Source organism: Lactuca virosa, chromosome 8 (assembly GCF_052849685.1).
Source record: "Lactuca virosa cultivar CGN04683 chromosome 8, Lactuca_virosa_CGN04683_v6, whole genome shotgun sequence".
In the NCBI taxonomy this organism is placed as follows: Eukaryota; Viridiplantae; Streptophyta; class Magnoliopsida; order Asterales; family Asteraceae; genus Lactuca; species Lactuca virosa.
This window is the reverse complement of record NC_136433.1, coordinates 315,055,969-315,128,057: the sequence shown is the minus strand read 5'-3', so window position 1 is coordinate 315,128,057 and position 72,089 is coordinate 315,055,969.

The window sequence follows — 72,089 nt, the reverse complement described above, 5'->3', positions numbered from 1 at the left end:
ACAAGCATGTAAATCACATCACCTTTGTCAAGAACTTGCTCCACCTCCCTTTCACTAGCAAACAGAGAAAGATTAGGTTTTTTTACTTGTTTAGAATTCATGGACCTTATCGCCGTTGGGGACATGGGTTTTAACACAATTTTTTATTATTGTGTTTCAACTCATATTCATTGCTCCTCCCTCTATGTAACACGTCCCTATCAAATTGCCAAGGACGCCCCAACAAAATATGACATGCATCCATAGGAATAACATCACACAACACTTCATCTTCATAAGACCCCATAGTTAGACCAACTCTAACCTGTTTTGTCACCTTTATTTTGCTTCCATCATCCAACCAATGAAGAACATATGGTTTTGGATGGTTTGTAGTAGACAAACCCAATTTGGTCACCATTTCATTAGAAGCAACATTAGTACAACTTCCACCATCAATAATCAAACTACACCACTTGTCTCTAACCAAACATTTGGTGTGAAACAATTGGTCTCGTTGATCCATATCAGCCACAGTTTGAACCCCTTGAGTTTTAAGGGTTCTAAGCACCAAAACTGTATCATACACCGGTGCTTCATACTCTACCTCCTCCTCTTCTTCCTCTTCTTTTTGTATATCATGAAAAATACCCGCCAACCTCTCTTCTTCCTCCAACTCTTCACGACATTCAATAGCCTCCCTTAAAGTCACCACCATTTTGTTTGGACAAGCATTTTGGTAATGACCAAAACCTTGACACTTGAAACATCTAATTTTCGCCAAACTAGTTTCTTTGGTACCACTAGTAAGTTTAGGAGCAACGGGAACACTACTAGAACCAGAAGGAGTAGAAACAGAATTTTGTCTATTGCTAGACTCGGGCTTGGACCACGACTTTGACTTAGGACTTTCAAGACTTGAACTTGAACTCCCACCAAAACGTGCTTTGGCTTGCCCCTCCAACTTCAAACACAAACCACAAAGAGTTCCAAAATCAGCATAAGGATACAACTCCACAACATTGGCAATGTTGTAGTTCAACCCTTTTAGAAAACGAGTCATTTTTTGTTCTTCAATTTCTTCAATATCCCCTATCAAGGACAACTTCTCAAATTCATCAATGTATTCTCCAACACTCATTTTTCCTTGCCTCAAATCAGCAATCTTCTTGTAAGTGGCAATTCTATGAGTAGAAGGAACATATCTCTTTCTTAGCTTTCGTTTTAGAGAAAGCCAAGAACAAATTTTTTCTTTGCCTTCACGGGTTCTCTTGGCCTTAAGCCCTTCAAACCACAATGAAGCACCACCACTTAGCTTGAGAATGGCATACTTGCATCTTTTTTCGTCATCCACTTCTTTGAACTCGAACATTCTTTCAATCTTCCTTTCCCACTCCAAGTAGCGTTCAGGATCAGTTCCACCAACAAATTCAGGCAAGTCAGACACCTTGAATTCTTCCACAACCCTATGTTCACCACGGCGGGGTTGCCTTCGATTTCCACCTTCTTGGATGTTTCTTAATGCTTCACGAAGATTTTGTAGGAACTCCGGATCATCAAAATCCATTATGCGCTCTGATACCACTTATGATGCGTGTATGGGCTTGATTTAGTGAGTGGGGTAGTGTTTAGGTAAATTAAGCTAGAATAACAACCACAAATATATGGAATGAAAAGGATAGATTTGATAAACAAACTAGACCTATAGCTTGTAAATCTGAAGACAAACTAAGACCTATTAGTTTGAATTCGATCAACTCAAGGATCACGTCCAAAAGATGATAATTTGTGAACTATGACAATAATTCAAAGTGAAAAATAAGGGTTCTTTGATTAAAATTCGTGCCTTATCTTTCCCATGCATAAACTTGGCTTTATATGAAGCCTTTATTACAAACTTGGTGGTTACAAGCCAACCAACCAATTATTCATTAAAACTAGTAAATGAAATTTAAGGAAACTCTTGAAATAACACAAAAAAAACGTCCAAGACACTTGAGAATGAAAAAAAAACGTCTATGCTTCATTAAGGAGCCATATGAAGCATTAAGGAGCCATAAGAAGCATTAAGGAGCCATAAGAAGCATTAAAGTGCAACCATAATCCACGAAAGAGTGATAAAAACGGCTAGGAGGCTTTATGAAGCAAAAAGTAACGTTTTTAGCACTTATGAATCCTTAAAAATGTTGCCCTAGCCTTCATGCAACCTTAATTCAATTTGTGGGTTACCATGCATAACCCAACCATTGAACCCAAGCCACCTTCTAGCCCACTAGTAATCACTAATCCATCACCTTTTGGGCTTTCATAATCCATGCATGGATCAAGAACAATCATATGTGATTGTAACACTTCAATCCAAGTGTTTCCTAGTCCCTAAGGTGGTTCCCTATCATGATTAGTTGTTATATACACTAATTATATACATATATGTGTCATTGTATGCTTAATAGGATCCGTTTGTGCTCGAGACTTCACTTGACACTTAGCATCCTATATCGATCTTACATTCGAATCACTCACTACAGGTGAGTTCATACCCCTTAACTTATCTTTTAAATGATTTTAAATGCTTTAACGGGGGGGGGGGGGGGAGGAATACAAGTTGAAAACATTATAGTTATTGTATCAATCACATGTGATTAATAACTATCAAACAAGTGGATTTCTTATACTTCAAAACTGTGTTATCAAACAAACGATTTCAAAACCTTTTATAAGCTGACATCAAGTCATCTATAACCATTCAAATGGTTAAAATTCATTTTTATGTTTAAAACTCTTTTACATGCTAAACTCTTTATCAAACTCTTTTAAACTTATATATTATCAAAATCATGTCTATATAGATATAGTTATATAAGTAAGGTTGAAAGGGCTTAGGAGTGATAACTCACTTTATTTCCTGTTCCTTGTTTGGTTGTGGACTTAGGGTATCCTGTTGTTTGTCCGAGTGTCGTTTGAATCTTAGTTATATATTATGTATATGTGTATAGATATAAAAGTTCATACATCAGTTCAACACCTTTGGGTAGCAAAGGTGTACAAACATACTCAGTCACTCAAACAACATTACTAGTAAACTATAATAGTTATAGTTTAGAGGATCACTACTCACTATTTCAAGTACAATGAAACATACAAGATTCAGTTCGTACATGATGTGACAACCGTCAAATTCTAGTCAAGTCAAAGTCAAATAAAGTCAACAAGTCAAACCGGTCAACTCAACAAACCCTTGTATACTAGGGTTTATGTTATGTAATTATTATACAACTTGCTATTTTAATAAGAAATCATCACTTAGAAAGTTCGTATGTTTAGGATTCTTGAACCCTATCGGGGTAAGTGATGTAGCAAAATGATAAAACACTATTGCATACCCTTCGGGGGCGTGTAAGATCCTTAAACATGGCTTAACGTGGTTTACGGACCTTGCGTTACAAAGCCAAACACTCAAAAATGTCACAAAAGAAGTCTCTCCCAATCTCTTTCACTCTATCTCTCTCTATTAAAAATCTCTCCCAAATCTCTCTCAAAACTTCCTTTAACTTTTTATAATCATTCGGGTCACCCCGACCCTAAACCGGGTCAAAAACCGCTCGAAACGGGAAGATTTCTTGAAAAATAGCCTTAAAGAACCGAAACCTTCCCTTAAGGGGCGAAGCCTCTCGGACCAAACTATGAAGGACCGAAACCGAACTGCTGAACCGAAGTGGCTTGAACCGAACCCGAAGCCTGCTGAGGACCGAACCCTCCGAACCGAACCCGAACCCGAACCCCTCCCTTCGGACCGAACCTCCCCACTTCGCTTTCGGTATATTTCAATCCATTTTGCCTTCGGGCTATTTCGCTCCTACTCACCTTCGGTCCATGGCAGCAGGGACTGAACCTCCGGCCCACATCCGCAAAGCTTCGCTGTAAGGCCCATTTCACCCGGTTTTCGACCACGACTTCGTTTTAGGCCCGTTTTTCATGATTTTAACGCGGGATTTTCACCCAAACTTATATTTTGACATATAAGACCCCATATTTCCATAATCTAATCACATTTTGAGGGTAATCATTATCTAAGATTAAAAATATAGTGGGTAAGATATTTAGGTGGAGTGTTGACTTATCCTTTGGGCAAGGACACAAGTTACCTCCCATACCCACTCCATGACCATCCCCAGTCACTATTCCACCATACCTGGTCATTCCATCGTCCTTTTCCCACTCTTTCCAGCCAAGCACCTTGATCCAAGGATAGAAAAATCCCTATCTCTCCTCCCATTTCACTCACACTCCACCAAGAAGCAAAAACTCATTCTCTCTCACTATCCCTCTCTAATCTCGAAAATTCAAGGCTGATCACAAGTTATTCATCTACTCCTAGTAAGTAATATCACTCCTCACATGATTATTTCTCTTTCTTTCTACTTAAATCATGGATATCTTACACAAACATCATCATATTTGTGTTAGATCTTCGAATCTTCAAGCATCTTCTAAAGTGTTCTTGAGTTGAACACTTCCTTTCTTCATCATCCAGCTACTGAAACCACACAAGGTGAGTTCATACCCCTATCTTTTCACATTTTTCTTAAGTTTTAAGGTGGGGAATACAAGTTAAAACACCAAGAACACAACTAAACTCATCCAACAGCTTTCATCAGAAAAGTTTAACTCCATTCACGGACTGTTTTGGTCAACTTAAACATTTTAGTTTTCAAAACTGTATTAGGTGCAAATAGTTCAGGTTCATACCTTTAAAATGACTACTTGCACATCTCCATACGATTTTTCTACAATTTATAGTAATTTTTACAAAACTGCCTATCAGTTCAAGAACAAATCCGGACCAGTCTGTGAATATGGACTTTTTCACACAAGTAAGAGGTCACTAAAAATCATAAAAAAATCTATGAACAAACTAGACACATTTTTCCAAACTCTCAGAATTTACGGATTCTTATTTGGACCTTTGATGATTTTTCTATAAATCTTCTAAGAACAGGAATAGAAACGCTAACACTAGAAAAATGTTATTAATTTCATTTACACCTTGTAACTTGTTGAGCAAGGTGTATATCATTATGTGAATGTATGTTATTACATTATATGTCATTTTGTCTTGGTATATAGACATACATCAGAAAACAAATGGATTTTTACCTTCATAAGTATGGTAATTAATTAATTGTTATAAACAAAGTTTACATCCATTGTATACAAACATTTGGTAAACTAGGACAAGTATAGTTTATGTTCACTACCATTACCATTGTTGTGATAAACTATAATAGGTGTAGTTTATGATTCATTTACACAACAAACTCATTACTAAAGGTTTCGCTTATACAAAGAGGGCTTTCATTACGCTACACGTAAATCCGTTAATGACTAAATCGTGAGACATTTGCTTCATGTTACTCTTCGAGTAATACACGTAAGTCCTGTATTGTAACCAGAGTCTCTTGTAGGGAGAGCATGATAGTTGTATATAGATCTATATTGGGATTAACACCCCACACCTTGCTGTTAGCTACAGTGGGACCTCGAGGTCTACGGGTGACAAATGTCATAACATTTCCGACGCCTAAAGAACGTCGTTTCAGGCCAACTAGGTCATAGCATGGTTATAATAACTCACATAAAGTATTAACAACTCATAGGATTTACGGGGATTTCATTAAATCAAACGAGTTTATGTCAATTTAAACTTGCATTGTTTTACTATAAGTATGGAAATTACTTGTACATTTTGGTCTTTGGATTTAAGGCTGCAATTCACACTTTAAGGAAAATATTGGATTTTTCTGGAACAAACATTACTTTTAAAAAGGAAAGGTTTTCATCACTACATTCAAAAGCTTATGAACTCACCAACTTAATTGTTGACACTCTTTCAAAACTACTTGTATTCTCAGGAAATCAATAAACAAGTAAACAAGTGCTTTTGAGGATGGGACGTTAAGGCGTCAAACATTTCATTTTTGTCAACATAATGTAATTGATTTGGAAACATGTAAACTTATACTATGGTGTAACTTTTTCAATTATATTTATGTTGGTTGTGTTTACTTTGATCACTATTGCAATTATTGTTATGATACTATACATGAAGTCCTCCACCCCCAGACGTTTCCGCCATCCTTGGTTTGGGGGTGTGACAGATTGATATCAGAGCAATGTTTATAGTGAACTAAGTATATCGAACCACATAAGATATACAAACTATAAAACACATTTGGGACTAAAAGTCTCTGATTAAACATTTTCAAATGACTATACTTTTAGAAAATAAACGGTTTCTTGTTAAGAGTATAAGTACATGCATACATGCTCGCATAGTGTCATAACTAGGAAGGACATAAGGTAAAAGAGGAGGAGTTGTACGTTACGAGTATGCCTTGGGATATGTGGTCAAGTCTGGGATGGGTATAGCCTGATCAACTATATCTGTCCGAGAAGTGACTTGCATATATTGGGGGATAGTCGTAGTGGGCAACAAATCTAACAACCTAACATCACCCTATAATGAATGCACTAAAAACCAAACATAACATTTAAAAATACTATAGGAGTATTTTGTAAATATATAACTCGACATTCTAGATTCATTTCATATCTCTTACACCCCTATTCTCGTACTGACGACATGGCGGGATTCCATCTACCTGGAGACCCTTACTTCCCTAATGAGGGAAACGCTGGATGGCTCGAGGCAAAACCCGAGGAAATGATCGAAGAGGATCCTGAGGAAGACCCCGAAGAGGTTGAGGAAGAAGAAGAACCCGAGGAGGAAGAAGAAATGGGGGACGAAGAAGAAGAGGAGGAACCAGAGGAGGAAGTCATCAACCATCCTTACATCGCCAGGGTGCCTGCGAACCGTTTTGGCTACAACGGGCCCGAGCCCCGTTGGGCAACAGTGATCGAGCGATGGAGCCGTCAACAACAACAACGATCACCATTTGGCGATCAACGAGGTTACTATGACCTCAGCCACAGGGGACCGGCTGACAGAGCGCTTCCAGTCATGACCCAACAGATAACTATCATCGATGATCGCGGTAGAGCGACGACGGACCGAATTCGGGAGCTGGGTGCCAATATAGAAGCTACTACTACCCGCACCAGAGACCTAGAGAGAGACTCCTACTTCAGGGACCAACTCATCCAGGACCTTCTCGCCGCTCGAGCAGAGGCAAGGGAGTATCAAGAGAAACACTTGGCACTCGAGGAAAGAGTGATTGCAGCCGAGCGACGATTGGCCGAACTCCAGGGCGCATCGACCTCGTCCCAAGCACCACTAGGGACTAATCATCGTGAGTAGAACTCATGCTACTCACACATCCTTGTAGAGTAGGTTTATGAGTATGCGTTGGTGCTACTCTTTTTGCATGTAGGCTAACCCTACGATTAAGTGATTACACTACTCAAAGGGGCTATGTTATGCCAAAATTTTCCGTCACATTGATGTAGACCTGCATAAAGGTCAAGTTTTCCTAAACAATATGTATCAAATTATATCAATGAAATTGGCATGTATTTTATTTCATTGCGAGTTTATGATAAATCTCATAACATAACAGTACAAACAATTTGCTTTCGATGTTTCTAAGATTCCTAATGTGCACCTCCTGGTTATTTGTGATTGTGAGACGATCGACTTAGAAATGGTGAGTCCACCTTAGGTCCTGTTCCTTGTTTGGTTGTGGGCTTAGGATAGACTCATTAAGTTTAAAGGCCTATTGGACCATAATTACAAATAACTGGTGTGCATCGAATGATCTTAGGAAAGGACCAGGCATGGTAAAAAATTACAGAATTACATTTGGGTCACTACTAAATTCAGGAAGTTCGAGCACATGAACTTTCATCATAAATCGTTTCTAAATGTTTTAAGTCGGGACATATGACAAATAATCAAATTCAATAAACTCCGACTTGTCATTGCAATTGAAGACTTACCGACTTTTCGTCTTTATAACTTATGACAGAACTATGTTGCCAAAGATAAAGTCCAGACCTTCCAACAGCGTAGCACCACCTCCTCCGCCGCCGCCACCACAGTTCGATTCCACGATGTTCCAGGCTGCAGTAACAGCAGCTGTGGCGGCCGCAATGTCACAAATTGGCACAAATAGCACTGGTGGTTCCGGATCTGGTGCTACACACTCTAACCATGGGGACAGTACGGGGCGTACAAAAGAATGTTCCTACAAGGATTTCACCAATGGCAAACCCGATTCGTTCAGCGGAAGTGGGGGTGTCATCGCCGTAATGCAATGCTTTGAGAAGACTAAAACGGTCTTTGAAATTTGTGCTTGCCCCGAAGCAAGCAAGGTCAAATATGCAGCTTGCACCTTCTCAGGCAGAGCCCTTACCTGGTGGAAGAGCCGCGTGAAGTCACTAACACTCGCGGTGGCTAACACAATGAGCTGGGAAGAACTGAAGACGATAATGTTGAAAGAATACTGCCCGAGGGGTGAAGTACAAAAACTGGAGCAAGAACTATGGAACCTCAAGATGGCGGGCTCTGACCTTGAAGCCTATACTGCCCGGTTCAACGATCTGGCACTCCTTTGTCCCGTGATGGTCACTCCGGAAGACAAGAAGGTGGAACGATACCTCTAGGGACTGTCTCCTCAGATTCAGAATAGTGTGTTAGCCTCAAGACCAACTACTTTTGACAGTGCTAGGGAGTTGGCACAACAACTCATTGACCATGGAGCCAGCCATGGCACTGTGAAAACTACCCCCGATCATACAAGAGGGGGAAGTAACAAAAGGAAGTTATGGAGCAACAAGAAGAAACAACCGGCGTAGGACACCGCTATGAAGCAACAGACAGTTGCTGTCCGTGCTATCACTACTCCTGCCACTCCAGCACCACTGAAGCAATATGTTGGAAATCTCCCCAAATGCAACAAGTGCAACTTTCACCACACAAGTGCTTGTCGGGAAATGCACTGCAACAACTGCAACAGGAAGGGGCATACTGCTCGCTTCTGTAAGGCGCCAGCTTGACCAATCAGCCAAGTCACCAATACGGGGGCAAGTCAAGCTTGTTACGGCTGTGGAGAGACAGGGCACTTCAAAAGAAACTGCCCAAAGGCACGAACCCCTAATGCTGGTGGCGTGGGGAGAGTCCTGGCTATAGGACATGGAGAAGCAGTCAAGGACCCCACAGTGGTTACTGGTACGTTTCTTCTCAATAACTCATATGCATGCATACTCTTCGATAGTGGAGCGGAGAGGAGTTTTGTGAGCCATCAATTCAAACAATTACTTAGACAAGATCCCTAATTACTAAAAGACACATACGTCGTAGAAATGGCAAACGGAAAGGCAGAGCGCACTAGCGATATATACATAGGGTGTACCCTCACTCTAGACAATCATTCATTTAAAATCGACCTAATGCCGGTAACAATAAAAAGTTTCCACATAATCATCGGTATGGATTGGTTAAGTTCTCATCGTGCCGACATTCTATGTTACGAAAGGGTCGTTCGCCTTAATCTGCCAAGTGGCGAAACCCTTCTCATCTACGGTGATAAACCCAGTGCAAACTTACAAATCATCTCTTGCGTCAAGGCTCAAAAGTATCTCCGAAAGGAATACCATGCCTTCTTAGCCCACGTAGTAGATAAGAAACAAGAGGTGAAGGATATCAAAGACATTCCAGAGGTGTGCAACTTCCCCGACGTATTCCCAGAAGACCTTCCAAGCGCACCACTCGCACGGCAAGTCGAATTCCGAATCGACTTAGTCCCCAGAGCTACCCCAGTAGCCAAAGCTCCATACCGCCTAGCGCCGGCAGAAATGCAAGAATTGTCCAGTCAACTGAACGAACTGTTAAGCAAAGGGTTCATCAGGCCGAGCTTTTCACCTTGGGGAGCACCAGTCTTGTTTGTGAAGAAGAAGGACGAATCTTTTCGCATGTGCATCGATTATCGAGAGTTAAACAAACTCACCATCAAGAACCGATATCCACTACCCCGAATCGACGACCTATTCGACTAACTTCAAGGAGCAAGCTACTTTTCAAAAATCGATATGAGGTCGAGTTACCATCAACTTCGAGTCCAAGAGGATGATATCCCCAAAACAGCCTTCAGAACACGCTATGGTCACTACGAGTTTGTGGTGATGCCCTTCGGATTAACAAACGCACCTGCGGTGTTCATGGACCTGATGAATCGAGTGTGTCGACCCTACTTAGACAAGTTCGTGATCGTATTCATCGATGACATTTTGGTCTACTCACGAAGCGAGGAAGAGCACAGCCAGCACCTGCGACTAGTTTTGGAAACACTAAGAGCGGAGAAGCTCTATGCTAAATTCTCTAAGTGCGAATTCTGGATCCGAGAGGTGGATTTCCTTGGTCATGTGGTCAGCCAGAAAGGGATACATGTGGATCCCTCCAAAATAAAGGCAATCAAAAACTGGTCAGCACCTACAACGCCGACGGAAATTCGACAATTCTTAGGGCTTGCTGGATACTACCGAAGATTCATCCAAAACTTCTCCAAGATCGCTAAACCGCTCACCACCTTGACTCAAAAAGATGTGATGTTTAAGTGGGAAGATAAACAAGAAGCTGCCTTCCAAACGTTAAAACAAGTCATGTGCAGCGCACCGATCTTATCTCTCCCAGAAGGAACCGAAGATTTCATAGTGTATTGCGATGCTTCAAACCAAGGTCTCGGATGTGTGCTCATGCAGAGGGGGAAGGTCATCGCTTATGCGTCAAGACAACTTAAAACGCACGAAGTTAATTATACTACCCACGACCTCGAACTGGGAGCAGTAATGTTCGCTCTAAAGATCTGGAGGCACTACCTCTACGGTACAAAATGCACTATCTTCACTGATCATAAAAGTCTTCAGCACATCCTCAACCAAAAAAAGCTCAACATGCGGCAGAGAAGATGGGTTGAGCTGCTAAACGACTACGAGTGCGAGATTCGCTATCATCCGGGCAAGGCCAATGTGGTGGCCGACGCCCTAAGCAGAAAGGAATATTCGGGTCGCCGAGTAAAGTCATTAACGATAACAATCCATTCACACCTGTCCACACAAATCAAGGAGGCTCAACTGGAGGCCTTGAAACAGGAAAATGTGACGGATGAGGCATTAGGAGGAATGGATAAAAACCTAGAAGTCAAAGACGACGGAGTTCGTTACCTCATGAACCGAATCTGGACACCGAAGTTCGGTGGTTTCCGAGACGTCGTCATGAACAATCACACAAGACTCGATACCCCATCCACCCAGGTTCAGATAAGATGTATCTGGATATCAAGAAGTTGTACTGGTGGCCAAACATGAAAGCCGAAATTGCTACCTATGTGGGAAAGTGTTTGACTTGCGCCAAGGTCAATGTAGAATATCAGAAACCCTCAGGACTACTACAACAGCCTGATATACCTGAGTGGAAGTGGGAACGGGTAACCATGGACTTCATAACCAAGCTACTTAAGACCACGTGCGGGCTTGATACCATATGGGTAATCGTAGACAGATTGGCCAAATCAGCGCACTTCCTGCCGATAAAAGAAACCAACAAGATGGAGAAACTGACTAGGACGTACATTAAAGAGATTGTACGACTACATGGCGTGCCAATATCCATTATCTCTGACAGGGATTTTAGATTTACTTCACGGTTTTGGCAGTCTTTACAGAAATCTCTGGGGACTAGGCTAGACATGAGTACGGCCTAGCATCCACAAACCGACGGACAGAGCGAGCGAACCATACAAACGCTGGAAGACATGTTAAGAGCCTGTGTGATAGACTTTGGTAAATCATGGGATACCCATTTGCCGCTTATCGAATTCTCCTACAACAACAGCTATCACACTAGCATTAAGGTCGCTCCATTCGAAGCTCTCTATGGTCGCAAGTGCAGATCACCCCTGTGTTGGGCAGAAGTGGGGGACACACAGCTAGCTAGGGGGCAAGTCCCTAATAGCACCCTCACTGGTCCTGAAATCATAAGGGAGACAACAGAAAAGATCGTTCAAATTCGAGAAAGACTGAAAGCATCTCGGGATCGACAAAAGAGCTACGCAGATAAGCGACGCAAACCCTTGGAATTCCAGGTTGGTGACCGAGTACTACTAAAGGTCTCACCATGGAAAGGAATGATACGTTTTGGTAAACGTGGAAAACTAAACCCAAGGTACATCAGGCCATTTGAAATCCTTGCTAGGATTGGCCCAGTAGCATACAAACTTCGACTACCACAAGAACTTAATAAAGTACATCCTACCTTTCACGTATCAAACCTAAAGAAGTGTCTGTCTGACGAGACTCTCGTGATACCACTCGACGAAATTGAAGTTAACGAGAGTCTCCACTTCGTGGAAAAACCAGTTGAAATCATGGATCGAGAGATCAAAAGAACGAAACAAAGTCGTATTCCTATCGTGAAGGTCCGTTGGAACGCTAAATGAGGACCCGAGTTCACCTGGGAACGCGAAGATCAAATGAAACAAAAGTACCCACATCTCTTCCCGAACTCTTGAAGTCCCAGTCAAAATGCTAATTTCGGGACGAAATTCCTTCTAACGGGGGGATGATGTGACAACCGTCAAATTCTAGTCAAGTCAAAGTCAAATAAAGTCAACAAGTCAAACCGGTCAACTCAACAAACCCTTGTATACTAGGGTTTATGTTATGTAATTATTGTACAACTTGCTATTTTAATAAGAAGTCATCACTTAGAAAGTTCGTATGTTTAGGATTCTTGAACCCTATCGGGGTAAGTGATGTAGCAAAACGATAAAACACTATTGCATACCCTTCGGGGGCGTGTAAGATCCTTAAACATGGCTTAACGTGGTTTACGGACCTTGCGTTACAAAGCCAAACACTCAAAAAGGTCACAAAAGAAGTCTCTCCCAATCTCTTTCATTCTATCTCTCTCTATTAAAAATCTCTCCCAAATCTCTCTCAAAACTTCCTTTAACTTTTTATAATCATTCGGGTCACCCCGACCCTAAACCGGGTCAAAAACCGCTCGAAACGGGAAGATTTCTTGAAAAATAGCCTTAAAGAACCGAAACCTTCCCTTAACTGCTGAACCGAAACCGAACTGCTGAACCGAAGTGGCTTGAACCGAACCCGAAGCCTGCTGAGGACCGAACCCTCCGAACCGAACCCGAACCCGAACCCCTCCCTTCGGACCGAACCTCCCACTTCGCTTTCGGTATATTTCGGTCCATTTTGCCTTCGGGCTATTTCGCTCCTACTCACCTTCGGTCCATGGCAGCAGGGACTGAACCTCCGGCCCACATCCGCGAAGCTTCGATGTAAGGCCCATTTCACCCGGTTTTCGACCACGACTTCGTTTTAGGCCCGTTTTTCATGATTTTAACGCGGGATTTTCACCCAAACTTATATTTTGACATATAAGACCCCATATTTCCATAATCTAATCACATTTTGAGGGTAATCATTATCTAAGATTAAAAATATAGTGGGTAAGATATTTAGGTGGAGTGTTGACTTATCCTTTGGGCAAGGACACAAGTTACCTCCCATACCCACTCCATGACCATCCTCAGTCACTATTCCACCATACCTGGTCATTCCATCATCCTTTTCCCACTCTTTCCAGCCAAGCACCTTGATCTAAGGATAGAAAAATCCTTATCTCTCCTCCCATTTCACTCACACTCCACCAAGAAGCAAAAACTCATTCTCTCTCATTATCCCTCTCTAATCTCGAAAATTCAAGGCTGATCACAAGTTATTCATCTACTCGTAGTAAGTAATATCACTCCTGACATGATTATTTCTCTTTCTTTCTACTTAAATCATGGATATCTTACACAAACATCATCATATTTGTGTTAGATCTTCGAATCTTCAAGCATCTTCTAAAGTGTTCTTGAGTTGAACACTTCCTTTCTTCATCATCCAGCTACTGAAACCACACAAGGTGAGTTCATACCCCTATCTTTTCACATTTTTCTTAAGTTTTAAGGGGGGGAATACAAGTTAAAACACCAAGAACACAACTAAACTCATCCAACAGCTTTCATCAGAAAAGGTTAACTCCATTCACGGACTGTTTTGGTCAACTTAAACATTTTAGTTTTCAAAACTGTATTAGGTGCAAATAGTTCAGGTTCATACCTTTAAAATGACTACTTGCACATCTCCATACGATTTTTCTACAATTTATAGTGATTTTTACAAAACTGCCTATCATTTCAAGAACAAATCCGGACCAGTCTGTGAATATGGACTTTTTCACACAAGTAGGAGGTCACTAAAAATCATAAAAAAAAAATTATGAACAAACTAGACACATTTTTCCAAACTCTCAGAATTTACGGATTCTGATTTGGACCTTTGATGATTTTTCTATAAATCTTCTAAGAACAGGAATAGAAACGCTAATACTAGAAAAATGTTATCAATTTCATTTACACCTTGTAACTTGTTGAGCAAGGTGTGTATCATTATGTGAATATATGTTATTACATTATATGTCATTTGGTATTGCTATATAGACATACATCAGAAAACAAATGGATTTTTACCTTCATAAGTATGGTAATTAATTAATTGTTATAAACAAAGTTTACATCCATTGTATACAAACATTTGGTAAACTAGGACAAGTATAGTTTATGTTCACTACCATTACCATTGTTGTGATAAACTATAATAGGTGTAGTTTATGATTCATTTACACAACAAACTCATTACTAAAGGTTTCACTTATACAAAGATGGCTTTCATTACGCTACACGTAAATCCGTTAATGACTAAATTGTGAGACATTCGCTTCATGTTACTCTTCGAGTAATACACTTAAGTCCTGTATTATAACCAGAGTCTCTTGTAGGGAGAGCGTGATAGTTGTATATAGATCTATATTGGGATTGACACCCCACACCTTGTTGTTAGCTACAGTGGGACCTCGAGGTCTACGGGTGACAAATGTCATAACATTTCCGACGCCTGAAGAACGTCGTTTCAGGCCAACTAGGTCATAGCATGGTTATAATAACTCACATAAAGTATTAACAACTCATAGGATTTACGGGGATTTCATTAAATCAAACGAGTTTATGTCAATTTAAACTTGCATTGTTTTACTATAAGTATGGAAATTACTTGTACATTTTGGTCTTTGGATTTAAGGCTGCAATTCACACTTTAAGGAAAATATTGGATTTTTCTGGAACAAACATTACTTTTAAAAAGGAAAGGTTTTCATCACTACATTCAAAAGCTTATGAACTCACCAACTTAATTGTTGACACTCTTTCAAAACTACTTGTATTCTCAAGAAATCAATAAACAGGTAAACAAGTGCTTTTGAGGATGGGACGTTAAGGCGTCAAACATTTCATTTTTGTCAACATAATGTAATTGATTTGGAAACATGTAAACTTATACTATGGTGTAACTTTTTCAATTATATTTATGTTGGTTGTGTTTACTTTGATCACTATTGCAATTATTGTTATGATACTATACATGAAGTCCTCCACCCCCGGAAGTTTCCGCCATCCTTGGTTTGGGGGTGTGACACATGAGTCAGTTCAAACATATTATGATGAGAAACAGAAAGAACATACTATGATGAGAAACAGAAAGAACATACAATGCACTATACAAAGAGAACACAGAATACACTAGAACAGAGAGAACACACTATACAAATACAAGAACACTATAACATTAATGTGAGCCACTACTTCATGGCATGGCAATATACTGTTGTGTCACGTTTTGTAACCAGAGTCTCCTGGAGGGAGAGCGTGAATTTGTGTATAGATCTATACGGGATTGACCATCCTACACGTTGATGCTAGCTACAGTGGGACCTACAGGTCTACGGGTGACGAATGTCATACCATTTCGATGTCTTCGAACATCGTGTTTTATCAGTCAATCAAGTATGGTTACAACTATATCACATTTTACCTTAATTAAAACAATTGTTTTAAGGTAGTTAGTAGAACGGTAGTTGCTATATACAATACTACAAGTACATCTTTATTATTTTCCCACTACATTTAAATTGTGATCTTCTCACATAAACGGTAATGTAAACTATATTTTTGGTAAATCATAGTCAGTCTTTGGGAAAACACTCACTTTTACAAAGGAACAAACATACAGAACAGTCGTTTCTTGGTAGAAGACTACAATTCAGTTAAAGTAGAAAATATAGGATTTTCTAGGAGATACAAACATTTACAAACAAACATTTACAAACACTTTCATTAAACATATACAACAAGTGACACTAAATACTTATGAACTCACCAGCTTAAATGTTGATCTACTCTTTCAAAATAACTTGTGTTCTCAAGTCACCAGTAGACAGGTACACTGGACCAGGTTTTGGGAAGACGGAGCACATTCAAGACTCCTCTTTTATTTTGATTCATATTTTGGTGTCTTTCAAACTATACACAGAACACACTTGTATTAAATTATATTATTAATGCAATGGATGATGTTGTTGCTTGTTTACTATTATGCATTGATATGATACTGTACATGACGTCCTCCGCCCTCGATCGTTTCCGCCGTTCTGGTTTGGGGGTGCGACAGATTGGTATCAGAGCTCTGTTTATAGTGAATTGAATATATCAACCCATAAAAGATATATAACTATAAACACATCGGGATTAAAATACTCTGACCAAGAGTTTATGCTTTTAAATAATAAAATATTTAACCGAAGTATACATACCTGCATTCATACTAAAATCAGTGTCACTAGGACAGAACAAAAGTATTGCGGTTGTTGGACATCACAAGTAGGCTTGGAGACATATAATCAGATCTGGGAGTGATATGGCTTGATCAACTATATCTTTCCGAGAAGTGATTAGCATGTGCCTAGGAATGGTTGTGGTGTTGCAGCAAGTCTAAAAACTTACCGACACTACTACAATGAAAACATTAGAACAGAACATAAACTTAAAATACTATAGGAGTATTTTGTGTTACTATAATTACTTATGTGCAAACTAAAAAGGTCTTTATTAGTATGTCAATAGTTGCTGAGTGGATACACTACGGTTATATGCGACTAAGGTGTCATAGACTTAGAATCTGTGATCTTTGCTTTACTTCTTGTTCCTTGTTTGGTTGTGGACTTAGAGTTAGGATCACTTATTCGAAGGTCTATCCTGTTTTGGTTACATATGACTGGTATGCACAACCTAAATATTGGAGTAACTGGTAAGGATCATCTTATAATTATCCTAATTAGTACGTCTATTAATTATTTCTTTTATCCCTATTCTCGCGAAGATAACATGGCTAGATTCCATCACCACGGTGACCCGTACTTTCCCAACCAAGGCAATGAAGGATGGCTCGATGCAGAGCCTGAAGAGAATCATGCGATTCCATTAGATGACGACTTCGCAGAGAACTTCCCGGAGGATTCTGACTCCGATCCAGAAGTTAATGATCTACCCCTGGTAGCTCCAATCCCAAATCCTAACCCTCATCTGGCTTTTCAAGGCCCGACGCCTCTATGGGCTGAGAACTTGGGCAGATGGAGTCAAGAACAGGGTCAACCTTTACAATACAACAGGGACAAAAGCTTCTACAACCTGAGCGAGGGAGGCTCAGCAGACAGAGTCCTGCCTATCCTAGTTCGCAGGGTTTCTAGAAATAACGAACAGGGTAGGGCAGCCATCAACAGAAATCATGGAAGTTGATGCCGATGCGGGAGTCAATACAGTCCGCATTTGCCATCGAAAAGCTGCTCATGGAAGAACTCTGGACCACAACGAGATCCTACAGAGAGAACTTACTGCAACCCAAGCTGAAGTCAGGGAACTTCGAGCATGCCAGGCATCGTTCGAAAGGTGTATGCTAGACATGGAACGTCATCAGGCAGAATCAAAGGCTCATCCGAGCGGTTCTCGTCGCAAGTAGAATCTACTCTACTTTGTCTTTCGAATATATTTAGGTCTATGTATAGACACTAGTATTAATTTCCCCGCTTATTCTAAAGACCTTGAACTTTCAGTTTGTTAGGTCTATCTGCGGTCAAAATTTTCTTGTTATGGTTTGATGTAAGACCTACTTCTAGGTCATTTTCCCCGAACTTAATGCATCTATAATGCCAATATTATTGACAGACATCATATCTCTGGGAAATCTTTATCCAAATGCTTTCATCATTCTACTGTTAGATCTCTATTTTTTCAATCATACTCTCATTTGTTTTGTTGGGCTATGGAGAGTTAGTCCATGGATCACTCTCATTGTACTCACAATTGATTCTTACTATCATCTTCATCTTTTTTTTAACTTTTAGTTGAAAGATGCCTCCTCGCCGAACACCGAGACGCAATCCATCGATAACTCCTACTCAACCACCACCTCCTCCACAATACAATCTGGTAGCAATCCAAGCTGCAGTGGTTGCGGCTGTTTCGGCAGCCTTAGCCCAATTTAGTGCTATTGGTACTAGCAGGAGTGGAACAACGGTTCATAGCACTCATGGTGATGCTCCAGTGCGCTCTAGAGAGTGCTCGTATAAGGATTTCACCAACTGCAAGCCCCGGACCTTTAACGGGACTGAGGGAATCGTTGCCCTCTCGCAATGGTTCGAGAAAACGGAATCGATCTTTGAGATTTGTTCCTGTCCGGAAGGGAGCAAAGTTAAGTTTGCTGCTTGCACCTTCGCTGACCGAGCCTTGACATGGTGGAATAGCCATGTCAAGTCACTTACTCTAATAGTGGCAAATGCTATGGGCTGGGAAGCTCTGAAGGAGCTCATGATCGAGGAATACTGCCCGAGGGGCGAAGTTCAGAAACTTGAACAGGAACTGTGGAGCCTAACCATGAAGGGCTCTGACATAGTGGCCTATACTGCGATTCATCGATCTGGTGGCACTATGTCCAGGAATGGTCCCTTCTGAGGGAAAGAAAATACAGAGATATATCTGGGGGCTGGTGCCTCCATTTCAACGGAATGTCTTAGCTTCAAAACCCCACTACCTTCGACAGTTCCAAGCGATTGGCACAGCGGCTCATTGATCATGGAGTCTGCACCCCAACAACAACAACCCTATCCATCTCAGAACCATCCAAAGCCGCTGACAACAAGCGGAAGTTCTGGGACAACAAGAAGAGCAAGGCGGCGCAGAACTCTGCCAAAAAGCAGCAGGTCGTGGCTGTTCATGCTGCGATAACACCTACTGCTACTGCGCCAATGAAGCAGTATGTTGGGAGCTTGCCCAAGTGCAACAAGTGCAGATTCCACCACACTGGACCCTGCCGGGAAATGCAGTGCGCCAACTGCAACAGGAAAGGGCACACTGCCCGTTTTTGCAAGTCTCCAGCAAGGCCAATCAACCAAGTCCCCGACGTTGGTGTGGGCCAGGCTTGCTACGGATGTGGCGAGGTGGGTCACTACAAAAGGAACTGCCCGAAGGCAGGGAACACTGACGGCGTAGGAAGAGTTTTGGCTATAGGCCACGAGCAAGCGGTAGCCGACCCTACTATGGTCACTGGTACATTTCTCCTCGATAACTCATACACATGCATACTGTTTGATAGTGGAGCGGATAGGAGTTTCATGAACCAGAAATTTACTCACTTACTTAAACAAAAACCACGTGCACTGAAGGAACCATTCACTGTAGAAATGGCTAACGGAAAGACAAAGAGCACTAGCTGTATATACATAGGATGTACTTTAACTCTAGATAGCCATTCATTTCCAATCGACCTCATGTCAGTCTCAATTAAAAGTTTCGACGTCATTATCGGCATGGATTGGTTGAGTTCTCATCGCGCCGACATCATGTGTTATGAGAAGGCCGTTCGCCTTAATCTACCGTCTAACGAAACTCTAGTTATCTATGGCGACAACCCGACACGAACCTTCGTATCATCTCTAGTATACAAGCCCATAAGTACTTACGAAAGGAATGTCATGCATTCCTTGCTCATGTCGTAGATACGAGCCAAGTGCCGAAAGACATAAAGAACATCCCAGAAGTACGCGACTTTCCCGACATCTTGTTGGATAAGGTGTCTAAGTCCATAACAATATTTGAGATGCACTTGACCCGACCGGGCATGGTCCATTTAGGTTGCACTTCACCCGAACAATTTGTATGGATAATCTTTTGAGAATAGTATGTTTATGATTTATTAATATATTATAAGGTATAATATATTAATAAGAAATCATATTATTTAATTAGTATTGATCTTAAATTAATTAAGAATTAATTTAGTGATCAAAAGGTGACTAATTAAATATGGGCTCTTGTATTTATATAGTGTGGGCTAATGCTAATTTGTATGGGCTAGGCTTGCATGGGAGTCCATGGATGGTCCATGGAGCTTTTAACCCATGGATCCTTGGAAAGGAAGAGTCATGGGTATTAGGGTTTACATGGATGTAACCCTAATCCTCCACACTATATAAAGGAGTCCTTGGCACTTGATTTGGCATTAGTTGTGTGTGAACAAGTGTGGTGGCCGATTTCAAGAGTGTGCATTATTCTCTCAAGATTTTTCCAAAGTTTGTGGTGATTTGTGATTTCCATTTGAGGCATCCACACTATTGGTGCTAGGCTCTCAAACTCCAAGCAATCAATCACTACTAAAAGGTATGTCATTCTACTAGTAATTTTATGATTCAAGTTCCCCATGCCATGCTAGTTAGGATGTAAACCTTGGAAATTCTTATTTGCATGTATTTTAGAGAAAACTTAGATCCAAGGTTTATAGGGTTGCATGTACACCATAGGAGTGTTAGAATGCTCAAAACCCAACAGTGGTATCAGGGCCTAGGCTTGTTTTCTTGAATACTTGATGCAAATTGTTGAAAAATCGAAAAATCTTACTGTTTGGACAGTGGACTCGCCGAGTCCATGGGGGGACTCGACGAGTCCAAAAATATCTTCATCCTACCCGTCGAGTAGGTTCATGCACTCGACGAGTAGGAGGCCTAGAGTGCAGTTTTTTTGAGTTTTTAAGCTGGAATTGGACTAAAATCATTACACTAAACTGTTTTGAACTTATAAAGCCTGTTTTTTATATTGTAATGATTATGCTAATCCAATTTCAAAGGCTAGTATCAAAATTTCAAGTTTTGTATGTGCTCATATGATTCTTAAAATCTTTGATATGGATGTTCATGAACTTATGAGTTTTGTTAGATCATAGGAATTATTTGCAAATTGTTTGTTAGTTAATTCTTGATCTTGATGTGTTTTAATGGAATCCATAATTTGTCCTCAAGTTATGGATTACCAAAAGTTTTTCTTTTAAAAGTCCATTAAAAACCATAGGTTACACAAGTTGAAGAGTCTTTTTCATCATAAATAGTTTTATGGACTCCATAACTTGTCCTCAAGTTATGGATGTCCAAGAGTCTGTTCATTAAAAGTTTTTTAAACCTTAATTAAACTCATAAGTTATGAAAATCCAAAAGCTCTTGAATTGTTCAAAACTTGCCCTCAAGTTTTGGAATTTGTAAAGTCTCATACACACTTTAGTTCCAACCCTTAGAGTTTTAAAAGTTAAAATTCAACCCTTATACTTTATAGTATTATAAGTTAATAATATATATATGTATAAGAGCAAGTCAGTCTTACCGTTAGTAGGCCTCATTCATGAAGCCGGTCTATAAGGGGGTATAAGGTTGTTGCCTATAAAATGGAAGCTTAATAGGTGTCCACTCTCACCCACCGCTTCCTTGACTGGTGGAGGGTCATTAGCCGAACGGGTAGGACAAGGACTACAATTCTCATTAAAAGTATAATGATGAATATAAAGTAACTAAACCTTTTATAAATTCTCAATCTTAGTTACTTTAGGAAAATGTGAATTTGGTGCTAACCCATGAAATTTACACTTTGCACCTTACCAAGTCGTTGGTGGAGCGTGTGTGGTTAACCGACACACTAACTTGGACTAGTAAGGAGGGAAAAGGGTGACTTAATGTTTATCATAGATCGGTGGAGCGCGTGTGGTTAACCGGCACATTGATTAGGTGATAATATTAAGGGTACCAAGTGAATTTGCATGGCTATTCACACCTTGTTTTGTGATTCTCGGCATCCCAGTCACAAAATTTGAGAGGGCACAATCAAGGTTGAAACATGCCATTGAAAAGTTCAGTGAATCTCAAAAGATCTAGGAGTTTCAAATCCAATTAAAACCTAATAAATTATTTCATTTTTCATGGTGGAAATAGGTGAATCGTCATTCGCCTACCTTCAAATCTTCTATAACTTGGATTACGGCATCCCTCTTCCAAGTTATAAAATATTGTGTTGGTTCCTAGCCTTAATATTTCATATTGGGTGTTATATTAAGGAATTTAAATCAACTATCTTGAATATCTCCCAAAAGGTGTCTGGTTCAGACAATTATGATCTTCCCAAATCTCTTGGAACAAGCTTTCCTAATGAAGATGATGTCTCGGAAATCATTCTTCACTCCCTCCACCTCCTCCAATTATTCTCCCTAACCCACAAGTTCTTGAATAGTTCAAAGTCACTCTAGTCCTATTGGCAAGCAAGGTCTATGTGTGCTCACATATTGACAAGTTGGGAGAGTTGGGTGTCAAAGTCTTGAGAGAGTTGGTTGTTCAATCACTTTCTAAGTCACATAGTGAGTTCCTTTGAGACTACTATGTAACAGACTGTGACATGACCCTAATGATCTTATCTATTTGCTTGGTGCTGCTGAATCAGCAATGATTTGGAGCTCTGGTAAAGCAAATTTGATTAGTAGATCAACTTCCCAAACTACCATGGACATTGACAATTGGTAACATTGGATATCTAGAAAAGTTTTTCTTCCCAATGGAAAGGGACCGGCCATAGTCAACTCAGTTGACCAAATGGTAAAGAGAAATGCACGTCTGAGATTGTCCAGTGTACCATTCCTATAGGGGCCATTTGGTTCTATTGCCAAAGGAAGGGGCATTGGTTGTGAAGCAGCCCTAACTACCTGAAAGATCTAAGAGAAGGTCAAGTCAAAAAGTTTAACTCTGCTTCAGTTAAGTCCACTATCTAACTCTCTTAAGCTCCTATTTGAAGATTCTTAATACATTTTGATGTATGACAGGATCAAGCAAAGGGAAGGAAGCTTAGAAGAAGAGTATGTTGAATCTGATCGCGAAGATGGATTTCAATCGCATGGTTTGAAGATCGGATTCTTGAGATACTACTTAGGAGTTATGATAGATTGCTAGGAAATATGTAAGTAATAGCATAGTTTCCATTTAAAGTTGCATTGTAAGGAAAAAGTTTTTTCCGCATTTTATAAATAAATAAAATTTTTGTTTTACTTTATTTTATATCTCCTTGCAATGACATTTATGGAAAGTTAATGTTTGTATGTTTCTAGCAATAATGAATTTGATTCTTTCATCTGTGGTAGTGTCTAAATTTACCAAATAAAGAAAGATTCTCATCACCCAAGTTTTAATTGGACCGAAACTTGGAATCATGCAGGTCTTATTGCATGATGAATGAGAATTTTCATTTTTGGAAAGTTAAGACTAATTCCCTGACCACATGTATATGTGAGTCAGGTGAAAGACTAAAGGATCGGGTACACTAGGTGTGTGTAGGTCAAAGTCCACCACAAAGATCGATAAGACTATTCGTCATGATTTACTAAAGTTTAGTAAATATGGTTCTACCTACAGGTTTAAGTACAATTCTGGAACATTGGAAAAGTTTCAATGTATGGCAGAGCGAATGGGAAGAATCAAATTAGGCAGAAAGATAAAAGTTTCTCAAATCTGAAAAGATGGGAGAGTACTTTAGTATCATGTTTTATGATCATCTTAATGATTATGGAACCATATCATAATTTGATTCTCTAAGGACATCTTAGTGTATTTGTATGGCTAAGAAGAGGATTCATGAATTGTTGGAATGGTTAAAATCAAGAAGATGAATCATACTCCATTCCAAAACAATTCTTGGAGTTATACTCCAAGATGGTAACCTTGAGTGACATAAAGAAGGGTTTAAAACACTTATCAAATGTAGAGTAAAATGTTTTCTACTCTTAAACATTTGAAATTGGTAAGTTGTGCTGTCTTGGATAAAACAAAGACCAACTGAGACCAATTGTGTGAAGTGTTTATCCTGATAAGAATCTACACTAACTCTTGAATATTTGTTTGTTTGTCAAGGAATGGTTCTTGACAAAGAGAAACTTATATGTCAAGAGGACAGTGGGAGTCTTAAAGGTCTTGAAAGTTTCAAGAAATAATCAAGGATAAAACCTATAGTTTATCGCTAGCACACGACTTGAGGTTTGTAACCTATCGTGTTGACATAATTCTTGTTTCTGTGCCTATTCCGGTAAAGTTGACTATGTATGTGAGTTCTATGAGTTCTCAATTGTGTGCATAACAACTTGGAAGCAATGGTGAGCCCTTATGCTACCAAGAGGCAAGAAATCAAGATTGATCAAGTTCAATTCATATGAGGTTGAGTTTGTCACTAACCTTGTCTTGTGATTATGGTTTTGACAAATTCACATGGATAGGAACACATACACCATAAAATCTAAGCGTCATAAGGTTTCTTTCCGATTCATGGAAATGATGGTGAGGAAACGCTTTCACTAAGTAGATTTTAAGTAGATAGCAATTGTGATATTTGCATTCTCAAAGTCGTTAGTGGAGCGTGTGTGGTTAACCGGCTCACTAACATGGACTTGTGAGAAATGGCAAAAAGGTCTAAACATTATGATTACGGCATCCCTCTTCATAATTGTTTAGACACACATGTGAGCTATCTAAGGAAAGATGTATGAGTCTGAGAAGCTTAGATAAAGTTTTGTCGAAGCATCTCGTATCAGAAGTCTGAACTTTGGTGATGAAAGTCAATAAAGTATTGATTTCTAGAAGTCGATTTCTGAGTATATGTCAAAGCTAGTGGGCGCATAATTCTTATGCTAAATAATTATTATGCTAGTGGGAGCATAATCAATTATGATAAGTGTTGTTAATTATAGAAAACAAAAGTTTCGCTTGGGAAAGGTTGTTTTGCTATAACTAAGGGAGAGGAGATTATACTCCATTTCAATCCTAAAAGTTTGGATTGAGATTTTAATAATCTTTAGTCAAGAATATATATATGAATTTTATGTTGGAATGGTTCAACATAAGGGAATTCTATATATATTGTGTTCTCAAATTTCGATTATGATTACGGCATACCTCTTGATAGTCGATTTTTTGAAAACATGGAAAATAAAAAATATTGTAGCAAACGACTGATCTAGTATCATGTCTTTATGTGAGACATCATGAATCGTGTCCCATATGCTTCGGGTATAGGATCGATCACATGTGTGCTATAATATCTATCCGTTCTAAATTTTCAAAATTCCTAGAGCATTAAGAGGGAAAAAGGAATAGCACCGGATATGACTGAAATGATTAAGCAATTGTCGAGGATAATCTGAGGTTTACCTAAGATTGGTTTCTCATGGACAGTTGGAAGTATGATGTTAAATTTTGGAAAGGGCCATATTGACATATTCTGAAAAGAGGTAGCTCTTGTTCAGAAGTGATAGTCAAAATGGGAATATGGAAATGTTTTCCATATTGGGAGTTGGATTTGAAGAACCTATGAGAAAGTTAGAAACTTTTATGCAAGAAGGATATTCAAAGGAATGTACTTTGAATGTGAGACTTCGTTTCCATGGAATTGATCTCCACTGGAATACTTTGTAATGTCTGTTGCCAGGTCTTTGTGACTTTTGTGCATAGTCATTGCAAGAGGATCAATGCATATGAGTTTAAAATCTAACAAATTATAGTAAATGACAAGACTTTAATATTCTTACATTTACGGTAAGGATTTGGGATTGTGAAATGAGCATCATTGGAATCATGTTCAGTTGATCTACTTCACAAAGTAAGGATCATAGACAAACATAGTTTGCATACTTGAAGTATGACATGACTATTGTTTAGAGCATGGGACAACTATTGTTTTAATTCAAGTGTCAAGTTGATAAATCGAAACAGAATAATGTGTAATCAATATGGTGATGAATAAAAGGTGTTTTATTTATATTCATAAGTGCTGAGACCATATTGGATTCAATTATTCTTGTGTTTCACTTTGCATGTTTTGACTTCAATAATAACTAGGTTATTCTTTCCGAATGACTAAGTTATTCAAACTTCCACATTCGGTCATACGTCGGAAGTAGGTATGAATTAAGACTGTCATGAATTGGGCTTGTAGATGACTAAAGGTGTTTAGCCATAGCAATGGTTGCTACAACATTCATGAGTGCTCATAAGTTCTGAGTATTGGAATAAACCCATGCTCACTTGCATCACTTCATGGAATTTATCTCGAGTGATCGTGAGACGGTAATATCATATAAGTCTTCAAACCTAGAGATATGAGTTGTTGCCTATGAGTTGGTTGTGCATTGATTTCACAAAAACGCATCGGTAACTTGATGTTATAAAACGTGCCTTTGTGTATAATTCAACAAGTAGTAGAACAAGTATATGAGTTGAAGTTTATCTACTCCTTCTAGTCCATGGAGGATTAGAAGCGATATCTGGGCCCCTCGATGATTTTGTTTTGACCTATGTACCAGGCCCGGTCAGAACCTAATTGATGTGTTCAATTTAGTTCTTTGTCAAACAAATCGGAAATCGGGAAACAAACTGCTGGACAATAAGTATGACGTTGTTCCATGTATTTGTCCGGCTGATATCTTGAGAACAGAGGATTATATGATCAGTTATCTAAAATGACGCTTCATAGTTCAACAAAGTTTTGAGAGCTACGATTGTCGGTTGGTTCCTGAAGTCATATATGCAAATATAGTTATTAGACTTATCCAAGTGGGAGACTGTTGGATAAGGTTTCTAAGTCCATAACAATATTTGAGATGCACTTGACCCGACCCGGCATGGTCCATTTGGGTTGCACTTCACCCGAACAATTTGTATGAATAATCTTTTGAGAATAGTATGTTTATGATTTATTAATATATTATAAGGTATAATATATTAATAGGAAATCATATTATTTAATTAGTATTGATCTTAAATTAATTAAGAATTAATTTAGTGATCAAAAGGTGACTAATTAAATATGGGCTCTTGTATTTATATAGTGTGGGCTAATGCTAATTTGTATGGGCTAGGCTTGCATGGGAGTCCATGGATGGTCCATGGAGCTTTTAACCCATGGATCCTTGGAAAGGAAGAGTCATGGGTATTAGGGTTTACATGGATGTAACCCTAATCCTCCACACTATATAAAGGAGTCCTTGGCACTTGATTTGGCACTAGTTGTGTGTGAACAAGTGTGGTGGCCGATTTCAAGAGTGTGAATTATTCTCTCAAGAGTTTTCCAAAGTTTGTGGTGATTTGTGATTTCCATTTGAGGCATCCACACTATTGGTTCTAGGCTCTCAAACTCCAAGCAATCAATCACTACTAAAAGGTATGTCATTCTACTAGTAATTTTATGATTCAAGTTTCCCATGCCATGCTAGTTAGGATGTAAACCTTGGAAATTCTTATTTGCATGTATTTTAGAGAAAACATAGATCCAAGGTTTATAGGGTTGCATGTACACCATAGGAGTGTTAGAATGCTCAAAACCCAACACATCTTTCCAGAAGAACTACCAGGATTACCACCACAGCTTCAAGTCGAGTTCAGAATCGACTTAGTTCCAGGAGCTACCCCAGTATCGAAATCGCCATATCGTCTAGCACCAGCTGAGATGCAGGAACTATCCGGTCAACTTAACGAACTGCTCAGCAAGGGCTTCATTAGACCAAGATTTTCACCCTGGGGAGCACCGGTCTTGTTCGTCAAGAAGAAAGACGGATTGTTCCGTATGTGTATCGACTACAGAGAACTGAACAAACTTACCGTCGAAAATCGTTACCCTCTGCCTCGCATAGACGATTTGTTCGACCCACTGCAAGGGGCGAATTACTTTTCAAAGATAGATCTGAGATCCGGGTATCACCAGTTACGAGTGTTAGAGGAGGATGTTCCCAAGACAGCGTTCCGAACTCGTTATGGACACTACGAGTTTGTAGTGATGCCTTTCGGATTGACCAATGCGCCCGCGGTATTCATGGACTTAATGAAAAGGGTGTGCCATCCTTACTTAGATCAGTTCGTCATTGTGTTCATCGATGACATACTTATCTACTCTCGAAGTAAGGAGGAGCATAGTCAACACCTACGACAGGTCTTAGAAACGTTACGATCAGAGAAGCTCTACGCGAAGTTCTCTAAGTGCGAATTTTGGATTCGAAGAGTCGAATTTTTGGGTCACGTTGTTTGTGAAGAGGGAATTCACGTGGACCCTTCCAAAATTAAGGCCATTGTGAACTGGTCAGCACCAAAGACGCCTACAAAAATTCGTCACTTTCTAGGTCTCGCTGGCTACTACCGCAGGTTCATTCAGAACTTCTCTAGGATCGCAAAACCACTTACTACATTGACCCAGAAAGGCATGGCCTTTGACTGGGAAGGGAAACAAGAAAAAGTGTTCCAAACAGTAAAGCGAGCCTTATGCAGCGCACCGATACTATCCCTCCCAGAAGGGATAGAAGACTTTGTGGTTTATTGCGATGCATCCAACCAAGGGCTTGGCTGTGTTCTGATGCAACGAGGAAAGGTCATCGCATATGCCTCAAGACAGCTAAAGACACACGAAGTCAACTACACCACACATGATCTTGAGTTAGGAGCAGTGGTATTTTTATGAAGATCTGGAGACACTACCTTTATGGTACAAAGAGCACTATCTTTACAGACCACAAGAGCCTTCAACACATATTCGACCACAAGGAGCTCAATATGAGACAACGACAGTTGGTCGAGCAACTCAATGACTACGAATGTCAAATTCATTATCATCCCGGCAAAGCCAACGTAGTAGCTGACGCCCTAAGTCGGAAAGAATACTCTGGTCGTAGAGTCAAATCATTGACTATGACTATCCATTCACACTTGTCCACACAAATTAAGGAGGCTCAACTTGAAGCCTTGAAACCTGAAAATGTGGCGGGTGAATCCCTGAGAGGGATGGATAAAAACTTGGAAGTCAAGGGTGGAGAAGCCTTATACCTCATGGATCGGATCTGGACACCGAGACACGGTGGTTTCAGAGACTTGGTCAGGACTGAAGCGCACAACACTCGATATTCCGTCCACCCAGGTTCAGATAAGATGTATCTGGATCTTAAAAAGTTATACTGGTGGACTAACATGAAAGCAGAGATTGCTACCTTCGTGAGCAAGTTCCTTACTTGCGCCAAGGTTAAGGTTGAATACCAGAAACCCTCAGGTTTACTTCAACAACCAGAGATACCTGAATGGAAGTGGGAGCTGATCACGATGGACTTCATAACCAAGTTGCCCAGGACAACGGGTGGTCTCGATACCATATGGGTGATCGTAGACAGGTTAACAAAGTCCGCACACTTCCTACCTATCAAAAAAACGATCAAGATGGAGAAACTAACTAGAACTTACATTAGAGAGATTGTACGACTGCATGGTGTTCCCATATCCATTATCTCTTATAGAGATAGTAGATTCACTTCAAGGTTCTGGCAGTCGCTACAAAGTTCCTTAGGAACTAGGCTGGACATGAGTACAGCCTACCATCCACAAACCGACGGACAAAGTGAGAGGACTATTCAAACCATAGAAGATATGTTGCGATCCTGTGTGATAGACTTTGGGAAGGCATGGGATACTCATTTACCCCTTGTCGAGTTCTCCTACAATAATAGTTATCACACGAGCATAAAGGCTGCTCCATTTGAAGCCCTCTATGGCCGAAAGTGTAGATCCCCTCTGTGCTGGGCTGAGGTGGGTGACACTCAGTTAGCTAAAGGGCGAGTTGCTGACAGCACTCTCACAGGTCCGGAAATCATTCAGGAAACGACAGAGAAAATCGTTCAAATTCGTGAACGATTGAAAGCATCTAGAGACCGACAGAAAAGCTACGCAGACAAGAGGAGGAAACCTTTGGAATTCCAGGTGGGCGACCGTGTTCTATTGAAGGTCTCACCCTGTAAGGGCTTGATACACTTCGGAAAGCGTGGAAAGCTAAAACCAAGATACGTAGGGCCTTTCGAGATTCTTGCTAGAATCGACCCTGTAGCTTACAAACTCAAACTACCTCGCGAACTTAGTAACGTACACCCTACTTTTCACGTCTCGAACTTGAAAAAGTGCCTGTCCTACGAGACTCTTGTAATCCCACTCGACGAGATCGAGATCAACGAGAGCCTCAACTTCGTGGAAGAACCAGTAGAGATCATGGACCGAGAGGTCAAGCAAACGAAGAAAAGTCATATCCCGATAGTGAAGGTTCGCTGGAATGCCAAGCGAGGACCTGAATTCACTTGGGAGCATGAGGATCAAATGAAACTGAAATATCCTCAAGTTTTTACTTAGTTATTTGTAATTTCTTAATTGCTTAAACTCTAATTTTGGGACAAAATTCTCTCTAACGGGGGGATGATGTGACAACCCGAAATTTCAATCTTGTAAAGCTATTCAATTCAATCACAAGTCAGACTTGTTTCTGCTATCTTTTAGCATTGTTAAGGGTCTGTTTGAGTGTTCCAAGCCTAGTACATTCAAGGATTAAGTGTTAGGAAGTATCTACGAAAGTTCAGTGTGCAGCATTTAAGCCGGAAAACTCCAACACATGGAGTTTACGACCGTAATCTCTTGGCTGGCCGTGAACTCCTCCCATAAGTTAGATATTCCTTCATTATTCTTCATTTCTTACACTTTCAACTCAAGAACTCTCAATTCTCTCTCAAGTATCATCAAGATCACTTCTATTTCCCGACAAATTTGTAAGTGATTCTTCCATTTATTAGTTGATACCTTTCATAATCTAGTAAAGTCCCTTGATTTCATCTGTGAAATCACCTCTTTTGGGTTAGATCTTCAAGAACACCAAGAACACACACTAGTTCTTTGGGCCGTGAACACCCCTTCAAGCTTCAAAAACATAAGTATCATTTCCATATACTAGTTTCCCATTAGAAGCTCTTGAATTACACCCTTGAAATCAACCACTTTAGCTTGATCATCAAGAGTTTACGGCCATAGCATCTCCTTTGGCCGTAAACCCTTCTCAAGAACATTAGTGGCCGTGAACATCCTTGGCCGTAAACCCTAGCTTCTTCTTGTGTTGGCCGTAAACTCCCATGGCCGTAAACACCAAGTCCGTGAACACACTTGTGCGGCCGTAAACCCCTTAGAACAATCATATGTGATTGTAACACTTCAATCCAAGTGTTTCCTAGTCCCTAAGGTGGTTCCCTATCAAGATTAGTTGTTATATACACTAATTATATACATATATGTGTCATTATATACTTAATATGATCCGTTTGTGCTCGAGACTTCACTTGACACTTAGCATCCTATATCGATCTTACATTCGAATCACTCACTACAGGTGAGTTCATACCCCTTAGCTTATCTTTTAAATGATTTTAAATGCTTTTACGGGGGGGGGGGGGGGGGGAATACAAGTTGAAAACATTATAGTTATTGTATCAATTACATGTGATTAATAACTATCAAACAAGTGGATTTCTTATACTTCAAAACTGTGTTATCAAACAAACGATTTCAAAACCTTTTATAAGCTGACATCAAGTCATCTATAACTATTCAAATGGTTAAAATTCCTTTTTATGTTAAAAACTCTTTTACATGCTAAACTCTTTATCAAACTCTTTTAAACTTATATATTGTCAAAATCATGTCTATATAGATATAATTATACAAGTAAGGTTGAAAGGGCTTAGGACTGATAACTCACTTTATTTCCTGTTCCTTGTTTGGTTGTGGACTTAGGGTATCCGGTTGTTTTTCCGAGTATCGTTTGAATCTTAGTTATGTATTATGTATATGTGTATAGATATAAAAGTTCTTACATCAGTTCAACACCTGTGGGTAGCAAAGGTGTACAAACATACTCAGTCACTCAAACAACATTACTATAAACTATAATAGGTAAGTTTATAGGATCACTACTCACTATTTCTAGTACAATGAAACATACAAGAGTCAGTTCATACATGAGTCAGTTCAAACATACTATGATGAGAAACAGAAAGAACATCCTATGATGAGAAACAGAAAGAACATACACTACACTATACAAAGAGAACATACAATACACTAGAATAGAGAGAACACACTATACAAATACAACAACACTATAACATTAATGTGAGCCACTACTTCATGGCATGGCAATATACTGCTGTGTCACATTTTGTAACCAGAGTCTCATGGAGGGAGAGCATGAATTTATGTATAGATCTATACGAGATTGACCATCCTACACCTTGCTGCTAGCTACAGTGGGACCTGCAGGTCTACGGGTGACGAATGTCATACCATTTCGATGTCTTCGAACATCGTGTTTTATCAGTCAATCAAGTATGGTTACAACTATATCACATTTTACCTTAATTAAAACAATTGTTTTAAGGTAGTTAGTACAACGGTAGTTGTTATATACAATACTACAAGTACATCTTTATTATTTTCCAATTACATTCAAATTGTGATCTTCTCACATAAACGGTAATGTAAAGTATATTTTTGGTAAATGATAGTCAGTCTTTGGGAAAACACTCACTTTTACAAAGGAACAAACATACAGAACAGTCGTGTCTTGGTAGAAGACAACAATTCAGTTAAAGTAGAAAATATAGGATTTTCTAGGAGATACAAACATTTACAAACAAACATTTACAAACACTTTCATTAAACATATACAACAACTGACACTAAATACTTATGAACTCACCAGCTTAAATGCTGATATACTCTTTCAACATAATTTGTATTCTCAGGTCACCAGTAGTGTACACTGGACCAGGTTTTGAGAAGACGGAGCACATTCAAGACTCGTCTTTTATTTTCTTTCATATTTTGGTGTCTTTCAAACTATACACATAACACACTTGTGTTAAATTATATTATTAATGCAATGGATGATGTTGTTTCTTGTTTACTATTATGCATTGATATGATACTGTACATGACGTCCTCCGCCCCCGAATGTTTCCGCCGTTCTGGTTTGGGGGTGCGACACATCATAGTAATCAAAGTAAACACAACCATTACATTGAATATATAAGGTATTTACATCTGTTTGATACATAGTTTGTATACAGCAAAAGTATAACAAAAGTATAAAAGACACGACTCTAAAAGCTCCGTCTTCTCAAATGCATGCGGGTGTACCTATCTATTGGTTCCCTGAGAATACAATTGATTTTGAAAGTGTATCAACATTTAAATTGGTGAGTTCATAAGTATGTTTTAGTGCTGGAAAACTTATCTTTGTACTTTGAAAATACTTAGTGTGTTTCTCAAGAAAATCCAATATTTTCTATGGTGATGGTAGTGTAGTCATGTATGTTTCTTGTATTTGTATACTGTATTAGTGTACTCTGTGTTAGAAAAACGGTGTATTGTATCTGTATTTGTATAAAAAACCCTTGTATGTATTCCTGGATACCACCAGTTGTAGTGAAAGTAGTGTACTGTAATAGTGTCTGTATAAAACCTTAGTATGAAAACTTGGTATTTACCAATTGTAGAGTAAAGTAATGAACCACAGTGATGTTTGTATGAAAACCTAGTATAAATGCCTGGTTACTACCAGTTGTAGAGTAAATAATGTATTGTAGTCTTATTAATTAAAATAAAACCATTGAAGTAGAGTTAATCCTGTAAACATACTTTTATTTATACTGTTGTGAGTTTCATATAACTATTCTAATATGACCTAGTGGCCTCTACGATGTTCTTTAGGTGTCGGTATTATGACATTTGTCACCCCCAGGCATGCCTGCCTAACTATAGCTAGCAGTTTGGGTGTGGGATTGTCTGTCCCGTATAGATCTATACACAAACCTCACACTCTCGATCTGGGAGACTCTGGTTATAATTTATAGGACTTGAACATGTACCCTAGTGGGTACCCGAAGTAGTGCCTCACAACCCTGTATTAACTAGTTTACGAATAGTGTAGTGTAGTGATCCTTTTTTGGTATTTGAATATATAGGTGTAACCTTATAGTCACGTACTTGTAATATAAAATAATTATAATTAAATAACTATTTAGTAGTGTGTGTTCTTGTACCATTGTGATAGAGTAGTGTTTCCCAAACTATACCTATTATAGTTTGAATAAATGTTTAGATTCTGTGTATTGTACTTAGCAAAATAGTGTAGAGATTCCCAAACTATACTGACTATAGTTTAAATGTTTGTTTCGAAGTGAAATTAGAACATTTGCAATTTAATTGTATACGTAATTACCCTTATGCTCGACATATTACAAAAGGGATAACAATATCTAAATATTTTTATAAAATGAAATGATTTCCCGGTTTGTATCAATTGCAAAAGTTTTTAAATCTATTTGTATAAAAGCACATAAAGCCTTGTGTTTTACTTGTATTCCCCCTCTGAAAACATTAGGGGTATGAACTCACAGTTGTTTGTGCACGTGTCGGATAGCGAAACTAGAAAGATGACCCTCGAGTTGGAGTATGCGGAATTAACGGTATCCTAATGATAACTAAACACATAATTATATTTGAATTAGCGAAACCATTAATTAAAGTGTTAGAAAACACTTGCTTTTGTGTTAGGAATGTTACCAAGACTTGTTTGAAGTGGAAAAAGGAGAGTTTCCGGTCAAGGTTCTCGGCTCAAGGCAGTTTTCGGCCGCAAACTGGGTTTTCGGCCGAACACACGTTTTCGGCCGAAATCATGGTTCAGATCTGCTGGTGTTTTCTGCCCTTGAAGATATGAAAGTTGTTCTTGGTGTTCTTGAGGAAAAAATTGAAGATTTGAAGGTTCCTTCTTGAAGATGAGGGTGTTCTTGGATGATCCTTGGGAGAGAATTGAGAGAGTTTTCGGGTGGAAAGAGTGAGAAATGAACAGGTTCTCGGGTGGAAACCTTTATAACGGTTAGGTTTTCGGCTGGAGATGGGTTCTCGGCCGCGAACTGTGTGCGGCCCAAGGGTTTTCGGCCGAACACGAGGGGCTAAACAAATCTTTGTTGTTTTCGAGGGAAAACTTGATTTTTCGAGAGTTTTTGGTTATGAAACTTATATAAACTTAATTATATTATTTAAATGGTTTTCTAACCCTGACGAACTTAACGGAAAAAAATAAAATTTGAAATTGTATTTAACGGAAATGACTCTTGTTGACTGGAAAAGTATCGGGTTGTCACATCATCCCCCCGTTAGAGGGAATTTCGTCCCGAAATTCTACTTATAGAATACAATCATGGACTAGGAAGAGGATTCGGGTACTTCTGCTGCATTTGGTCTTCTCGCTCCCAAGTGAATTCAGGTCCTCGCTTGGCATTCCAGCAAATCTTTATTATCGGTATGCGACTTTGTTTCGTTCGTTTGACTTCCCGATCCATGATTTCGACTGGTTCTTCCACCAAGTTGAGATTCTCGTTGATCTCGATCTCATCGAGTGGGATCACAAGGGTTTTGTCGGATAAACACTTTTTAAGGTTCGACACATGAAAGACGGGATGAATGTTGTTAAGTTCTTGCGGCAACCAGATTTTGTAGGCTACGGGGCCGATCCTAGCGAGGATCTCGAATGGCCCAATGTATCTTGGATTTAGCTTTCCACGCTTTCCGAAGCGTATCATGCCCTTCCAGAGTGAGACCTTCAACAGAACGCGGTCACCACCCTGGAATTGTAAGGGTTTTCGTCTTCTGTCGGCGTAGCTCTTTTGTCTATCTCTGGAAGCTTTTAGTCGTTCTCGGATTTGCACGATCTTTTCGGTGGTTTCTTGAATGATTTTCGGGCCAGTGAGAGTGCTATCAGGGACTTGACCTCTAGCTAGCTGCGTGTCACCCACCTCAGCCCAGCATAGAGGGGATCTGCACTTATGGCCATAGAGGGTTTCAAATGTAGCAGCCTTATTACTAGTGTGATAGTTGTTGTTGTAGGAAAAATCGACCAGGGGCAAATGGGTGTCCCACGACTTGCCAAAATCAATAACACATGCTCTCAGCATGTCTTCCAGTGTTTGAATGGTTCTGTCACTCTGCCCGTCGGTTTGTGGATGATAAGTTATGCTCATATCTAGCTTAGTTCCAAGAGCCTTCTGCAGTGACTGCCAAAATCTCGAGGTGAATCTGCTATCTCTATCCGAGATAATTGATACAGGCACACCGTGCAGTCTTACTATCTCTTGGATGTAGGGTTCGGGTCAGTCTCTCCATCTTTTATGTTTCTTTGATTGGTAGGAAGTGGGAGGACTTGGTCAGTCTGTCGACGATTACCCAGATAGTGTTATGGCCACTCGGGGTCTTGGGCAATTTGGTGATGAAGTCCATCGTAATTCGTTCCCACTTCCACTCAGGTATTTCCGGCTGTTGGAGTAAACCTGAGGGCTTTTGATATTCCACCTTCACCTTGGCGCAAGTTAGGCACTTGCCCACGAAGGTAGCAATTTCTGCTTTCATGTTTGGCCACCAATAGAGTTTCTTGAGATCCAGATACATCTTATCTGAACCTGGGTGAACGAAGTATCGAGTTCTGTGGGCTTCGTTCATGACAACCTCCCTGTAACCACCGAACTTTGGGGTGCAGATCCGGTTCATGAAATAGTAAACTTTATCCCCCTTGATCTCTAAGTTATTCTCCATTCCCCTCAAGGCTTCATCTGATATGTTCTCTGGTTTTAAGGCTTCCATCTACGCCTCTCTGACTTGGGCGGACAGATGGGAATGGATTGTCATTGTCAGTGCCTTCACTCTACGACCAGAGTACTCCTTTTGGCTAAGGGCATCCGCTACCACATTGGCCTTGCAGGGATGATTGCGTATTTCACACTCGTAATCATTGAGCAACTCTAACCAACATCGTTGCCTTATGTTAAGTTGAAGGCTTTTATGTTCGGTGAAGACAGTGCACTTGGTCTCGTAGAGGTAATGTCTCCAGATCTTTAATGCGCAGATCATTGCTCCCAACTCCAGATCGTGAGTTGTATAGTTGACTTCATGTGCCTTCAGCTGTCTCGATGCATAAGCAATAACTTTTCCTCGTTGTATGAGCACACAACCTAGCCCCTGATTGGATGCATCGCAGTAGACAACGAAGTCCTCCGTCCCTTCAGGAAGAGACAAGATAGGTGCGCTGCATAGGGCCTGCTTCAATGTTTGGAACGCAATATCTTGTTTTTCTCCCCAACTAAAGGTTACACCTTTCTAAGTCAGGGTGATAAGAGGCTTAGCAATCCTGGAGAAATTTTGGATGAATCTGCGATAGTAGCCAACCAGACCCAAAAATTGACGGATTTCTATGGGCGTCTTCGGTACTGACCAATTCTAGATTGCTTTAATTTTGGAAGGTTCCACATGTATGCCTTCTTTGCTAACCACGTGACCGAGGAACGTTGCCTTTCTGATCTAAAATTCGCACTTTGAGAATTTTGTGTATAGCTTCTCCGCCATTAAAGTTCCTAGCACTTGCCTCAAGTGATGTCTATGATCTTCCTCACTCCGAGAATAGACAAGTATATCATCTATGAATACTATCACGAACTTGTCTAGGAAGGGGTGGCACACCCGGTGCATCAGATCCATGAATACCGCAGGTGCGTTGGTAAGACCAAATGGCATTACTACAAACTCGTAGTGACCATAACGAGTCCGAAATGATGTCTTAGGGATATAGCCCTTATGGACTCGTAATTGATGGTACCCTGATCTCAGGTCTATCTTTGAGAAGTAGCTGGCTCCTTGGAGCTGATTGAAGAGGTCGTCGATTTTGGGTAGAGGGTAGCGATTTTTAATAGTGAGCTTAATTATTTTGCGATAATCTATGCACATTCGGAAGGATCCATCCTTCTTTTTCATAAATAAGACCGGTGCTCCCCAGGGTAAGAAGCTTGGTCTGATGAATCCCTTGTTGAGCAGTTCAATAAGCTGGCTGGATAACTCTGGCATTTCTGTCGGCGCTAGACGGTAAGGGGATTTGGCTACAGGGGTAGCTCTGGGGATTAAGTCGATTCGGAACTCGACTTGTCGTTCGGGAAGAACTCCTGGAATATCTTCGGGGAAGATATCAGGAAAGTCAAAGACTTCAGGGATGCTCTCGAGGTCTTTAACTTCCTACTTTTCATTTACGACATGGGCTAGGAATGCATGACACTCCTTTCGCAGATATTTTTAGGCTTTGATGCACGAAATGATACGAAGGTTTGTGCTGAGTTTATCACCATAGATGATGAGGGCTTCACCATTTGGCAGATTGAGGCGAATGGCTTTTTCGAAACAAAGAATATTCGCACGATGAAGGTTTAACCAGTTCATGCTGATGATGACATCGAAACTCTTTATGGAGACCGGCATAAAATCGATTGAGAAGGAATAATCGTTTAGGGTGAGGGTACAACTATGAATACGTCCTTAGTGCTCTCTTTCTTTCCGTTAGCCATTTCGACGGTGAACGTTTCGGTTAGAGGTCGAGATTTATGATTGAGTAAATACTTGAATTTGTGACTAACAAAACTTCTCTCCGCACCACTATCAAAGAGAATGCATGCATAAGAGTTGTCGAGGAGGAACGTACTCGTAACTATAGTGGGATAAGCGACTGTCTCCTCCTGGCCCATTGCTAGCACTTTCCCTACGTTGCTCGCAGTCGTTACTTTAGGGTAATTCCTCTTGTAGTGCCCGGTCTCGCCACACCCATAGCAGGCTTGGCCCACTCCAGCTCCAGGAGCCTGATTAGTTGGTTGAACTTGTGCTTGGTAGATCGGGTTGTGTGTCCCTTTTTGCCACATTTGGTACATTACAAGTCACGACAAGGTCCGTGATGATGGAAGTTACATTTGTCGCACTTTGGGAGAGTTCCAGCATATCTATTGGCAGGTGCTTGAGTAGTGGGAATAGCAGCAGGAATGGTAGCAGCATGGACTGCCACTGTTTGTTGTTTCTTAGAGGGCTCTTGCGAATATTTGCCCGTACGCTTGTTCCAGAACTTCTTCTTTCCACTACCTTCTTTCTGTGGTTCGGGAGTAGCTGTTGTGGGGTTGTGGCTATCCTCGTGATCCACTAAGGCCTGTGCTAAACGCTTGGCACTGTCAAATGTGAGGGGTTTAACAGCTAAGACATTCCTCTAAGTTGGGGGTGTCAATCCCCATATATATCTCTCAACTTTCTTGCTCTCTGGGGTGACCAACCCGGGGCCCAAAAGAGCCAGGTCACTGAACCTAGCAGTATAAGCAGCAACGTCGGAACCCTTCATCTTCAGATTCTAGAGCTCTTGCTCCAGTTTCTGCATCTCGCCATGCGGGCAGTATTCAGCCAACATTAACTCTTTCAAATCCTCCCAACTCATAGCATTTGCTACCGGAAGAGTCAGGGATTTGACTTAGCTGTTCCACCAACTGAGGGCTCTGTCTGTGAAAGTGTATGCTGCAAACTTCACCTTTCTTGTCTCGTGTCACACCCCCAAACCAGAACGACAGAAATGTTCGGGGGCGGAGGACGTCATGTACAGTATCATATCAATGCATAATAGTAAACAAGCAACAACATCATCCATTGCATTAATAATATAATTTAATACAAGTGTGTTCTGTGTGTAGTTTGAAAGACACCAAAATATGAATCCAAAAATAAAAGACAAGTTTTGTATGTGCTCCGTCTTCTCAAAACCTAGTCCAGTGTACCTGTCTACTGGTGACCTGAGAATACAAGTTATTTTGAAATAGTAGATGAGCATTTAAGTTGGTGAGTTCATAAGTATTTAGTGTCAGTTGTTGTATATGTTTAATGAAAGTGTGTGTAAATGTTTGTTCATAAATGTTTGTTTGTAAATGTTTGTTTGTAAATGTTTGTTCGCAAATGTTTGTATCTCCTAGAAAATCCTATATTTTCTAACTTAAATGTAGTCTTCTACCAAGACACGACTGTTCTGTATGTTTGTTCCTTTGTAAAAGTGAGTGTTTTCCCAAAGACATACTATCATTTACCAAAAATATAGTTTACATTACCGTTTCTGTGAGAAGATCACAATTTAAATGTAATGGGAAAATAATAAAGATGTACTTGTAGTATTTGTATTTAGCAACTACCAATGTACTAACTACCTTAAAACAATTGTTTTAATTAAGGTAAAATGTGATATAGTTGTAACCATGCTTGATTGACTAATAAAACATGATGTTCGAAGACATCGAAATGGTATGACATTCGTCACCTGTAGACCTGCAGGTCCCACTGTAGCTAGCAGCAAGGTGTAGGATAGTCAGTCCCGTATAGATCTATACACAAATTCACGCTCTCCCTCCAAGACTCTCTGGTTACAAAACGTGACACAACAGTATATTGCCATGCCATGAAGTAGTGGCGCACGTTAATGTTATAGTGTTCTTGTATTTGTATAATGTGTTCTCTCTGTTATAGTGTATTGTATGTTCTCTTTGTATAGTGTAGTGTATGTTCTCTTTGTTTCTCATTATAGTATGTTCTTTCTGTTTCTCATCATAGTATGTTTGTACTGACTCATGTATGAACTGGCTCTTGTATGTTTCATTGTACTAGAAATAGTGAGTAGTGATCCTCTAAACTATACCTATTATAGTTTACTAGTAATGTCATTTGAGTGACCGAGTAAGTTTGTACACTTCTGCTACCCAAAGGTGTTGAACTAATGTAAGAACTTTTATATCTATACACATATACATAATATATAACTAAGATCCAAACGACACTCAGACAAACAACCGGATACCCTAAGTCCATAACCGAACAAGGAAAAAGAAATAAAGTGAGTTATCAGTCCTAAGCCCTTTCAACCTTACTTATATAACTATATCTATATAGACATGATTTTGACAATATATAAGTTTAAAAGAGTTTGATAAAGAGTTTAGCATGTAAAAGAGTTTTAAACATATAAAGGAATTTTAACCACTTGAATGGTTACAGATGACTTGATGTCAATTTATAAAAGGTTTTGAATTAGTTTATTTGATAACATAGTTTTGAATTATAAGAAATCCACTTGTTTGATAGTTCTTACTTACATGTGATTGATACAATAACTATAATGTTTTCAACTTGTATCCCCCCCACCCTAAAAGCATTTAAAATCATTTAAAAGATAAGTTAAGGGGGGCATGAACTCACCTGATAGTGAGTAATCTGGAAGATGAGATAGATATTGTCACACCCCCGAACCGGAACGTCGGAAACGTTCGTGGGCGGAGGACGTCAAGTTTAGTATCACACCACATGCATCATAGTAATCAAAGTAACAAACAACCATTGCATTAATATGAAAGTGTTTACAAAGTATGTGATTCACAAAAGTTAGACTCCAAAAGTAAATGACAAAACAAGACATGAAGTTACTATGCTCCATCTTCTGAATCCCAGTGCGCTTACTTGTCTACTATTCTCTTGAGAATACAAGTTATTTTGAAAGAGTAGATCATCATTTAAGCTGGTGAGTTCATAAGTATTTTAGTGATGTAAAGTAAACTGAAGGTTCTTTTAGAAAAGTTTGCCTGTTCCTTCAGAAAATCCTATGTCTTCTGATGTAATGAAAGATAAGTAAAAATGACTCTACAATTCCTTCTATGAGTACTAAATGGATACAAGTTATATACAATTTAGAGTAAACAGGGAATCGATTGTGTGAATCTGCCCTAAGCCCACTACCAAACAAGGAACAGGGAATGAGGCGGAAAGCACACATCCCATTGTTTGTTAGATCTTCATTGTATACAACCCTGGCGTATTTGTTTGGTACTTACGGAGTTAACTGTAATAGTTCCTTTATTTGATGAAAACATTCTTTAAGAAAAACCCTTATTTCCTTTAGTAAAAATGGTAACCACAATAGTTTCTTCTATAATCACTTAGTTTATACTAGCTATATATAATCTAATATCGAACGGATAGTTAATTGTGTGAATGTGCCCTAAGCCCTCAACCAAACAAGGAACAAGAAGTAAGGCGGAAAGCACACATCCAACTACCTGTCGGATATTAATTATAAATAACCTTGATGTATCTACCGAGGAATCATAAAGTTAGCATTATAGGCCCCCTTTTTACTGGATGTACTAAGACTCGACTGTACTGTTTGTCCTTTGTAATGATGTAAGTTTTCCCAAGTAATTACTAAAGCACTTACTACCTTAAAAACTAGTTTTTTAATTAAGGTTAAAATGTGATGTGATTATAACCATACTGATATGACACGTGTTTACCACGACTAGCTAATGGCGGTGAAACTGATGTGATATTTGTCACCCGTAGACTTGCAAGTCCCACTGTAGCTAGCAGCAAGGTGTGGGGTGTCAATCCCGTATAGATCTATATACAAACTCATGCTCTCCCTCTATGAGACTCTGGTTACAAAACGCGACCTAGCAAGTATATTGCTAAGCCGTGAAATAGTGGCTCACATTAATGTTATAGTATTCTTGTATTTGAATAGTATGTTCCTCCCTGTACTAGTTGTAGTATGAACCGAACTCCTAAACTATACCTATTATAGTTTACTAGTATGCTTACTTGGACAGTTACAGACTTGAAGAAAACACTCATTTATCTACTGAGTTATGATTCTACTTTAAAAGAGTTTTTGAAACGATTTGATCACTTATACAACATAAGAAATCCTTTTAATGTGATGGCTATCACCAATAACATTTACACAATTATCATTGTGTTCAACTTGTATTCCCCCCCCCCCTTAAAAGCATTTAAAACATTTAAAGATTGATTATAGAGGTATGAACTCACCTTATATGGGTGATTCAATTGAAGGTTCGTGTAAGGATGAGAAGTTCCATGAATGAATTCCCGAGACACAAACAAGTCCTAAATGACATGTAATGGCATATATAGGCATGTAATTAGTGTTTAAAACAACTAACATGCAAGGAAACAACCTTAGGGACTAGGAAACACTTGGAATGAAGTGTTACAATCACATGTGATTGACTAAAGGGAGTTTACGGCCAAAGGAAAGTGTGTTCATGGCCACACTTGAGTTTACGGCCATGGAAGATGAGTTTACGGCCCAAGGAGATTACTTTACGGCCATGGGAGATTGCATGGCCTTAAACACTCCAAAATCATGCACTTTGGGTCTTGATACAAGCTTAAAGGGTATTTTTCTTATGAGGATACAAGAGCTTCTAGTAATAAACAAGATGATAGAAGAAATACTCACCCTTGGAAGGCTTTAAGGTGTTCACGGCCCAAGAACAAGTAGGTGTTCTTGGTGTTCTTGGTGAAAGGATGAAGTTTTGAAGATCTTGAAGTAGAAGTGATGAATCTAGGGTGTAATCAAAGGAGGTTCTAATGATAAACAAGTATAGATGTGTTACTAACCTTTTAAGGTTAGATATAAGAGTTCTTGGTGGATGATACTTGAGAGAGAAAGGGTAGTTTGCGGCTAGGACTTGAAGAAATGAAGAAAAGTGAAGCAAATTCTCTTATAAGGAGGATAGTTCACGGCAACCAAGAGTTTACGGTCGTAAACTCCTAGTTTGCGGCCGTAAACTCCTTGTGATGGAGTTTCCGGCTTGATTGCAAACCAATGAACTTAAGCTGACAAAACCCTAAACCCAATCCTTAAGTGTACTAGGCTTAGAACCCTCAAACAAACCCATATCAATGCTAAAAGATAGCAGAAGCAAGCCTGACATTTGATTGGATTGATTGGCTTTACAAGTTAAAAATTTTCGGGTTGTCACATCATCCCCCCGTTAGATTGAATTTTGTCCCGAAATTAGCTTTCTTAGCAGCACTCCTGGGGTTGTGCTCCTCTGAATGGCAGAATACCAACTCGTAGACCTGGGAAACATTGCCCTAATGCTCATGATAGGATTCACACCTGGTCCATCTATCATTACCTTGTGTATACACGTCGTATACAACTATGCTTAGTAAGACGGTCGGATGTGCGACTCTGCCCCAGGTTCACAACCAAACAAGGAACAAGAGATAGGGCGGAAACACACATAGTAAATCTGCATAATCATAATTATATACCACCCTTGCGTATACACTTAATAGTGATAGGTGGGCTGTATTCGTCCTTAGCCTCTGTGCTTGAACTTGATCTGCTGGACGAGTGGTAGTTCGGGAAGGTCTACTGAGTATACGGTGGCAAGGTTTCGGAGGGCAAGATACTCCTCGCATGAGTACTTCGGGGTTTAGAATACGAGGTAGACGATTCTAAGGTCTAGGTCGGGCTGTCGTTACGAATGACAAGGATTTCGTTGATTTGAAGGTTAAGGAGATGGAGTTTCGAAATATATGAACTTAGTATGGTGAGGACCACGCCAATTCATGACGAATGATGACAACGGACTCATTATAGAAACAGAAGTTAGGCTGATTTGAAAGAAACGTTTTTTATACGACGGTGTATCCCGAGTGTGTTTGACAATGTACTCTGTGTAAATGGTCTAGTGCTTTCTATTTTCCCCTTGATATTACCACTGCCACAATCGTACTGCGATGAGCGAGTACTAATAGTGGAGTGTTTTGATAACTAGTGTTGATACTCTATATTATGATCCTCCTCGGTACCTCTATGATCGCCCAGCATATACAAGTTATGTATAATTAAGATGAATAGGACGGTCGACTGAGTGACTCTGCTCTAAATCCACAACCAAACAAGGAACATGAATTGAGGCGGAATCACTCACTCTAAGTCTGCAAAATCATAGCTATGCATAACCCTGATGTACATACTAAGCCATCATAGCTTCCCTAAACGGATCTTTAGTTATCTCATGAGTGTTGTGACTTGTTCATATGAGTGAGTTATTATAATTTCTTTTAAATGTTTTCCCCAAGTAATAATCTTATATAAATATAAATTAAATTTTAAAGTAATTACTATTTCGAAGACGTACCACTGGTCGTTGGGGACTCTGGGGTAGATTCTCCTGTGGCGATCATCAGAATTCGTCCATCCGCGCCTGAGTTCTTCGTGAACGGGCAGTCCCTCTTGTAGTGCCATGTCTCACCACAGCCATAGCAGGCATGGTTTACTTCTACTCCGGGGACTTGGGAGATAGGTTGTGTCGGTGCCCTGCAGAACCAGGCAGTGTGTCCCTTCCTATGGCAATTCAGGCATTGCATTTCCCGACATACTCCGGTGTGGTGGTAGTTACACTTTCCACACTTCGGGAGAGTTCCACCATGTCGAATGGTAGGTGCTGGAGTAGCAGGTGTTGTGGCGGCGTATATAGTACCCATTTGTTGCTCCTGTGGGGTTTCCTGGGTTGTTCTCTCTTTTCTCCTTTTCCCCGACTTTCGTTTATAGTCCCCTCCCTTTGCTGGCTCGGGAACAGGGACCACCACGCCATGGCGGACTCCATGGTCAATGAGTCGTTGGGCCTGGCGTTTGGTGCTATCGAATGTAGTTGGTTTAGAAGACAGTACATCTCCTTAAATCGGGGTAGATAAACCCCAGATGTACCTTTCTATCTTCTTATTTTCCGGGGTAACCATCTCAGGGCATAGTGCTGCCAGGTCGCTAAACCTGTCAGTGTAGGTCACTATGTCTGAGTCGATCATGGTATCCTCCCATAACTCTTGTTCCAGCTTTTGAACATGGCCTCTTGGGCAGTATTCTTCCAACATCAACTCTTTTAGATTCTCCCAACCTGTTGAGTTAGCCACTGATAGGGTCAGTGACTTAACAAGGCTATTCCACTATGTTAGGGCTCTGTTGGAGAAGGTGCAGGCAGCAAACTTCACTTTGCTCCCTTCTGGGCACAGACAGATCGCGAAGACCGAATCTGTTTTCTCGAACCATCACATCAGAGCAATGACTACACCATTTCCATTAAAGGATTTGGGTTTTCAGTTCATGAAGTCCTTGTAAGAACACTCTCGTGGGTGTCCGTACGTAACTCCGGGGTTAGTTAAGTGGGTACCGATACCAGTTTCATTGGTACCACTTTCACTGATGTGAGTTAGAGCAGCTGTTACTACGGCTGCTATCGCTGCTTGGAGAGCAGCATGATTGAATTGCGGAGGAGGTAGTGGAGTTTGAGTTGGAGTTATCGGAGTAGTGCGTCTCGTTGATCGACGTGGATGCATCTTGCTAAACAGAATATAAAGATGAGATGGAAATGAGTTTATAGCAGTGGTTATAAGCCGAAAGCTGAATGACAAAGTTATCCTAGTTCTGAGTGTATCTGGTTCTGACTTTCATAGGGTTCTGGAAACAATTCATAAAGGGAGTCTATATCAAATAAACTTTATGAATCTGGAGTGGCTAACCTCGAATGAATATCTGTGAATTGAATAACTGATACAAGTTGCACGAAAAGAAATAATCATAACACATAATGTGAGCAGTGTATCCACTAGCTCACTAAGTCAATCAAGGTTATTATTTATTAGTGTGACGCATAAGATGTTTTTGTTTCTTCGGCTGATCCTTCTTTGAAGACTTCTCATGAACCTACTCTTGTTCCTCCTTGACTCTTCTGCTGACCGCTATGAGGAAGTGGTTACATCTATCTGGGTTTGTCGTACGAGAATGGAAATGTCTAAAGAATCTATGAGATTAAGTGTAACATTATGGGGTGATCCTTACCGGGTCCTCCTATAATTGCATAATATATACAAGTTGTATATAATTTAAGATTAAATAGACCTTCGAATAAGTGATCCTACTCCAAAACCACAACCAAACAAGGAACAGGAAGTGAAGCATAGATCACAAATTCTAAGTCTATAAAATCTCAATTATATAAAACCTTGCAAGTATACACTCCGGAATCATAGACCTACCAGAAGGGTCTTTTAAATTCTCACATAAGTTTTAAACTTGTTGTTGTCTTGTAGTATCATAAAATACTCCTATAGTATTTTAACTTTCATGTTCCGATCTAGAAATCCCTTGTGTATAGAGTTAGGTAAGTTTTAAGACTGTTGCAACACCACATCACTCCCAAACACATGTCGGTCACATCTTAAATGAAAATAGTTGATCTGGCTATATTGATCCCAGATATGATTACATAACTGTCCAAGTTTGACCGCAGTGTTCAACCTTTAAATACTTTTGTTATGTTCTTCTTGTGATACTTGTTCTAGTATGTATATATGTATAAGCAGGTATGTATACTTTTATTAAGTATTGTTATATTTTTAAAATATATTATTATCCAGAGCACTTCGGCCCCATTGCATTTATAGTTGTATATCTTTTATAGGTTGATATACTTAGTTCACTATAAACAATGCTCTGATACCAATCTGTCACACCCCCAAACCGGAACGGCGGAAACGTTCGGGGGTGGAGGACGTCAAGTTTAGTATCAATACACATGCATCATAGTAATCAAAGTAACAAACAACCATTGCATTAATATGAAAGCGTTTACAAAGTATGTGATTCACAAAAGTTAGACTCCAAAAGTAAATGACAAAACAAGACATGAGGTTACTATGCTCCATCTTCTGAATCCCAGTGCGCGTACCTGTCTACTATTCTCCTGAGAATACAAGTTATTTTGAAAGAGTATATCAGCATTTAAGCTGGTGAGTTCATAAGTATTTTAGTGATGTAAAGTAAACTGAAAGTTCTTTTAAAAAAGTTCGCCTGTTCCTTCAGAAAATCTTATATCTTCTGATGTAATGAAAGATAAGTAAAAATGACTCTACAATTCCTTCTATGAGTACTAAATGGATACAAGTTATATACAATTTAGAGTAAACAGACAATCGATTGTGTGAATCTGCCCTAAGCCCACAACCAAACAAGGAACAGGGAATGAGGCGGAAAGCACACATCCCATTGTTTGTTAGATCTTCATTGTATACAACCCTGGCGTATTCATTTGGTACTTACGGAGTTAACTGTAATACTTCCTTTATTTGATGAAAACATTCTTTAAGAAAAACCCTTATTTCCTTTAGTAAAAATGGTAACTGTGACAACCCGAACCCTTTTCTAGTTTCCGTTAATAAAATTTTATTTTATTGGGTTCCGTCAACTTCCTTCGGTTTGGAAAATCATTTAATTATATATTTTGAGTCCTATATTCGAGTCGGAACCAAAACCACGCGAAATTTCGGGAATTCCTTCGAACAAGACCGAGTTCACGGCCAGTCTGGGGTGGACCCCACCACTGACCAACGACAACCCCTATAAATACGGGACCCTACCCCTCATTTCCACTTTTCTGGCCGAACACCCACTCCTTCTCTCTCTAAACTATTGACCGTACACCCCTAAAAACACCCTTATCCTTCCGGAAAACATCGAGAATCACCATTAGGGGTCATTTCGGAGCATCTAGAATACGTTTTTCATCGATTTCAACACTCTTCTTCTTGAGTGTACGGCCGTACCCCTTCAAATCTGCAAATCTTCATTGACCACACACCAGTTTACGGCCGTACACCTTCAAAGGCCGTACAACGTTCACAGTCGTACACCCTGTTCATGGTCGTATACCCTGTTCACGGCCGTACACCTTGTTCACGGCCGTAAACCCCATTCACGGCCGTACACACTTCCTAAGCAGTGAATTAGACTGAAAACCCACTTTCCTCGATTCAATCAAGTCCCGGTAACATTTCTTAACCGAAAACAAGTGTTTTTCTAACACTTTATCTAACGAAATCGCTAATTTAGATACATATATGTATTTAATTGTTAATAGGATTCCGTTAAGTGCCGCACGCTACAACTCGAGGGGCTTCATTCCAATTCGTTGATTCGACGTTTGCACACAACTAACTGTGAGTTCATACCCCTATGTATTTACTGTTTTTAACGTTTTCAAGGGGGGGGGGGGGAATACAAGCCAAGCATAAATGATTTTATGAAATTTATACAAAAAGTATTTCAATAAACTTAAAACGGATGCAATTTATACAATCATATAGTTTCTATACTTTTATAAAATATGTAGATATTTTGTCCCTTTTGTATTATGCAGAGCATAAGGGAAGTTTTCATTATAATCATAGAGCTTTCAACATAAAACATGAATTGAATACATGAATGAACATATAAACTATAATAGGTATAGTTTATGGAACAATTAACATATCAATGTACAAATCATAGATTCAATGCAACCAGGCATATAAACTATTAAATGTGTAGTTTATGAGATATATAGACAGCAAGTTAAATTCAATGGATTCATTTTATTCTACACAAAATCGTTAGCATAGCATTTTATGAGTGAGCATTCTTCGCGTACTTACCTAAGTACTAACAAAAGTCCTGAGATTATAACCAGAGTCTCCTGGAGGGAGAACGTGGGTTTGTGTATAGATCTATACGGGATTGACACTCCCGTACCATAACTGTTAGTGTCACACCCCAAAACCTGAACGGCGGAAACGTTCGGGGGCGGAGGACGTCATCCATTGCATTAATAGTATAATTTAATACAAGTGTGTTCTGTATAGTTTATAAGACACCAAAAATATAAATCAAAATAAGAGATGAGCCTTAAACGTGCTCCATCTTCTCAAAACCTGGCATCGGTACCTGTCTACTGATGACCTGAGAATACAAGTTATTTTGAAAGTATAGATCAGCATTAAAGCTGGTGAGTTCATAAGTATTTTAGTGTCAATGTTTGTATGAAAGTGTTTGTAAACATTTGATGTACACGTTTGTAAGTGTTTGTAGTAAATGTTTGTAAGTGTTTGTGAAGGTTTGTAAATGTTTGCGTCTCCTAGAAAATCCTATATTTTCTACTAAAAAGTAGCCTTCTACCAAGGCCCGAATGTTCTGTATGTTGTTTGTTTGTAAAAGTGTGTAATTTTCCCAAAGACAGACTATCATTACCAAAAATATAGTTTTACATTTCCGTTTATGTGAGAAGATCACAATTTGAATGTAATGGGAAAATAATAATGATGTACTTGTAGTATTTGTATATAGCTACTACCGTTGTACTAACTACCTTAAAACAATTGTTTTATTTAACGTAAAATGTGATATAGTTGTAACCATGCTTGATCGACTAGTTAAAACACGACGCTCGAAGACATCGAAATGGTATGACATTAGTCACCCGTAGACCTGCAGGTCCCACTGTAGCTGGCAGCAAGGTGTAGGATAGTCAATCCCGTATAGATGTATACACAAACTCACGCTCTCCCTCCAGGAGACTCTGGTTGCAAAACGTGACACAGCAGTAGATTGCCATGCCATGAAGTAGTGGCTCACATTAATGTTATAGTGTTCTAGTGTTTGTATAGTATGTTCTAGTGTGTTGTATGTTCTCTCTGTACTAGTGTATTGTATGTTCTCTTGTATAGTGTAGTGTATGTTCTCTTGTATAGTGTAGTGTATGTTCCTTCTGTTTCTCATAATAGTAAGTTTGTATCTCGTTATAGTATGTACTGACTCTTGTATGTTTTATTGTTCTACTAATAGTAGGTAGTGACTTCCTAAACTATACCTATTATAGTTTACTAGTAATGTTGTTTGTATGAATGAACATGTTTGTACACCTTTGCTACCCAAAGGTATTGAACTGAATTAAGAACTTTAATATCTATATACATACACATAATATATAACTAAGATTCAAACGACCTTCGGACAAACAACCGATACCCTAAGTCCACAACCAAACAAGGAACAGGAAATAAGGCGAGTTATCAGTCCTAAGTCCTTTCAATCCTACTTATATAACTACATCCATGTAGACATGATTTGACAAAGTATTAGTTTAAAAGAGTTTAATAGAAAGAATTTAACATGTAAAAGAGTTTATAAAATGATTTGAAGCAGTTTGTGTGAAAACACAGTTTGAAGTATAAGGAATCTGTTTGTTTGATAGTTATTAATCACATGTAATTAATATAATAACTATATTGTTTCTACTTGTATTCCCCCCCCCCCCCCCATAAAAGCATTTAAAATCATTTAAAAGGTAACTTAAGGGGTATGAACTCACCTGTAGTGAGTGATACGAATGAAAGATCGATTTGTAGAGTGCTAAGTGCCAAGTGAAGACTTGAGCACAACAGATCCTAATAAGCATATAATGACACATATATATGTATAATTAGTGTTTAAGCAACTAATCATGATAGAGATTCACCTTAGGAACTAGGAAACACTTATATGGAAGTGTTATAATCACAAAGGATTGCATCTAAGGGGTGTATGGCCAAACAATGGTGTTTACGGCCAAGGGTTCACGACCCTATGAGTTTACGGCCAAAGGGTTCACGTCCCTATGAGTTTACGGTCGTAAAATCATGAAGTCTTGTGCCAAAGAGTGAATTAAAGTCCTTTTAAGCATCAAGGAAGTGTTCTAGGTTCAATGCTTAGCTTAAGGGAGTTCATGGCCAACAAATGCACCATTAACAAGGGTTTACGGCCAAGGGAGATGCTCTTGGCCGTAAACTCCTATTGTTCTTGGGAAATGGATGTTTTCAAGGTGCAAATCAAGGGCTTCTACTAGATAACAAGTATAGGGAAGAGATACTTACGATATGGAAGCTAAAAGGGTTGATTTCGGCCCAAAACACTAGTGTGTGTTCTTGGTGTTCTTGAAGATTTAACCCAAAAGATGAAGTTAATGGATGAAATCAAAGGGTTTTACTAGATAATGAGATGTATCAACAAATCAAAGGATGAAATACTTACATTTTTTAAGATAAAAATGAAGATCCTTATGATACTTGAGAGAGAAATCAAGTTCTTGAGGTTGAATGGTGAATAATGAGGAAGAAATGAAAGAACATCATGTATAAGGCATGAGTTTACGGCCACCTTGAGTTTACGGCCGTAAACTCCACATGATGAAGTTTAAGGCTTGCTTGGTGCACAATGGACACAAGCAGATACTTCCTAACACCCGATCCTTGAATGTATTATGCTTAGAACACTCAAACAGACTCTAAACAGTGCTAAAAGATAGTAGAAACAAGTCTGACTTTGATTGAGTTGAGATGTTGTACAAGATAGAAATTTCGGGTTGCCACAGTTAGCTACACTTAGGCCGGCAGGCCTGGGTGACAAAGTCATTTCGATTCCGACACCTGAAGAATGTTGTTCAGGCAATTCAATGGTCAAGTATGGTTATAACAACTCATAAATTTGGTACAAAGAAAATACGATTAACGTATGAATGATAATAACTTTAATTAGTTTTATTATAAAGTAATAGAACTACTATACATATTACAGTTTTCAGAGCTTTCCGAACATATTATACATGCTGGTGATAATCAGGGTTTTTCTTGTAAAAGAGGTTTCTTATTCAATCAAAGAATGCACAACACATTCAATGAAATTCAGTAAGAAACATTCATAGTTAGTTCTATAACTTCTAAATTTATGCTTCATGGTTATGTATGAAGAATATTCGATAGACTGTCGAATATGTGATTTTCGCCTCATTTTCTGTTCCTTGTTTGGTTGTGGACTTAGGGCAGATCTACATAATCCACTGTCTATTCGATAATGGTTTATACGCGACTAGTATGAACTAAGTAGTCATAGAAAGAACTGGTTTATCATACTTCAACTAAAGAAAATAATGGATTTTCTTGGAAACAAATGAACATTTTCATAGATTCATTAACATATTTTCTCTTCGAAAACATACTTATGAACTCACCGGCTTTATGCTGATACTCTTTCAAAACTGCTTGTATTCTCAGGAAATCAGTAGACAGGTACCTCCTGAAGTTTTGAGAAGACGGAGCGTATAGAGTCTCGTCTTTTTCTTTTGATCATACTTTTGATGTATTTTAACAAGAATCAAAACAGATGTAAATACCTTTTCATATATGTATTCAATGTAATGGTTGTGTTTACTATGATTACTATGATGCAATTGTTGTGATACTACACATGACGTCATCCATCCTCGATCGTTTCCGCCGTTCTGGTTTAGGGGTGTGACAGATTGGTATCGGAGCTATTGTTTATAGTGAACTAAGTATACCGAACCTTACATGGTATACAACTATAAACACTAAGAGGCCGAAGTGGTCTGAACTAAAAGTATACTTTTAAAATATAAGTATTTTATAAAGAGTATACAAGTATCCATAAGTACCAGAAAGAGTATCATAAGTAGAACAAAACAAAAGTATTTGGATGTTGGACACTACGGTTAAACCTGGGTAGTTATGTAATCATGTATGGGATCAATATAGCCTGATCAACTACATTTATTTGAGACATGACCAACATGTGTCTCGGAGTGATCGTGGTGTTGCAGCAAGTCTAAAACTTACCAAGCTATATACATCAAGATATCAATAGAACAGAACATACAACTTAAAATACTATAGGAGTATTTTAGTTAGAGCCGAATACAGTATAGAGATTCATTCCAAGTGTTGCTACTTATTTCTTCCTAGCGATAGTTTACTTGCATTAGTAACTTTTCTCTGTATATCACTAAGTAGAAGGCTTTATCTATCAGGGTGGGATATATCTTGTTTCATATCTCTTGATTTAATATCTAGGGGACTTAGCATCCTCTTCTTCCTGATTATTTTTAGAACAAGATGCCTCCCAGAAAGAGACCCAACAGGAAGAACAACGACCCTCCGCCGCCACCACCTCCTCAGTTCGATCATGCCATGTTCCAAGTAGCAGTTTCAGCCGTCGTGACTGTAGTAATGGCGCAAATTAACCCCGGTGGGGCTAGCGGATCCGGAGGTGGTACTCATCCCCAGAATCTTGGCGATCAGGGACATTAAAAGGAGTGTTCCTATAAGTACTTCATGAACACGAAACCCAAATCCTTCGACGGAAACGGAGGTGTCATTGCCCTCACTCGATGGATCGAGAAGATCAAACCGGTCTTCGAGATCTGTGCATGCTCCGAAGCAAACAAAGTAAAGTTTGCTGCTTGCACCTTCACAGACAGAGCATTGACCTGGTGGAATGGTCGAGTCAAATCCCTAACCCTGCCGATAGCGAATGCAATGGGTTGGGAGAGTTTAAAGGAACTCATGCTCGCCGAGTACTGTCCGAGGGGCGAGATGCAGAAGTTAGAGCACGAGCTCTGGAACCTAAAGATGAAGGGTTCCGACATTGCTACCTACACAGCTAGATTCTGCGATTTGGCTCTTCTTTTCCCGGGGATGGTCACCCCGGAAAGCAAGAAGATAGAAAGATACATTTGGGGATTGATACCCCCAACTCAAGGAAATGTCTTGGCTGCTAAGCCTACCACTTTTGACAGCGCCAAGTGTCTGGCGCAGACCCTAATAGATCACGGGGTTGATCTTGATGCAGCCATGTCTGTTCCCGAACCACAAAAGGTGAGTGGTGGGAAGAAGAAATTCTGGAACAAGCGTAAGGGCCAGTCTTCACAGGAGCCCTCCAAGAAACAACAAACAGTGGCAGTCCACGCTGCTACTACTCCTGCTGCAGTTCCCACTACTCCACCAACTCCCAGCCGCTATGCTGGAAATCTACCTTTGTGCAACAAATGCAACTTCCATCATTTGGGAGTTTGTAGAGAAATGCAATGCAAAAAAATATGGCAGAAAGGGGCATACAGCGCGATTCTGCAAGACACCAGCTCAACCGACCAACCAGGCTGCTGAAGCGGGCATGGGTCAGGCCTGTTATGGCTGTGGGGAGGTTGGACACTTCAAAAGAAATTGCCCCAAGGAAACAACAGGTGGTAACACAGGGAGGGTGCTGGCAACGGGCCAGGAGGAGGCAGTTGCTGATCCCACAGTTGTTACGGGTACGTTCCTTCTTGACAACTTTTATACATGCATTCTTTTCGATTCTGGTGCGGAGAGGAGTTTTGTTAGTCATGCATTCAAACACCTACTCAAATGTAAATCCCAACCTTTAATCGAAACATTTACCGTCGAGATGGCTAACGGAAAGAAAGAGAGCACTAACGACATATTCATAGGCTGTACCCTTACCCTAAACGATCATTCCTTCCCAATCGACCTTATGTCGGTTTCCATAAAAAGGTTTGATGTCATCATTGGTATGGATTGGTTGAGCCCCAATCGTGTCGATATCCTTTGTTACGAAAAAGCCATCCGTCTCAATTTACCCTCTGGCGAAGCTCTCGTAGTTTACGACGATAAACTAAGCTTAAATCTTCGTATCATTTCTTGCATCCAAACCCAGAAACATCTGCGGAAGGAGTGCCATGCATTCCTAGCTCACGTCGTTAACGAAAAGTAGGAAGTTAAGAACCTCGAGAACATCCCCGAAGTCTGTAACTTTCTTGATGTCTTCCCCGAAGATCTTCCAGGAATCCCTCCCGAGCGCCAAGACGAGTTCCGTATCGACTTAATTCCCGGAGCTACTCCTGTAGCTAAATCCCCATACCGTCTAGCGCCGGAAGAAATGCAAGAGCTATCCAGCCAGCTCAATGAGCTGCTCAGCAAAGGATTCATAAGGCCAAGTTCCTCACCCTGGGGAGCCCCAATCTTATTCGTGAGAAAGAAGGATGGCTCCTTTCGGATGTGCATTGATTATCGAGAACTGAACAAGCTTATCATCAAGAACCTTTATCCCTTACCCAGAATCGACGATCTCTTCGATCAACTTCAGGGAGCCAGTTATTTCTCAAAAATAGACCTAAGATCAGGGTACAATCAGTTGCGAGTTCATGGGAATGATGTTCCCAAGACAACATTCCAAACTCGTTATGGACACTACGAGTTTGTAGTAATGCCCTTTCGTCTAACCAACGCACCGGCGATATTCATGGATTTGATGAATCAGGTGTGCCGCCCGTTCCTAGACAAGTTTGTAATCGTGTTCATCGATGATATACTTGTCTACTCTCAAAGCGAGGAAGATCATAGACATCACTTGAGGCTAGTGTTAGAAACACTAAGGGCGGAGAAACTCTATGCAAAGTTTTCAAAGTGCGAATTCTGGATCAGAAAAGTAACTTTCCTTGGTCACGTGGTTAGCGAGGAAGGCATACACGTGGATCCTTCCAAGATCAAAGCGATTGAGAATTGGTCAGCACCGAAGACGCCCACAGAAATCCGTCAATTCTTGGGTCTCGCTGGCTATTATCGCAAATTTATCCAGAATTTCTCCAAAATTGCTAAGCCTTTAACCACCCTGACACAGAAAGACGTAAGCTTTAGTTGGGGAGAAAAGCAAGACACTGCATTTCAAACATTGAAGCAGGCCCTATGCAGCGCACCTATCTTGTCTCTGCCCAAAGGGACGGAGGACTTCGTTGTCTACTGTGATGCATCCATTCAGGGCCTAGGCTGTGTGCTCATGCAGCGAGGAAAGGTTATTGCCTATGCCTCGAGACAGCTGAAAACACACGAAGTCAATTATACAACTCACGATCTAGAGTTGGGAGCAGTGGTCTTTGCATTAAAGATATGGACACATTATCTCTACGGAACCAAGTGCATTGTCTTCACCGACCATAAGAGTCTACAACATATCTTTGATCAGAAAGAGTTAAACATGAGGCAGCGGCGATGGGTAGAGCTACTCAGTGATTACGAGTGTGAAATACGCTATCATCCCGGCAAGGCCAATGTAGTAGCCGATGCCCTCAGCCGAAAAGAGTATTCAGGTCGTAGAGTGAAGGCGCTGACAATGACCATCCATTCCCATTTATCCGCTCAAATCAAAGAGGCTCAGCTGGAAGACTTAAAACCAGAGAACATGACGGACGAAGCCTTGAGAGGAAAGGAAAAGAACTTAGAGGTCAAAGGAGACGGAGTTTACTATTTCATAAACCGGATCTGGACCCCGAAGTATGGCGGTTACAGGGATGTTGTCATGAACGAAGCTCACAAGACTAGATACTCCGTTCACCCAGGTTCAGATAAGATGTATCTGGATCTCAAACAACCCTATTGGTGGCCGAACATGAAAGTAGAGATCGCTACCTTCGTGGGCAAGTGCCTGACTTGCGCCAAGGTGAAGGTAGAATATCAAAAGCCCTCAGGTATACTCCAGCAACCAGAAATACCTGAGTAGAAGTGGGAAAGGATTACAATGGATTTCATCACAAAGTTGCCCAAGTCTCCGAGTGGGCACGACGTCATCTGGGTAATTGTCGACCGACTGACTAAATCCGCCCACTTCCTGCCAATCAAGGAAAACTTCAAAATGGAGAAACTTATACGAATATACATACAAGAGATAGTTCGTCTGCATGGTGTGCTTGTGTCCATTATCTCTGATCGAGATAGCAGATTCACTTCGAGATTTTGGCAGTCACTGCAGAAGGCTCTTGGAACTAAACTGGATATGAGCACAACTTATCATCCACAAACATACGGGCAGAGTGAGAGGACCATTCAGACGTTGGAAGACATGTTGAGAGCATGTGCCATAGATTTTGGTAAGTCGTGGGACATCCATCTACCCTTAGTCGAATTTTCCTACAACAATAGCTATCATACCAGCATCAAGGCTGAGCCGTTCGAAGCCCTCTATGGCCGTAACTACATATCCCCTTTGTGCTGGGCTGAGGCGGGCGACATGCAGCTAGCTAAGGGTCAAGTCCCCGATAGCTCTCTCACTGGCCCAGAAATCATCCGAGAGACGATGGAAAAGATCGTACAAATTCGGGAACGATTAAAAGCTTTAAGAGATAGACAAAAGAGCTACGCCAATAAGAGATGAAAACCCTTGGAGTTCCAGGTTGGTGACCATGTTCTTTTGAAGGTCTCACCCTGGAAAGGCATGATTCGCTTCGAAAAGCGTGGAAAGCTGAATCCAAGATACATTGGACCATTCGAGATCGTCGCTAGGATCGGTCCCGTAGCATACAAACTTCGTTTACCCCGAGAACTTAGTAACATTCATCTTGTCTTTCACGTCTCGAACCTGAAGAAGTGTCTATTCGATGAGACACTTATGATTCCCCTCGATGAGATCGAACTAGACGAGAACTTACACTTCGTAGAGGAACCCGTAGAAATCATGGATAGGGAAGTAAAGCGAACAAAACAAAGCCGTATTCCGATAGTGAAGGTTCGCTGGAATGCCAAGCGGGGACCTGAATTCACTTAGGAGCGCGAAGATTCAAAGAAACAGAAGTACCATCATCTATTTTCGAGTCCATGATTTGTATTCTATGTCTGAATTTCAGGACGAAATTCCCTCTAACGGGGGGATGATGTGACAACCCGAACCCTTTTCTTGTTTCCGTTAATTAATTTACGTTAATAAAATTTTATTTTATTGGGTTCCGTCAACTTCCTTTGGTTTGGAAAATCATTTAATTATATATTTTGAGTCCTATATTCGAGTCGAAACCAAAACCACGTGAAATTTCGGGAATTCCTTCGAACAAGACCGAGTTCATGGCCTTACTTGAGTTCACGGCCGTAAACCCGTGTACGGCCGTACACTCGTTTACGGCCAACGTCAGGTGGACCCCACCACCGACCAACGACAACCCCTATAAATATGGGACCCTACCCCTCATTTACACTTTTCTGGCCGAACACCCACTCCTTCTCTCTTTAAACTCTTGACCGTACACCCCTAAAAACACCCTTATCCTTCCGGAAAACATCGAGAATCACCATTGGGGGTAATTTCGGAGCATCTAGAACACGTTTTTCATCGATTTCAGCACTCTTGTTCTTGAGTGTATGGCCGTACCCCTTCAAATCTGCAAATCTTCATTGACCGCACACCAGTTTACGGCCGTACACCTTTAAAGGCCGTACAACGTTCACGGCCGTACACCCTGTTCACGACCGTAAACACCATTCATGGCCGTACACACTTCCTAAGCAATGAATTAGACTGAAAACCCACTTTCCTCGATTCAATCAAGTCCCGGTAACATTCCTTAACCGAAAACAAGTGTTTTTCTAACACTTTATCTAACGAAATCACTAATTTAGATACAAATATGTATTTAATTGTTAATAGGATTCCGTTAAGTGCCGCACACTACAACTCGAGGGTCTTCATTCCAATTCGTTGATTCGACATTTGCACACAACTAACTGTGAGTTCATATGTGACAACCCGGAACTTCTATCTTGTACATCTATTCAATTCAGTCAATGTTAAACTCGTTTCAGTTGTCTTTTAGCACTGTTTAAGGGTTCGTTTAAGTGTTCTAAGCTTGAGTACAACCAAGGTTGAGAATTAGGGATGAGATATCAAGTCGTAAAAGTAGCAAATCGGGCCATACACTCCTTTAGGAGGAGTGTACGGCCGTACACATGGGTGTACAGCCGTACACCCCCTCATGGCCGCACACTCACCTCTATATATAAGAGTAGACCCCCTTCCTTCATTCCTTTCCCCTCTTGGCTGCACACTACTTCTTCTCTCTCAAGAATCTTCAACCGTAAACTCTTCAAGGCTTCAAAAATGTGAGTATTCCATCATCTAGCTTGTTAGACTTGAAGGACTTCTTGATTCAATCCTTGGTTCATCAAATTCCATCATGGTCTCCACCCTTTTAAGGAGTACGGCCGCACACCCCTTTGTACGGCCGTACACCCCCTTAAGGGCTCTCCAAAGTGAGAGTTTGACCCATATCTTCAAGTTGGACATGATCTTAGCCTTATTGCACCTTAAAGACGACAATTTCGACATAAACATGAAGGGTGTACGGCTGCACACCCCTTTGTATGGCCGCACACACACCTTAGGGCCGTACACCCACTTTGATGAACATTTCAGGCTTCAAACTTGCATTACAACCAAGCATAGGACCTAGAACACTTCCTTGATGCTTCCTAGGGCCTTGAAACACCTCAACATGCACACTTTTTCATGAGTGTACGGCCGTACACTCATGGGCCGTACACCCATGGCCGTACACACCCCTAGGGTGGCCGTACACCTCCTTCACTCAATCATATGTGATTTTAGCACTTAGTCCAAGTGTTTCCAAGTCCTTAGGGTGGTTTTCTATCATGACTAGTCGTGAAATACCCTAATTTGAATCATATATGTGTTATTACATGATAATTAGGATCCAATTGTGTTCGAGGCTTCATTTGACACTCAACATCTCTTATCGATCCTTCATACAAACCACTCACTCGAGGTGAGTTCATACCCCTACGCTTTTACGATTTTTAAACGTTTGTTAGGAGGGAATACAAGCCAAACACAAATGCTTTGTGAACTAATACAAAAGAACTTTTAACAAGTATACAACTCATGCAATTGATTCAGACAACGATTTTCATATATTTAGATATCTTATCCCTTTTGTACTATGTTGAGCATAAGGGACGTTTTCAACTTACCACCAAAATTTGCATAGTTTTTCAGATTCAACATTCACCTTATATACATGTAAACTATAATAGGTATAGTTTGGGGTTTCAAATCATAACTTTTACGAATTCAGAGTTAATCACCACTAAACGTATAAACTATGACCGATTTAGTTTATGGTATTCTTTACTACAAGGGCATGGCATTTAATAATTATTTAAGTATAATTATTACCGTATACTGCATCCAACGGATCCTAATACAAGAAAACACTTTAGAATTACATGTAAACTAGATTGTACAACATTGTGAGGCTCTACTTCAAAAACTGTACCCTTAGGGTACTGAATTAAATCCTATCCTAGTATAACCAGATTCTCCTGGAGGGAGAGCATGAGATTTGTGAATAGATCTATTCGGGATTGACAATCCCACACCTGAACTGCTAGCTACAGTTAGGCAGGCATGCCTGGGGTGACAAATGTCATTTAACCAACACTTGAAGAACGTTGTAAAGGTCTCTAGGTCATATCAAGCATGGTTATACGACTCACAATAAGTATAAACTAATCATTTGTTTACGGGATTTCACTCTTCAATGGTTTTATTTTAAGTAATAAACCTAATATACATACTGGTATTAACCAGGGTTTTCACACTATATGATTCATACGTTACTGGTGATAGCCAGGGATCTCATGAAAGTACTTTTAGAAATAAGAACCGAATTCAATAACGAACTTACCATGGGCCTTTTTTCATTATTTAAGAAAATATTGGGTTTTTCTTGGAAACATACAACCTTTCTACAAATTTATGAATAAGATTTTTGCTATATAACCTCGCTTATGAACTCACCAGCTTTATGCAGATACTCTTTCCAAACTGCTTGTATTCTCAGCAAATCTATAGACAGGTATCTCCTGGGATTTTGAGAAGTTGGAGCAACTAAAGTCATGTCTTTAAATTTTGTTTTCATTTTTGATGTATTTAAACAAGGCTTAAACAGATGTAAACCTTTTCATATATGTATTCAATGTAATGGTTGAGTTTACTATGATTGCTATGATACAATGGTTGTGATACTATACATGATGTCATCCACCCCCGAACGTTTCCGCCGCTCCGGTTTGGGGGTGTGACATCATACCCCTATGTCTTTACTGTTTTTAACGTTTTCAAGTGGGGGAATACAGGCCAAGCATAAATGATTTTATGAAATTTATACAAAAAGGATTTCAATAAACTTAAAACGGATGCAATTGATACAATCATACAGTTTCTATACTTTTATAAAATATTGTAGAAGAATTGTAACGAGTAATCGAAGTAAATCAGAGAATTCAAGTAATGATCAAGTAAAGAACACACGATATAAATATGATCTGGTTTCAGCTTCTATTACTTTCAAAGAACTTGAGTACAAAAACAGATAACAGAATTAGGAAAAACTCTCTTACCTACACTCAAGTTCAGACCCTATTTATAGGATACTGAAAGTACAAAAAATACTAAGGACTAAACATTAAGTTTCGACTAAACAAGTGCCTTAGTAAATACATACGAAATTACAAAACAAACACTTCGACTCTTTACAAAATTTCGACCCTAACAATCTCCCCCTTTGTAAACGAGTCGAACTACTCAATTCGTGAGAATCTGAGCAGCGAAGTGCATCATCCTTCGAATCTCCGAGTACCAAGTTAACACCTTCTTTAACTCAGTCTTATCTCCTTCATTATTCTTCGTACAATTATTCATACGAACAATAAAGTTCATATATTGAGCTGTAGTATACTGTTCCACTACGCTTACTTGAAACAAAAACCTTTTAGCTTTGCCATTCTTATCTTTTCCTGCAAAGACTAATCCAAAAGGTTTTAAGCAAATTTCTCCATCAGCGTATTTCCTCAGCTCAGCTTGAGTTTTCGACAATTCCATCGCAACCTTCACTTCTCTTCCCATACCTGAAGCTAACTCTTCATCAGTTAATGCTAGACAATCATAATAATTGTCTATGAAAATCTTGATGTGTGCTAGACCAAGTTTGAAAACATCTTTATCAGTTCCCTTAAGTTGAGAAGCTCATATCCTTAAGTATCAAGGCTACTTCAATCAAGTCGTTCAAGTTCATTAAAGGAAAATCAGCCACTGAAAAATCACATCTTTGATTATTTGCACGAACAACATGATATCTAAAGTTTTGAATCATGCCTTCGAACAAAACGTCCTTCGTTATGCTCGCAACTTTCTTGATCTTTATCAATGACCAAACCTCATCTGGCTCCTTCCCAAGAACTATGTGAAATCTGATCTTCATGTAAATGAAGTCATCTTCGTTGTCGAACTTTTCAACAATCTTGTATTGAGCCATGATGAACATCATCTCATTTATAGGAAAATCCAGTTGGCTCATGTCAGTGTTTGCAATCAAATAGCTTTTCTTTGGATTCTTCTCAAAAGAATACATTCGATTGTATGCTACCCTAGATTCAATGCTTTCATAGCTGTAGAGCTTTTTCGGATCTCCCTTATCCATACGAGGAGGATCACTTGCTCTTAGCCTCATTATGCTTTGTATATGTCTCTGCTTTTCTATTTCTGCTTCTATCTCAGCCTTCTTCTCTTCCTTTGACTTTTCAATCAAAATTTCCTTCCCTTTATCATCATCTTCGGAAGGTTTTGGTTTTAATGAACTTGAGCTCCCTCCTTCAGTTATCGAATTAAACACAATCCCTTTCAGAATGGGTTTTGTTGTTGTCTTGATAACTTCAGTTGTATTCGTCTTTGGAACTATAGGAACTGTGACTTGAGTACAAACAATTTTAGATGGAAATCCCGACGTTAAAACTTTGAATTTATCAGCAGCCTTTGTGACATTCGAAACTTTGCTTTTGCCTTCATTGACTTTCTTTTCTCCCCTTTGCACCCCTGTGATAGCAGGTGGGGCATTCGAAGCCAGCATTTGAGCAAATTTCGTTATAGGTGCTATAGCCTTCTGAGTGACTTGATCAAGAACATTCAATTTCTGAGTAAGAAACTCAGGAGTTAAAAAGGACTGTGGGGCTGGCTTCGAAACAACGCTTTTGAGTTCACCAAGCAACTCCTTCAGCTTAGCAAATTGTTCTTTATCATATGAGGCCTTGGCTTCAATAGTTGGTACTGTGGCTTGAAAAGTTTGAATGAAATTCGTCACTGCCCCATCAATAATATCCATCTTCTCATGAATGGAATTATAACGATCATTAACTTCATGAATTTCCTGAGAAACTTCCTTCTTCATTTCTTCTAACTTGAAATTAACATCTTCTCGAACCTTCTTAACGTCTTGTACGAACATTACATGATGTTCTTTTGCAACGTTGCGAAGTTCTTTGATTTCTGAAGCAATCAAATCTCATTGAGCTTTCACCCGTAGCTCATTGTTCTTATCATTCGTATCTAACGTCCTTTGCAATCTAAGCTCAACAGCTTTTAACATAACATCTACCTCGATCCCATCAACTGAACTCTTGGCTCCTGAATCGGCTTGTGATTGCAATATCGAATTAAGCTTTTGATTTAGGCTCTTGAATTGTTTTCCTGACATCAACATGTGATCAGGAACATCCTCTTCTTCAGAATCAAAATGAAGATCATCAAATGTTCCTCCGAAACCTCCTCCGTCTGTTTCATCATCGGAATTTAGATTTGGTGGATCAGTGGATTGTGACTGAAAAAGGGTTGTGATAGGTTGTTTAAGGATGTTTTCAAATGTGGGTGATGTGGTGATAGTTTGAGTTTGAGTGAAGAAAGGAGGTAAGGAAGTATCTATAGTCGAAGAAACTGTAGCTGAAGTGATAAGAGGAATAGCTTCAGAAACAATATTCGTATTGTCGACACTCATAATGACTCCGACACCCATATCAGATACGTTTGTACGAAAGTCAGAAATGGGTACCGCCTCAGAAACTGACTTGGTAACACCAATTTCGAGTGGAATAGAAACAGTGGAAAAAATGGTGGTGGTTGGTGAAGCTAACGAAGAAATGATGGGAGTAGATACCTTTGGAGAAGTGGACCCCAAAGGAGTATCGGGTACAACCTCGCTTTCTGAGGACTCGTCACGAAACACCAGTTTTCGTTTCTTGCTCTTCTTGGAAATGTGCTTTACTACATCCTCAACTCTTCTCTTTTTCGACTGTGGAGAGACAGGAGTTGGTATTTCACGAATCTTTAACCCCTTTCGGTTTAACTGAGCCTTTCATATGAATGAATATGAATCATCAGATGACTTCCTCAATCTTTTCAAAATACCAGATTCTATAGGTACTACTTCCTTCGTTGATTCAGCAATAATCAACTCCTTCTCTAACACTTATTTCTTCGAACCCTTTACTTTAGCATTATCATTTTTCTTTGGAAAGTTAGGTTGTTTAGGACTTTCAGAAACAAGAGCATCACCATCACTCTTTTTCAATTTCTTTGATTGTTTTGAAGAACCTGCATCAACTTCAAGTAACACCCCGGTTACGACATCAGGGTTGATAGTCTTCAAATAGTTTACCAACACTGTATTTGTTGGATCAACCTTCTTCAACATGCCGTCTGGAATTCTGGAAATTGTAGGGAAATCTTCCGAATCATCCTCAACTGACTTCGGAAAGTGATACTTTGCAAATTCCACCTTAGACATTATCAGGAACTTGAATTCCCTATTTTTTTATAAATTTTCTCAAGAATGAGACTCCAATACCTCGCACAGGAAATACCCTTAACCATATTAGTATTCTCCAAGCTTTTCCCAAAACTCCTTCCACAATTGAGTCGCATAGTCAACACTGAGATCATAGTATAATCCCATCACCATTGCATAGACTTCAAGTCTTCCTTTGTCGAGACCAACACTTCTGCGAGTTAGACACCTAAAATAAATGCCAAAGAAGAAATTCCACATAAAGGGTAATCCGGACTTCTTGAAGTCACTGAGTTTTGTGAGTGGAGGCTGATGTCCCATCTCGTTGAACATAAACATGATCTGATCATTGTTTGGTTTGAAGAATGGTGGAGAATTGGGAATATTCAAGAACTGAGTGAACATCTTCTTGGACAGACGAATCTGTTTCTCATTAACAAGATTAAAAGTAATCACATCTGTAGCCTTGCTGTAGGAAGCAGTTGAAGCAGCCATGGATAACCATGTTATCGGAACTGCGAAAGAGTTGAACATAACAGTAGCAATACCAGAATTTTGAAGAGAAACTATCAACATCTTCAATTCCTCAGGGTATAGTGAAATATCACTCTCAACCTGGTAATTAGTACTTTGGATCTTCATGATTGGTTGTGAAAGAACTGCATCAGTAGAGGTATTTTGAGTAGCAGCCATTGTTGAAAGCTTGTAGAGAATTTGAAGAAATTGAGAATTCGGGTTTTGTTCGTCGGAGAGTTTTTGAAAGTGTAATGATCAACGGAAAAAGAATTTCCTTTTATATGTAACCCCAAAGGAAGTGCAAACGTTTTCATTAATGAGTTTGCCACGACCTTCCTTGAAAATCGCACAACTCGCCTTTAAACTCACCATGTCAGTCATGTGCCATACTTTCGAAATCATCAGCCTGAGTTGGTAATACTCAGAACCTCAAGGATTTCGTGAGTGCAGTGCATCAAGAAAATAAGATAAGAAGCAAACTAACGAAAATTTTGGATCTGTGAGGTCAAAAATAAAATTTTGAAACGAAAGCATTTAAACCCCAGACAAAGGTTACTTCATTAATTATCAAGAGAGATAATCAACTGCTTTTGTGGTTTCCCGTGAATTACAATTGAAAACTTATAGAGAAGTTTCGAAGGGCTTCTTTTTCAAGGCTTCGTGGGTAGCTCAAAAATTTCGTTACATATCAGCCTAAACATAAGGTGAGTAATTGTAACAGAAATTTACCTGTATGACCAGTGTAGTCAGGGACAAGTATGCTTTGGAAAAATATATGAAGTGACTTTGAATTTCAAATAAAACTCACACAGAAATCATTTTCAAGAAAAAAAATTGTTATCTGGATCCTGTTGGATAACAAATATCGTGGGTTACGAATATTTGATCAAGATCACGCAAAAGAATTGAAAATGATTTGGAGTTTCGAAATTTGGTACTGAAACAAATGTTTCGTTAAAATCTGGAACATAGTTCCCCGTCAATTCCTTAAAAGAGTTTGATAATGTGGGTTTCACTTTCATCACGGTCTCATGATGTTAGATCATTAACATAGAATTTTGATATGTCTAAGTCATGATTGGTTTGATCAATGACCTCTTGGACATATGTCATGGTGTGTGAAATGTGTTAGAAGTTTGTGATGAAAAAGATTGTTTCTCGAAGACAATTGTACCTCTGTTATTTTGAACCAAACAGAAAACTCTTAACTCATTTGAGAAGAGTTAGGTCGCTCAGGAGACTAATGCGAATGCAAGCCTGATTGGGAAGAAATTTTCGTAATGAAAAATTTCATTAAGGCTTTCGAAAACACACATTGAGTCAATGGAGGCTTGGGTCGACATGCTGCAGCATGCTTCTAGGGACATACTAACTAGTACAAAGTTGTCGAAATTTTACCTTTCCCTTGAAACGCAAGCATGACTCTTGTAAAACTTTCGTGAAATCTGCACTAATAAAGAAAAGACAAAGTACAAAATAGCAAAAGTCTTTTTGGAATTTTATATTTTTGAAAAGAAAGAAAAATATTTTTGTGATTTTATGTTTTTCAAAAATTAAAACAAATGACAAAAGAAAATCTTTTTGATCTTTTTGATTTTTCGAAAAGAAATACAAACAAACGAAAAAAAAATTTCAATTTTTCGAAAATAAAACAAATTTACGAAAATATTTTTGTGTTTTTCAATTTTTCGAAAAGAAAACAAATTAACGAAAATATTTTTGTGTTTTTCAATTTTTCGAAAAGAAAACAAATTAACGAAAATATTTGTGTTTTTCAATTTTTCCGAAAAGGAAATACAAACAAATGAAAATTTTAAGTATGTACCAAACTAACGAAACTTTTCAGCTCCAATTTACGAAAATGAAGTGTGTCGAAGTGTTTAACGTGAACAGTAACCTCTGAATGATTAATACTATTAGACTCTGAATCATTCTGCACTGCCTCTGAATCAACATTTTTTCAACTTCCTTCTTTGTCATTCTTTCGAAATTAGGCCTGGAACTGAACTTGACTCAATCATGCCCAATCCTGTCAAAATTCTAACAAATGATTTTTCATCCAATGGTTTTGTGAAAATATCAGCAAGCTGATCAACTGTTTTCACAAAATGGACATCAATATTTCCATCTTCCACATGATCCTTAATAAAATGATAACGAAGTGCAATGTGTTTAGTTTTCGAATGTTGTACTGGATTGTGACAAATGCGTATAGCACTTCTTGAATCAGAATACAATGGAATCTTCTTCATGTTAATTGCATAATCACGCAACTGGCTCTGGATCCATATGATTTGCGAAGTGCAAGAGGCAGCTGCAACATACTCAACTTCAGCAATGGAAATTGCAACACAAGTTTGCTTTTTCGATTGCCAACTTACAAGCTTCCCATCTAACAATTGACATCCTCCACTTGTACTTTTTCGATCAAGTGTACATCCTCCCAGATCTGCATCCGAAAATGCTTGAATGAAAAATCCTGATTTCGAAGTATACCACAATCCTAACGAAATTGTTCCCTTGAGATAACGACAAATATTTTTCACTGGAGTCAAGTGTGGTTCTCTTGGATTTGCTTGATACCTAGCACAATTACATACAGAAAACATGATATCAGGTCGAGTTGCTGTAAGATAAAGCAATGAACCTATCATACTCCTGTATAAAGTAAGATCAACAGCAGGTGTGTCTAACGAAGGTGTTAGCCTTGTTCCAACCGCCATTGGTACTCTTAACTTCGTGCTATTTGTCATTCCAAATTTTTCGAGCAAATTCCTGGTATATTTTTCTTGATTGATGAAAATTCCTTCTCTACTTTGAAGAATGTTAAAACCAAGAAAATTATTGATTTTACCCATAATGCTCATTTCAAATTGGCTTTTCATCAAACTTTCGAATTCACTAGACAAAGCAGGGTCAGTAGAGCCAAAAATAATATATGTTGGGTCTGGTGTTGCGTCTTTGGGCTCGGTTGTAAGTCCATTTAGTTAACCCGGTTTGGGCCTGTCCAACCGTGGATAAACATTAGGGTTAGAATATAAATATTGCATGCATGTATAGCTTTTACATCGATCGTTCTCATTAATTACTTGCATTGTAACCCTAGCACACCTCTACAGTCAAAGTTCTTCATCGAGCTCTTCTGAGGTGTGAGTTATTAATCATTCGACACCGTTGATTCATTCTCGTGTTCTTTTCTTGATTAAATATTGTTTTTCTCTTTGGAATCTATCGATCTACAACTCAAATATTCCAACAATTGGTATCAGAGCAAGAGACTGTGTAATACATACGCATCTCTTCTGTTTGAAGAATCCTTTAGGGTTTCCGCTTTTATCAATATAAAGACGATGTCTTCCTCCTGTCGGCGGTATCTCTAGTGTTTGATAAAACCCTAAATTCATCTTTACAAGTCTGATTCTAACAGAAACAGTTCATCATGTCTCACGATGACTCGCAAATCAATCCAATCAACATCTCCAACATCATAGGATCAACTACAAGGATTCCCATTCTCTACACTCAAGATTATGAAGTGTGGGCGCATCACTTCGAAGATTATGTAGTTGGATCTGAAGACAATGGCTACTTGATCTGGGAAGCAATAACATTGGGTCCGTTTGTTCACTCTGGAACAAACCGAACCGTCAAGACTCAAAAAGAGTATAACCAACTCCTGGCGGACCAAGATAAGATGCCTCAAGACGAAAAAGACAAGGTGTTATGTAACGTCAAATCCATGAGGATGATCCAATTCGCATTACTATCCGATACCTTTTGTCTGGTGAGTTCATGCACAACAGCTAAAGAAATACGGGATAGGTTGAAAGAATTATATTCAACAGATGAAGATCTAGAGCACTCTATCCAAACCCTTTTGCTCTCTGAGTTTGGTGCTTTTGAACAGAAACCTGAAGAGAAGCTTGTTCAGACATTTGAGCGATTCAATCATTTGCTCAGCAAGATGATGAAGCATGGCATTGAAAGGAAGGTGATTGAACAAAAGGTAACCTTCATGAATGGATTAAGGCCCGAATGGATGGCGGTAGTTTCGACTATGAAGGCTCATGAGCAATTTAAATCATATTCACTGGCAAAACTGATGGGTATTCTAAAATCTCATGAAAGCGTGGTGACGAAGGAAGCGAAGGTTGTTTCAGGTATGGGTTCACTGGCCCTCATTTCTAAAAGCAAGAATGTAGCAAACGAGGAGGAGGAATCTGATTTGTCTGAGTGTGATCTATCCAACGAAGAATATGCTATGATGGTCACAAACCCAAAGAAGTTTGGTCGCAGAAAATTCCCGATCAACAAGAACCGAAACTGGCAAGGAAGCTATAGCTCTGAAAAGGTGAAAGAAGAACCGAAGGTCGCCGCTCAAAAGGACGATGAAAAGAAGGAGAGTAAGCTTGTGGGAGACTCAGGGTACGATTGCAACTACTGTCATGGCAAGAACCACTTTGCCAAGGATTGCATGCTAAGAAAGATGGCTGAGAAGAAGGAGGGCGAAGATGACGAGACTTACTACATGAGAAAGCTGGAGGAGATAAAGAAGAAGAAAACTGCTAACGTTTCTATGAATGCTTTAATTGTATAGGAAAACGTTGATGACGATTTCGGTGGAGTGGAAGTCTGGTCCACAAATTCTGAGGATGAAGAGGTACGCAGACCCTCGCATGGAAGAGCATTTGTGGCGAGAGAAGGAGTTGCTGAGTCGGCTGGGAAATGCTTAATGGTAAAAACCGAAATTAAGCATGAGGAAGCGAAGGTTAAAGAAGACAAATGCTTCGCTGCCAAGCCCATGAGTGAAAAGATCTGCGACTGCGATCAGTTGATCAAGAAGGTACAAACTATCCCAGAATCTCATAAAGTACCAATAACAAACTATGAAAAAGACTTAAATGATTTAAAATCCAAGTTTTCCAATTTAAGTGGTAGTCTTATGCAAACTCGCTTAGCCAATTCTAACCTAACTGACCAACTCAGCAGGGAGTCTTCCAAGAGTGAGGAGAGAAGAACATGGATTCAGCAGAAGGAGTTAGAGTTGAGTAGGGCTAGGGATGAACTTATTTATTTGCAAAGAGACAATTTGAAAACTTTGAAACAATGAAATGTTTTCTGTTTGATTGCTAAACGTCTATATACTAATATCACTCAGTTACATTTAGATTGTGAGATAGGAAAACAGATTCATAAAATGATTTTGCCTTTCCTTGAATTTAAGGAGGACGAAATCATTGCTGAATGTGAATCTATAATGTCCTCGGATGAAATCTATGTCACTTACAAATACGGACTGGACAAAATTGAATCTTTCATTGAGTCTAAAGAACATAAGTGCATGCTTAAGAATTTCCTCGACGAAAATGATAAATTAAAAATAAAGACCGAGACTATACAAAAATTTGACTCATCCAACGCCAAATTGAGGTCAGAAAATAAAATCAATTTAGAAACCACTTCTGAATTTGATGAGGAAAGTGAGATGAGTGAAATCTCTGTAGAAGACGTTGTCGACTGTTCAGAATTCATCAAAAGCGAACCCGAACCAACAAAACCCCTCATATCTGAAAATTCGGTTGAATACGCTCGGGTGTCAAAGGACAAATCAAAGAAGCTCAAAGAAAAGGCTGTTGTCTATCAGAAGGTTCAAACAACTCCAAACCAAGTGTATGCAGTGACTGGTGTAACTAAGAAGCAAACGGCGGAGTTAAAATCAATGGTTGCCAAAGATAATGCTGAAGGGTGTGATAACTTCTTCTGGTCAGCTCCCATCGATAATGCAGACGAAACAGTCGGTCTGTCAGAGCAAACCTCATGGAGAGTTAAGGGACAATACATACCCGAACCCCTCAACAAGCCCTCAAGATTCGATTAACCCAGCACAAGTGGTACAAAAGATATACCAGAGGAACCACTGAAAGCTACTAGCGATTCATCAACTTCAACCAGTGCTCATGAGAAGAAAGCGAAGCCTAAGGCCAACATTCACTTGACTCAAGAGCAAATCACTGAACAGAAACGACAGAGGAACAAAAGATACATGAAAAATCTCAATGAGAGAAAGCAGTTTTGGCACTCACAAAACCCCTCTTATGTTCGCTCTGAAAAAGCTTCTACTCTAAAAAAGGAAGCACAGGCCAAGTCTCATTCCAGCAATCAACATCAATCGTACCGTCAGGCGAACTGAACGACCCGTCTCGGCCCTAATACTTGTGGTCACGAGAACAAATACAAGTTTTGGTCCCAGCTCCTACTACGCCAAAAACCGAAGATCCAGTTTCGGTCCCAACACAAGAGCTCAGAACCGAAAATCAAGTTTCGGTCCCAAATCCCATCCTCCTCACTCTCATCCTAAACCCATCTCCGTGAAGGATGTCAAAGGAAAAGGAAAGTTGTACTCAGATACTGAAATCCAAAACACCAAAAAGTCAACTACCCCTAGATCTTCCAAGAAAACCTATACCGAGAAACCTACTAACAATAATACACACCGGTTAAAACAAGATAAAAATAAAATAAAAGTTTACACCATAAAACGAAAAGATAAAACCACATTAATAAAAAGAACATATATGGTTGATCTTTCGGTTGCAATTCCCTATTCTGTAAAAGACTCACAAGGACCCAAGAGACTTTGGGTTCCT